Raw genomic sequence first — 55,080 nt, 5'->3', positions numbered from 1 at the left:
TCTCGCCTTGTCTCATCGTCTCACCGACTGTCGAATGATGCAACGATAGTCAGCGAAGCGAGATAATGGTAATGAGGCGAGGCGCAGCAGTGTTGGCAATCAGCGATCGTGCGGTCATAAGAGAAGAGAGAAAGGAGGAAGGCGAAGATTGGACGAGAGCATTTGAGTTTTTTCGATCACATTCGATAGATCCGTCAGTACTCTCTTCGGGCAAAATAGTGTTTTCCTAATAATATAGAGAATTGTCGTTTCTGCCCACGTCGGATTTATTAGAGAGGGGCCACATTGCTTCAAACGCTATGTTATTTGATGTAATAATAATATAATAATTTTATTAATGTAATAAAATTTTACTAATAATAGTATAAAATCAGTTAGTACAGCACGAGAGAGGTACAGATTAGAAATTTATGTGTCACACGAAACAAAAATTATTTTACACAAACAAATACCACGTGGAGGGTTCATATTTATTGATCCAAAGTCATTATTAAATTTGAAATAATGCTGTGAATTATTTCGAGGGGTTGGTTTCTTCCTTTAATAAAAATTGTCACTTCCTGACTAGTTGTTCACGAAAATGACAAGCATGTGGTTTGCTTTTCGGCTTATGGCAACGAGCAAAGGCTCCTGCATGCGAGGGGAAACACACGGCTTTGTTTGTTTCGCTACAAAATTTGGTTTGGAAATTTCCTGGCCGTGGGATATTTGGTTAATATTTAGGTCATTTTTTGAATTATGATTGGCAACGTACTATAATTAGGGTATTGTGACATAAGCAAAATTTATTAAAAGATAAAAAAAAGAATTAAAACTCTAAAATAATTCTTTTAAGCTAAAAGGTGATCTCGCATAATGCCCAAATTAAATAATTTTAATATTTAATTTTTTTTCAAAAATTTTACGAAAAGAATATATAATTATTCATAAAGAATTTTAATTTTAAAAAAATTAAAATATTAAGATAAATATCATCTATAAGAATTCTAATCTTAACGTGTTTTAAAATGTCAATATAGACTTTATCAGTAAGAATTTTAATCTTGAATTATTTAGGATTATTCCATACCTTTGTATAAATAAGTAGACATTTATTTTAAAAAATGCACGTTTTTTATATTGGTTTGAATATGATTTTTATCATCTTTATTATCTGACTTAAATATCAGAATATTTATACGAGAATCTTTTCGAGTCTGACTGTTTTTTTTTTTTTTTTCTTGTAAACTAAGTAGATTGACGATAACGTTTCTAGTAAAATAAATTTATTAAGGGGATTTAGATGAAATTTACTCAATAATTTAATATCAATATTGTATACAGAATTTTGTAATTAAAATGACTTAATAATTAATATATATATATTTATTATTCTCCTTTAAAGATAATGTTAAAAGAAATATTATATATTCATCTGCATGTTTGGAGATATAATGTTGCCCGCTGGCTAAATCAAGTTGGCGACAGCTTATCTGTCGCCAATTTTGATTTCGGTTTGGTAAGAGGTGGTAGGGAAACTTCTTTTGACATCGATTTGTTTAAGAAAATAAAGGAAAAGGAAAAACCTTAAAGAATTGGCTTTCGTTTAGGCAAATCGAAGTTGGAAAACTACTCTTGACTTTGGCACGTGTCATTAGTATACTTCCTTTGTCATTTTGTATAATAAAACTTGTGATTTAAGATAATTATTATATTTTAAATTATCGAGTAAAAATGTCGAACAAGTTATTAAATTTTGGTCTCAATATCAGTTAAATAAGTTATTGTATTTTTAAATTTGTAAACAATTTAGTCTGTATTTTAAAAATGTCAAATAAGTGAGTATAATTTTAGATTTAGGGGCACATTAGACATTTTAATAAATATTTTTTTAGCATCATCTAATGTTACTTTAATTCTATTAATAGTACCAACTTTATATCCAATTAAAATAATCTCACACAGTTGTAAATTTATATTCAAAGAGCTCCACGTGCTTAAAATTTATGTCTTTTTAAAATGCAATGGTCAATTTAGTCTCACTTCTTGAAATATAGTGACTTGGCTGATTTTTTTTAATGTAAAGTGACTAATTTGACCCTGAGACCAAACTACACTGGCTTGCTTATTAGACATTTCACTCTAAATTATTGTACCTTTTAACTCTAGTTTACCACTCAAAAGTTGTTCAACCACTATGCATACCTTTCAATAATGTATCAACTATTTTGTCGTTAAATGTTATGAATAATAATGGTGATGATGAAATATTTGGACGGATCAAAATTGGTGGAGAGCATAAAGAGCTTAAGTTGATTGGGTCGTTGGGTTCAAGTTGCAAAGTGATAGTGACGAGACGAATCCATGCATCATTAATTAATAGGGCATTCTAATACTTAAACTAGTGAAGGATTTGAGAAATGAATTGATTAAAAACAACAAAAGAAAAAATATAAGTGATCAAGCGGTGGCCGATCACCTTCGTCTGTCTCTGCTAGAGAACTTGCAATAAAGGCGGGGACTTGCTCCCCCAGTTGTCTTCCGACGTTCAAATCAGATTACCAGATCAAAAAGAAAACGTAAGAATGTATAATTCCCAATGTTCCGAGAATTAAAGAGTTCGATCCTTTACCTCATTCTGGCTTCCTTCCTTTTATCCTTTTGTTGAGATAATAATTCTTTTTGAAATCCTCGAGATCTTTATCTCATTCTTCTCAGAATCTTATTGGTAGGAATTCCATAATCGTAACTGTCTCGAAGAATTCAGGGTAGCTCCTAATTCCATGATCCTCGACGGGACAGTTGATTCTGAGAAGCTCAGAGAATTCTCGCTGAGTAACGGGTCAGCTAGCGCGGTGACATGTGTCTGCCACGTGTCGCTTTTGGATTTGAGCAAGATGACGTCAGTGGGTTATCTCTTTTTGGGCACGAGACCCGGAGCCAATGGCTAAAAAGGATTATGTACATTTGTTCCAGGCTAGTTATGAATTCTTTCCTTTATTTTTTGAGGTATTAAAATAATTATGAATCCGATGGTATTCCCGTCAATAAGAATGTGATAGAGTTATTGAAATCAAATGAGATTTGGAGATCCTTTGACATTTATTTACAAATTGATGAATGCGTATCTTGCTATAATTTTAGAGCACAATGAGCTTGTGATTTGATATATCATCTCTTGGATGTAACTTATTTTTTAATTAAATTTGATTTAGCCAAACGAGGGAATCTCACCAAGAGAGAAATTACTTTATTACCCCTATAAGTCCACTAATTAGTAAGGGTCGTGTGTATTATCATAGACTAATTTAAAGTTGCCACATTTACATTAGAGAAATGCTACGTGTTCCCCAGATCTCCAAGATCCACCTCCAAAAAAGCCCATTGATCCAACCTAACTTAGATCCATCGATGACATGGAATATACACGTAGACTTGGTTACTCTCATGATTAAGAATATTTTTAGTATCTTGAAATTTTCCCTAATCATTTGAGAATTTTTAACAAATTATACTTGGATCGAGTAAGACTTAGTAATTGGTCTAGTATCATTACATTTTGTAATAAAGAACTTGCCATAATCATAACTAAGATGAGATTCAATTTAATTTAGAAATAAAATATATTAAAAATGTTTTATAATATGATTATTCATTACTAGTGATCATATCACCACCTAAGTCCTAACCATGCAAATTAGGATTGAAGGGCATGACCAAGTTTGAGGTGATGTGAATTTTTAATATCATCAAATTATTTAAATTTTATGTAAATTATAACATTTTAAATGTGTGTTTGATTACATTACCTAGAATTTAATTCTAAGTAATATTGCCTAGAAAACAAAAACCATCTCACCTTCTTGAAAAATGAATTTTATGAAAAGAAGGTTTAAATGATTGTACCATACATATTTTTCTATAGAAAAATTAAGAGTGTTTGATTATTTTTCATAGAAAATATGTAATAATTACATATTTTTCATGAAAAATGTATGCAATCAAACACACTCTAAGTTTAAAATGAGTAACCACCTCATCTTTTTAATAATAATTATAAATAACAATAACAACAATAACAATAATATATACTGTCTTTATCTCATTATCTGAGATCGACTACATGAATTTTAAATTTTTATATATTTGTGTCTTTTATTATATATTTATTTAAATTCATACACTTTATAATAATTATAATTTAAATTAAATATTATTTAATGATAAAAATCCGTTTCTACTAATAAATATTCTGATATTAATGGTCTCACTTTTATCTTTGCTTTTTACTTAAAAAATAAAAAAGTAACTATCATATCACTTCCAATGACCTTGTGCCGAGCTGGCGACCGTGGCGGCAGCCCAGTAATCATTGGATCATCAAATCAATCCGGTTATCCTTAACCTTTTGACCGGTAGGAAATCACATGTCATCACGTGACTCCAGCGACGGCTCCAAGTCTCCAACTACCCTCTGGTTCAAGTTAACGGAAATCTGTTTCTGCAATGATATATATATATATAGCCTCTGGTTCAAGTTAACGGATGAGGATGGGCCGCATGGCCCGCTATGGTCTCTGTGCCACCATTTTGATTTGGTCCTTTCCGAAGCTTTATGTTAATTTGGTATTATAACTTATAAGAATAACTTGTTTATGTTCCCCTTAAATTTTGATTATTTAATTTATATAAATTTTAAAATTTTAAATTAATTTAATTTATTTATAAATTTTTGAAGATTAGTCACAATCCCCTCTCTAATTATCAGTGTTAAATTAAATTAAAAAATCTTACTTATGAATGAGTCTTAGGCATGTTTATCTATATTTTTTAAATTTTTATTACTAAATGAAATATTATTTAAAATTTTGAGATTGCGTTTGTAATAAACGAACTTTAAGAACATCTAGGAGTATGAGACATTTTTTTTTCTTATTATTTGAACTAAGGGTGCGTTTGATAGGAATAAAAAATGAGGATGAAATTCATTTTCTATCCAAATTCTAGAAAATTTCATCAAACAATTTTTATTTTTCATAAAATTCGAATTCCATCTTAGTTCAAAAAATAAAGATTTTCCTTAAAATCAAATAATTACAATTTTTAGGGGGTGGGATGAGAATTGGAATTCCATAAAATTGGAATTTCACCTCACTTTCTAACCTCCAATCAAACACATCTTAAATGAAGATTGCATACATAAAATTTTTTGTATCATTTAAAAAAAAAAAAAAAGAGTAAATTGCATATACCACCCTTACGGTTTGATGTAATTATAAGGAGTATCTTTTATATTTTGGAAATAGTATAAAGTACTCTTAAATTTTATGTAAGATGAAAAAATAACAATTTTACCCTTGTAACAAAAAATTATTTCTGATTTTAGCAAAAAATGATTTCTGATTTTAGTAAAAAAAAAAAGAACCAATGATGACTAGGCACTAGTCACTACCCATTGCTATTGTTGTTTTTCTATCTTTAAACACAGGAAGAGAAAAAAAAAAAAAACAAATTAGTGCAGATGAGATTAGGGGTGTTCAAAATTTAAAATTTGGAATCTTCCTTGGAACTCTAGACAACTAAAAGTAGGGGTGTTCAAAAAAATTGATGCATCGCAGAAACTGGCCAAACCAAACCAAACCAAATTGAATTGATCAATTTTTTTTTTGGGGGTCCAAAACGGTTTGGTGGCTATACAGACTGCATGGTTTGCAGTTTGTGTGGTTGGCAGTTTTGTTTAAAATCAAATTGCTCAAGAAAATATATAAAAAATATATTATTATAAAAATCACCCCTACAACCCTTATTATTATAAAAATTTTATAATAATATATAACAATTTTATAATAATATATAACTATTATAATTGCCAACGGATTATAATAATTTATAATAATATATAATTATTCTTTCTAACATTTTTATACTATATTATATGTTGTTAATAGTTATTTTCAAACTGCGGTAAACCGTACCAAACTAGACAGCAAATGCGGTCTGGTTTGGAAAACCAGACCGCGGTCTAGTTTGATCAGAAAATCGCACTAGCGATTTGACTTGTTAAAAATGGTTCAGACTGACCAAACTGCACTATGAACACCCCTAACTAAAAGTACACAAATTGGAGAGAGAGACCTTTATTGACAAGCTCTATCGATAGGTTTAACTATATATATGATGAGATTTAATTTAGTATTTCAAAATTTTAATGAGTTTAAATAAATCTATATTTGTTTAGCTTTGTTACGTTTATCAAACCTAAAACATGCACGTAAGAAGAGAAGGAGAAACTTGTCAAGATGGTGGTGAAGGACAACAGTGAAAGGAGATTAATAGAGGTCAAGGATATCATGTGTAATTTTATCTTAAAAAATTATAACTTTTTGAATAATCATAATATTAATTATCACAATATAATCAAAAAAATTAAATATTAACTACCTTTAGTAGTTAATTAACTTAGTGTCTTAGTATATACACAAAATAAAAAATAGAAAGACTTTTTTGTTCTATTTTATCCACAATTCAATCAACATTTATCTTTATTTAAGTAGTCAAAACATCTATCTCTCTATTTAAGAATAATCAATACTCGTGTTCCAGGGCATAGGTTAAGAGACAAGTGATATGCTGAGTTTAATATCAATAGATTACGAATTTAATACTTGGCCCAGATAAAGGTCTAAGACTTGCCTTTGATTTACTTATTCTGTCGAAATTTAGGGCACGAGCGGTGAGAGACCACACAAAAACGATAATCCCAAGAATAATTAATACTCATTGTCAAAATAATGAAAGCGAACCAATCAACATGAAATTGTTACATTTATTTTCTTACTTCCCTTGCAATTTATTTGCTTATTGCATTTTCATCTTTCTCTTTTTATATTCATTTATGCTTAAGACACCAACTTTCACCTCGTCCTTATATTTCAAAACGCTATTTGGACTTTAACACCTTAATATTTTTAGAATAATTGAAGATTTAAGAAAATAAATTCAAATTTATTTTAGAGATAATTTGAGATTTTTGGTAAGATTTGGGTACATAGAACCCTATAATTGATTGTGCTAACGGTGAGAAAAAAATAATAATATAGGCCTTAACATCCCAAAATCTGGTGGAATCTTGAAAATGAATTTTTGTGACAATTAGTTTGCAAAAAATAAATTAAATAAGTGAGTAAAGAAATGAATCAATATGAATTAATTGCACTTAAACTTGCAAAACGGGCTGCCAAAACGACACTGTTTTGTCCGTCCTCCGGTCGGTCGTTATAACCAAAATCCTCTTCCTCTTTTCTTCCTCATCCGTTCCAGCCAAAGCCTGTTTCTTCTTCGATTCGTTGGCTGCTACCTTCAATATGTTTCGATGTTCTTCTCTTTTGACTTACGCTGCCCACCGCTGTCGCTGTCCACCGCTGTCGATGTTCTTCTCTTTTGACTTACGCTGCCCCCCGCTGTCGCTATCTTCCTTTTCTTCCAGCTCCTTTTGCCGCCGACGTGCCAAAACCCTCTTATTCTTCTTCACTTCCTTGTCCTCTTCTTCTCTTCAACCTTCGAATTCGCCGCTGGCAGTCGGCAGAAGGAACTGGAATGACGACGAAACCCATTTCTTCTCTTTTCGACCTTTGCCGCTTGCTGCCATCGACGAGCCATCTTCCTTTTCTTCTCTTCGACTTTTGTCACCTGCCACCATCGATGGGCTTCACTGACCATTTGACGGGTTTCAAGGATTACCGTCGTGCCAAAACCCTCTTCCTCCTCTTCTCTTCCTCGTCTTTTTCTTCTCTTCGACCATCGTTGGTCGCAGTCATTTCAGCTCCCTCTTACCCCTCTTCGAGCTTCGTCGCCTGCCGGAAAAATTAAGAGGACGAACACCTTCTGAAACCCACAGAATATGACAGCCAAAACGATGATGTTTGGCAATCCAGACTACAAGTTTAAACATGGTGTATACATATTTTAGCTATTTCCATAATAAAATAAAATAAAAGTTGGACAGCAATGCACTGCAGCCAGCTAGCAGGTGGTATATGGATGCATGAAGCCAAAAGAATGGATTCCTGTGGCTTTTTTTTTTTTAAATAGATTTATTTTTATTATTTTTATTTTAATTATAATTTTACGAAAAGGAAGGCACTATATTTTTACTCTTTTTTTAAATATCTCTTACTCTAGGATAATGACTCTTGCGGTAATCGTCCTTACACGGTCCCTAGTATTCATGTATTCGATTACGTTAGGAGAGGTAAATCACAAGTTGGGCCTTTGGCTCTTACGCAGAGCGATGATAGAACTTGTAACCTATTGCACAAGAAAAATAATTTTTAAAAATTAAAATAAAGTAAAAATTCTTCAAATTAATTCACTTTTTAATGTAAAAATTAATGTAAAATTTGAGAGCTGCGCAAAGGGGGATAGTTTTCCACTTAAGGGAAATAAAATAAATGTGAGAAAAAAGAGAAAATAATGAAAAATATAGAAGAAATAAAAGTGAGAGCACAAGGAGGAAGAAAAGCTTCCAGTAAGGTTGATAAAAGGGGTGGTTGGGAAGTTAGCGAAAGTAAGCCAAATTTTCACCAAAGAAGTCTTGGGCAAGGTTCTTTCACCCACAAAACTCTTGTTTTGTGACTTTTTTGTGTTGCATGAGAAATAGATTTTGAAATGTATTTTATTTGATTTTTTATTTGTATCAATGATCATGCTATTTTGTTTTATACAGTTTAAGTTTAAGGTGATGTGGTCGAGGACCTTGCAAGAAGATCTTAGGGTGGCAATTGAGAAAATTCTTGGGAAGTATATTGATATTATCATATATAAAAGGCGTCGCAAAATAAAAATTTACATTTTCTTTCATGCACATATTTTATATAAATATTTTATTTTAAGAGTCATTCACATAAAATATGTATCTTTTAATTTGAGTTCATCCCTTGTAATATTTAAATGTTCTAGGTGAGATAAGTGATTCAAAGGAAAAAGAGGTTCTTCAAACTTAGATTTTGGAAGTTTTATTATTTTTGTGGCATGTTATGTTTTGTAGATATTATGTGTGCTCTTGTGTGACGAACTAAAAGCATGTATAAATTATATTTTAGTGATATCGAGTGTATCAAGCATGGCTAATGCATTATAGGAACTAAGTTTTTATTTATATAGTGTTTGTTAATCAAGATTTGAGCTAAAAAAAAGTAAGATATATAAAACATTTTAGAAAAAAGTGTTTTTCATTGTATTTGTTAAATTTATTTGATAATATTTGAAAAATAAGTTATGTGACTTTTTATCTTAAATTATTCAGATAAATTTATTTATTCCCTAAAGATAAATTTATCTTGAATCTTACAGATGAGAGAAAATAACTCATATGTTCTCCAATGCATTCTAACAAATTTAAGAAACAATTTAATAATTTTTTTTAAATATTTTCTAACTTTATCTTAATCATTCCATATTTTGATCCAAAAAATATTACAACCTTATCTTGATATAAGCTTATCTTATTCATTTTAACAAACATTACCTTAAGACATACCATTTTATTCTTGTCAAAAATGATGTTTTTTACATTCATATTTTGAGTTGGATTGATTTAGAAATTTATTCTAAAGGTTTATAAAGATTTCTAGTTGGGTCACCCAAAAAGTTATTTTTTTCTTTTCCTTTAAATTTGGTATTTTAAAACGAATTAAAAATTTAGACTTCTTAATACGAGTTATAAATTAAATTAGTTTCGATTTGTGAAAACAAGTGTGCATACAAAGATTTTGTTTCAATAAATTAAACTAAATACAAGGGTTTAGATAAAAATACGAGGTCAGTAGAGGTAACCTCCCTACCATTACTTAGGAGAATAATTTTTAATGAATTTGAAAAAAATAAACAATAAAAAGGGAAGGTCAAAGTGTCTTTAAACTAAAAATGTGCATTCTAAATGAAAAATTTGAAAAGCAAGATGTAAATCGTAAGGGTTGTCGAAGGGTCTTTACAAAAAATATTTAAAAAAAAATCTCAAATTATGATATGAAAACATGCTTTTAAAAAGAAAGTGTTTTGTAGGCATTCGTTTATATTGTTATTAATATATATAATAATGAATTTTTTTTATTGAGAACATCATCGTCTGACAGCCAAGAGTCTACAAGGAATAAAATAGTTAGAGGGTGCGGGGAAATCCTCACACAAATACTTTGATAATTAAGTCAAATATTGAAAATACTGAAAATAGTAAAGCAAAATTTATACTAATATTAGAGATGTATATTTTTTAAAATAAAGTCTTACTTATTTATAGAGGATAATGGAGCAATCCTAAATTTCATTGGTTTGAGTTTTTTTTATAGATGATGTTTATTCTAATTTTTTATTATAATTAAAATTTTGAATAGATGATATTAAAGGTTTTATTAAGATTTCTAAAGAATAATGTTTATCCTTTTTTATAGGACATTGAAAGGGATTTGCAAAAGTAAGAGTTATTCAAATTGTGCATTGTATGGGATTTTCCGATTAAGGGAAAATTTATGTTTTTTTTAACTCAAAATATTATTTTGGACTTTTAGACTTTTTGGCATTTTAATAGACTTTTGTGTATTACATAACAACTTATAACATTCGTAAATTAATGTGTTATATTTTATGTTACATTAATATATAAATTATTATTAAAAATATCACAAATAAATATTAAAATATCATTTGACATTTAGTTCTTAGGTGTCTTTTCACACCTCTCTATATCTTTCTACATTTACACTTTTGTTTTTTCCTTAGCCGTTTTCTCGTCTCCCTCTCTTTTCTATATTTCTTCCAATGGCGTATATTGCATTATATATATATATGAATATATAGATATATAATTGGTGTGTTATACATATTAATACTGTAGAGTTGAGCTTTATATATAATTATTTATTCTAAAAAGCGAGAGACTCTGTTTGGCTGTTTTACATTAAAGACACGGTAATTTTATAGTGGAATATACAATCTTTATAACACCATTTATTCATCAAAACTTAAATCTTTTTAATTTTAGTTAATTCTAAGTTTATTATTTATATACATGGGCATCTATAAAATAAGTCTATTTGTTTCCCTCGTCAAGATAAATTCCCTTGAAGTTGAAAGCACAGAATTATCTGATACAAAAGAAGAAACAAAAAACCCTAAATGGTGCCTAAGCCGTTGAAAATAGCATTTGAGCCGGAGGTCGGCTCAATGGAAGAACCGGTTCGATTGGCCAGTATACTGACTTGAGGAACGCTATATCGCGGCGCAAAACGCAGGGTGGTCCTTCGATCCGAGGCCATTGTTCTTCTCTCCAGGTCTCTCTCAATGCGCACACAGATTCGTTTGTTTATACACAAATTGATGTACAGTATTTGCATATTTTGTTGATTTATTCTCTTGGATTTAGTGCTTCGTTCTTCTGTCCTATCGTTCTCTGTTAGGGCCTTGCCTACTTCTCAGACTGGGAGATAGAGTTTTCGTCTCCGAGGAAATTTCTGGGTGTATTAGAGATGGAAGGGCCTGACCGATAGTGAGGCCCAAGAGGCGGTTGTCTCTGGCCCATAAATTTTGTCATTTTTGGGGGCCCATAAATTTTTTCCAAGCCCACCCCCAATCAGTCCCTTCTGCACCCTCTCTGGCTCTCTCTCGCCCTCTTTCTCGACCTCTTTCTCACCCTCGCTCTCGCTCGCCGCCTTGCCCTCGTCCTCGCTCTCTCGCTGTCGCTTGCTCGCTCTCTCGCTCTCGCTCGCGGTTCGCCCTCGCCTCTTGGTCGGTAGCTGGGGAGGTCGCATCTGTGGCTACTGGATCTGGCTCTCTAACTCTTGCTCTCGCTGGGTGACTGGGTCGCTCGCCTCTCTGCATTGCCATTGGGACACTTTGGTTCAATCTTTTGAGGTTTGGTTCAATCTTTGGTGTCGTGTTCTGTTCGGGTTCAAATTCAATACCAGTGACAAAAATATCTTTTGGTTCAATCTTTGGTGTTGTGTTCTTGTTCTTGGCAGGCAGGCAGTGGCCACTGGCCAATGGGCTTCCCTTCGTACTCTAGAGACCAAGAGACTAGAGGTAAGTTAATTTATTTGATTATGCTCTATTTAATGTGTATTTCTATTTTATTTTGGCTAATTTAACACCTATAATGAGTTTAGGAATTATGACTTCAGGTTTTTTTGCTAACTGGTATTTGACTACTTCATTTAGTTAGAAATTGCTGTGGCTGAGATGTGTTAATTGTGGCTGAGATGTGTTAATTGTGATTGAATATTTGAATTGTCCATGCTAAAATTGTTAAATTTTTTATTTTATTTTTTGATATCATATGAATATTTATTTATTTTTTGATGTTTTATTATAAAAAAAATAAAATGTAAATGTATATTAGGATTTAGGGGCCCATTTTTACATTTCGACTCAGGCCCCAAAATCTTAGGTACGGCCCTAGATTTTTGTAAAGTATAATTTATGAGTGTTGAAACAGGAAGTAGCACATATTGGTTAACTTGTTAATTGGGAAGCTCGTGGAGTAGTTCTGGTTGCGTGGTTATTGGATTTGGCAGAGTTTTTGAGCATTTGAATGTTCTCCAACAATTAGACAATGGTCAAATTTTGTAAGAGCACTAATGGATAAGCCATTGGAATGTTTTCATGCACAAGATTCAGAGGAAAGTACAGAATAAATAGAAACCCTCAAGATTGTTTTTCTCTTTATGTGACTAAAGCCTAGGTCTTGAGACCAATTTTGAGCATTGTAACGTTTCTGAGCAATTAGGTAGTTCTCCAGTTTTATTAGGAAAACTAGTAGGTTAACCAGTGGTGTATTTTGGTACACAAAAAATTAAAGGAAACTTTAGAAAGAAAAAATAACCCCTCTAAGTTATATATATATATATGTGAGTATATAGAACAACAACAACATATCCAGCTTTTATCCCACTACGTGGGGTCGGCTACATGAATTTTAAACTTTCATGTATTTCTGTCTTTTGTCATATTTTCATTTAGGCCCATACACTTTATATCAAACTTTAATGTCATCTCCAATGTCTTCTTGGGTCTGCCTCTATCTCTTTTTTCTGACTAATTGTTCCATTTTATCAACTCTTCTCCCAGGAGCGTCTTTTGGTCTTCTTCTTACATGACCAAACTATCTTAGTCTAGTTTCTCTTATTTTCTTCTTGATTGGCACTACTCCTACTTTATTATGAATAATTTCATTTCTAATTTTATCTTTTTTTGTTTGGCCGCACATTCATCTTAGCATTATTATCTCCGCTACGCTCATCTTTTGCTCATGCTGGTATTTGACTGCCCAATATTTTAAGTCATACAACAAAACTGGTTTTATAGCTGTCCTATAGAATTTTCCTTTCAGTTTTAATGGGATTTTATCATCACATAACACCCCCGATGCATTTCTCCATTTTAGCCAACCTGCCTTAATTCTATGCGTGACATCCTCGTGAATTTCTCCATATTTTTGAATCATTGATCCCAAATTGGTATTTTCTTTGTATGATTTGATCTTCCAATTTTATTATAACATCCTCACTCTTGCATTCTTACTAAATTTACATTCCATATTTATATTTTCCTTCTACTTAATTTAAATCCCTTAGATTCTAAATTGTTTCTTTACGACTCAAGTTTAGTGTTCACTCCCTCTTTTGTTTCATCTACCAACATTATGCCATCTTCAAATAACATATACCATGGCACCTCTGTCTGAATGTGTTTAGTGAGTTCATCAATTATTAAAGCAGATAAGTATGGATTTAGTGTAGAATTTTGATGTAGTCCCATTATAATTTTAAATGGTTTAGTATCCCCTCTGCATGTTCTGACTCTTGTCTTTGCACTATGATATATGTCCTTAAGGGCTTGTATATAGGCTATTCAGACTCCTTTCTTCTCTAAAACTCTCCATAATACTTCTCTAGGAATACTATCATAGGCCTTTTCTAGATCTATAAATACCATATGTAAGTCCTTCTGATGATCCCGATATCTTTCCATTAGGTGCCTCAATAGGTATATAGTTTCCATTGTTGACCTACCAGACATGAAGCCAAACTGATTTTCTGACACGTCTATTTCTTTTCTGAGCCTCTACTCTATTACTCTCTCTCAGAGTTTCATGATATGGCTCATTAACTTAATTCTTCTGTAATTTTCACAATTTTGAACATCTCATTTGTTCTTGTATATAGGAACCAAAGTACTCTTCCTCCTCTCATCTAGCATTTTTTTTGATTTAAGAATTGCGTTAAATAATTTTGTTAGTCAGGAGATGTCCTCTTCTCCCATGCATTTCCATGCTTCTATTGGTATATTATCCGGTCCCATCGCCTTATGATTTTTTATTTTTTTAATATTTGTTTTATTTCTTTTGAACTTATGCGTCGATAAAATATATAGCTCACGTTCCCTTCGAAGTTACTAAGATGTCCCAACCTAACTCTTGTGTCCCCACCATCATTGAATAATTTTGTGAAATACTCCTTCCATCTCTCCTTAATCGCTCTCTCATACTTTGGTTAAAGATGATATTTTAACTTTTTAAAGATGATGACTTTGATACTTTGGTTAAATTCGGTTTTATTAGGTTGAATCTCCAACCTTTATTTCTCTTTCCTTCTTATTTTACTGGATTTAGAGAGTGAATCAGTGAATAATAGATGTTGGAAGCTTGGATCAAGGGATTTATGAGTACTCTCATGCAAAATTGTTTGATTTAAATAGAAATAGGTATTTCTGGGTCATGTTGTAGAACTCTTGAAGTGAATTAGATTAAATGGATTGAAATCACAGTTATCAAAGTCTGCAGCATAAGCAGTTTTTAACTTAATGGTTGATACTAATTTTAATGAGGAATATTTATGCTCTTATTTTACTGTTATGTTAAAGTTAACAAGAATGCTTGTTGTCATTGTTAATTTAAGTGGGTTCTGTGTTTGCAAAAAAGTTTGCAGAGTGGAAGATACAAGTTCAGTATATTTAGGAAACTGTGTGGGTGGAAAATTAACTCAGGCTTTGAATCTGTAGTCTTGTATGATAGTAAATCCAACATCCACAGGTGCATGAAAATGTTTTCGGTCTATAAGTAGAAGCAAGTAACCCAGTTGTTAACTTATTGATTCATTCTTGTGGGCAAATTTTTATGGTTATTACTTATGATAATGAGGTTAGTTCTTAAATCTAACCATGTGGGCAAGTGCGGAATTTTGTTTGTACAATTAGTGTACTTGTAGGAGGTTAGCGAAGGCATGATGCAGCTGCTTCAAGTGCCTACAAGAGTTTTTACTATGATTTTGTTCAAATCCATGATGATAGTAGTGGGTGGGGAATTACCCAAAATCTATCTTAGACTTAAAAGTCTAGGTCAGTACGATACTGAGTTTCAGATGAATTTTTTTTTATGGGAAAATCATGGATATATAGATGAGAAGTGAGAATAAGAAATCCATTTATCAGTTCCTAGTTCTTTTGGTTGAGTTCTCTCTTCCATCCTTAAGTGGCAACTTTTCCCCCTAAAAAACCAATATTTGCACTATTAGATAGTGTATATGCTCATTCATGAACACGTTTAAGCAAGATTAGAGTAATATGCCAAATTTCCCCATCCCCTCGCCTAAAAAGAAAAGAATGCACAATATCGCAGTTCAGTCCCATGTCCTCTTCTTTTAAAATTGGTTCAGTACCATAGTAAATGCATTTTTCTAATTTATACGATCTTTATTGGCTGCTTAAACTTGTTGAATATTTTATTGTGTCTGGCTCCAAAATGAATTGTAAGAAAGGTGCAGAAAAATATTTTATTAGAATGAAAAATCAAATGGACTAGTTGTGTCGAATTGATAACCACCATTTGATCTAAAAACTTTTGCTGTTAGATAACAGGTTAACTTTATCTTTTTATATTATTATTTGCTCTCAAGACGCCCCCTCACGTGTGGCCAGCCTTCGCTGCATAACTGGTCCAACCATGTGCAACAATTTAGGTATTGGGTTCGTAGTGAGGTTGTTATAATTGGTTACAGCCATCAACCCTAACTTAGGACAAGGTGCAGTTACGATGATGTTATAATTGGTTACAACTGTTATTTGTTATTGATTTTAACCTGCTGTTCTTTTTTGCTTGTAGACCTGATGTTCTTTTTCTTACTCTTATTTTTCTTTAAACTAAATTTTGCAGACCTTGACATATTATGAATGGCTTGGAGAGAGGTTGGAAGAAAGGTACATTGCTGTATTAGCTTAAGACTTGTATGAATTTCATATTGTCATGCTTCATTGCAAGGGTTATTTTTCAACTGAGATGCAACATGGTTAACGATACTTGAAATTTTAACCTGGACTTTTTTTGCAGGGCATTCATGCTGGTCTTACCAGAGCTTTGACTTCCACAACATCTAGAGATGCACTGGTGTCATTATCTTCACGTGCCTTTGAAGACAAGGCAAAAGCATTTTTTGCTTCAGTCAGAAATGTACAAGGTAATAAGTGAATGCATTTTTCATCTTTCTGGTTTCTGTTGTGTACTTGTTTGTTCTTGGTTTTGGTATTAACTACCCTCAGAGATTCTTTAACTTCGTATTAATTGAACTTGTAGATTCTTTTGACTTAGGGGTTCCATACTGAAGGCTGCTTCTTTGCACACTCTTATGGTTTAAATCAGTGCAAGATCAATTAGTTTGGCTAGGCAACATGAATAGTCCCCTGCAAGTTCCACATGATTTGTATCTTTTTAACAGTTGCAATTGCTAATTGAGAAACACACTATAGTTATAAAGTTCCTGAAGCAACTATGTAGGAGGTTTTGCTTATAATTCCTTGTGATCATCACCTCCCCACAATTTTTTGTTGCAGAATTTCGTACCTGTCCAGCTTCACGGGGTGCTGCTAATTGCAAGTTCTTAATCAAGCAACCCTTAATACGGTAATTTAACTTATTTCTAATTGCCATGTTGTTCCACATACCCTTTTCTGATTGAGACTTTGTTTTTTAAGTTTGTCACTTTTCTCTCATGGGTCTTTCAGTACTTGAAACATGCCAGTACTGCAATTAAAGGCTCTGTTCTGAATTTAATCAACTGTTTAGAAAGCAGAGTGGGGAGAAAATGTTTTGAGTCAAGCTATTTATCTAATAGGAAGGAAGGCATTGGCCTCAATCCTCTAGACATAAGCTTGTTGCCTTCTGATAAATATGAAAAACATGCCCACAAAGTGGGAAAGAATCTAAACTGGGAACCTTATTTCAACATAATTTTCCAGTTCATGGTATTTTTAGTTCATACTTTTCCCTTTTGCCCTGATGAGACAGTGAATCATATTAGAGCCCATGTAAGGCTGTATATTCAATATCTGGGATCAATTGTTCAAATAAAATAAAAGATTATGGAGGATGTTACTCATAAAATCAAGGCAAAATTGTTAAGTTGGAGAAGTGCGTTTTGCATTTCAGGTGATCATAAAAGTCCTTTAAATCTAGAAGGGGAGTTTTATGGGACAACTATAAAACCAACTTAATTGTGTATCTCAGGATCAGAGAATTAAGTGCTAACATGTGCAAAATATGAATATAGCTAAGATGAGAATGTTATGGTGGATGCACAGCCATACAAGAAAAGGAAAAATAAGAAAGGGGATCATATGTCTAACGTTGAAGTGCCGCTTATTGAAGATAATATGATGGAAGTCATGATTAAGATGTTTTGAACACGTGAAAAGAAGACTGATAGAAACATATGTGAGGCAAGTGAATGAAATGGAGGAAATTTGTAGAAAAAAGGAAGAGAAGGTCCAAAGTAAATTTCTGAAAAATAACTCTGAACTTAATTTCTTGGATGGTTTCCTTCACATGATGATAGTTGCATTTCAGTTCGTACAGAAAAGCTTCAGTTGGTCTTGGGATTCCTTGTTTCTGAACCAGGCTTTAGAAGTTCACTGGTTTTTCAATTACTTCTATGCCTACCATTAAGTGTGCCTATATATTGGCTGTTGGCTGAGGAAGCTTGTGATTGATGTCACTTATATCTATAAAATGAAAACCTGGAAGAACTTGTGCTGAGGTTTAGCTCATTTTTATTGTTTCCTTGTCATGGCTTGGTTTAGCACATGGCAGAGTCTGGAATGCAGTCACACTGTTCTAATTTTTGTGTTCCTGCACTATTAAAATTCATTATACCTGAATTATGGGACTAATATAGGTTTTCTTCTTACTCAGGCATTTCCATGCGAGCCTGGAGCTATTAGGTAGAAGAAATGATGAGCTGCCTGGTTTGAAGCCACCCAACAAAGGGAAGTTTGTAAAAAGAGGCAATAGGTGCCAACCACCTGTTGAAGCTCCTTATATTCCTCCCAAATTAAAAAGACCTTCCAAATCCCAGCCTGATAGGACAATTGAGATATTTGAAGGCATGACTATCGCAGAGCTTGCCAAGCGTACTGGTGAATCTATTCCTATCTTGCAGGATATTCTTGTAAATGTTGGGGAGAAGGTTGATTCAGAGTTTGATCCTCTTGGCATAGATATTGCTGAGCTGGTTGCGATGGTAATTCTTCTTAGCTATGGAAAAACATATAATGATCTCTCATCTAACTAATAGTGGTTATTACTAATTGTAAGTATGAGTATAATTTATGTAGACTGCCAATAGATGGCACGCAATCCATGTGCTTTAGCATCATGATGTCTATTTTGGCCTGATTCCTTTGTATTTTCACAATAAGGGTAAAGTCCTACCTGCTGCAGCATATTTCAACGGGAAAAGAACCATTTTATGTAGGTTATGTAATTGGCATTCTTAGATAACAAACTATTTTGGGTCCTAATGCACTCCTTGTTTATACAGCTAATAAGAGCATTTGATGTTGCTAGCTGCTCCAGCTTGTTTCTTAAATGCCTACTTTTTACGTGTAGTGACACAAGAATTAGTATCTTCATTTGCCTTGGTTCTGGATTACCCAAAATTTCTGCTCTCTGCCCTCACTATGCTTTCTGTTCACCATCTAGCATCTTCAGCATGATATAGTTGTTTCTATGGAAGATATAAGTGCTTACTACATGCCTGCCCCCTCCTTTTCAGGAAGTTGGGGTCAATGTTCGGAGGATGCACTCCAATGAAGGTGCTGAAGTTCTACAGCGGCCTGCTGTTGTGACAGTCATGGGACATGTTGATCATGGTAAAACTTCTCTGTTGGATGCTCTACGTCAAACATCAGTGGCTGCGAAGGAAGCTGGAGGCATAACTCAACATCTAGGGGCATTTGTTGTTGGCATGCCTTCAGGAGCATCAATCACTTTCCTAGATACACCTGGTCATGCTGCATTCAGTGCAATGCGAGCAAGAGGTGCTGCAGTAACAGATATTGTTGTTTTAGTCGTTGCTGCTGATGATGGAGTTATGCCCCAAACACTTGAAGCAATGTCCCATGCAAAAGCAGCTGAGGTACCAATTGTTGTTGCAATTAATAAATGTGATAAACCAGCTGCAGACCCAGAAAGAGTTAGAGTGCAGCTTGCTTCAGAGGGCTTGCCTCTAGAGGAAATGGGTGGAGATGTTCAGGTTGTTGAAGTTTCTGCAGTGAATAAAACTGGACTGGATAAGTTGGAGGAGGCTTTGCTCCTTCAGGCCGAGTTAATGGATCTAAAAGCACGTGTTGATGGTCCTGCTCAAGCTTATGTAGTTGAAGCAAGACTAGACAGAGGACGTGGTCCTTTGGCCACTGCAATAGTGAAAGTAGGGACCCTAGTTTGTGGACAGCATGTTGTTGTGGGTGCAGAGTGGGGAAGAATAAGAGCGATTAAGGAAATGGTAGGAAAATTGACTGATAGGGCTAAGCCTGCAATGCCTGTGGAGATTGAAGGGCTGAGGGGACTTCCAATGGCTGGTGATGATGCCATTGTTGTGGAGTCTGAAGAGAGAGCTAGGATGCTTAGTGCAGGTAGGAAAAAGAAACTTGAGAAAGACAGGCTGATGAAGATTAGTGAGGAGAAGACAGAAATGCCAGATCCATCAGAAGAGGAGTCTAAGAGGGTCGAAATGCCATTTATAGTAAAAGCAGATGTACAGGGCTCCGTCCAAGCTGTCACAGATGCATTAAAGAGTTTAAATAGTCCTCAGGTATGTGAGTATCATCATAATCATATCTAAAATAATATATTCCATTTACATTCTATCTTCTCGTGGCTGGTTTGCCAACTTGTTGACAACTGTGATCTCCTCTGCGTGGCTTATATTTTGTTAGCATATGATTCTTTGAGAAATATATTGATTTCTACTATGATGGGTTAAAATGCCCATTGTAATCTTGAGCCAGGTCTTTGTGAATGTTGTCCATGTCGGTGTTGGTCCTATTTCTCAATCTGATGTGGACTTAGCACAAGCCTGTGGTGCATGCATAGTTGGATTCAATGTGCGGAATCCACCCAGTTCTGTCAGTCAGGCTGCAACTCGAGCTTGTATAAAGGTACAGACTTCTGGTTGCTCTCCATTGTTTATCCTTAATATGTGTTTTAATTTAGTACTTAACTATGTAGGTATTTGGACTTATATACTAATGCAATATTTTGACATGGTCTTTCGCATAGTATTCTTTGCAGCTAGGGAATTATTTTATTGTTTACCATTGTCTGGCTTCTTTTAGATACAATTGCATCGAGTGATCTATCACCTGTTGGAGGACGTTGGCAATCTGATTGTAGAGAAGGCCCCGGGAACTTTTGAGACTCAGGTAGCTGGAGAGGCCCAGGTGTTGAACATTTTCGAGATCAAAGGAAGGAGCAAAGCCAAGGGAGAGGATGTGAAGATTGCTGGCTGTAAGGTGATAGATGGGTCTGTCACCAAGTCTTCAACATTGAGGCTTCTGAGGAGCGGGGAGATTGTGTTTGAAGGATGTTGTGTGTCCCTGAAGAGGGAGAAGCAGGATGTCGACACTGTTGGGAAAGGGAACGAGTGTGGACTCGTTATTCGGGATTGCTTTGATTTCCAAATTGGAGATGTTATCCAATGCTTGGCGCAAGTCAACAGGAAACCAAAGTTCATTTCTTCCCAGAGTGGGGCTGTTCGAATTGAGTGCTGATATATAGTAATTTTGTTATTAATATTAAGGTAAGGTTCAGATACCTTATTTTATGTTGCAGTTTTGTTAGGTTAGTTCAAAGTTATTATCCAACAAAGCCTTCATGATCTTGCTACTTGTGTCGAATACCAGAACAGCAAAGTCCTTACACTGTTGAATTCACAATTTATAGAGTCATCTTATAAGTAGATCATGTTTGAATGATACACGAGAAACTGTAAATTTTAACTGTTCATTTTAGTTTGATGGCATTATTGAAGTATTTAATTTGTTTTGGAAGCTCTGTTTGCGTTTACCTATTCTTTTTTGGTTAAATACATGCAACCAATTTCATGTTATTTCTCCCTTGTGGCCAAGGGCATTGCAAGTTCTGAAACATGACAACAAAACTCTCTTTTTCACTCGGGGGCTGAGATGGTAATGTATTTGAGTTACTTTTACTTGCTGAAATAAAACCTTTATGGCTGCTTTTTGAAGCGTCATAACATTGTCTAGTCTTCAGAACCGAGGCTTTAATATTGGTTATGGAAATCCTTGCTTTAAGAGAGAGTATGAGCTAAAAAGCTTGAAGAAACATATTCCTCGATGCTTGTTGGTGGGCTTTGTCCCAACTCTTCAAAAGCCAAACAAAAAGACCAATTAATCAATTTGTAAACAAAAGCTTTAGACGGTTGTATTGAAAGTAAGCATCACAAGGTGGCTCTCCTTCCATGTTCTATTGAAAATGAGTATCATGGAACCAAATATGCATATTAAAGGATTCTAGTATCTTGTTGGGATAATTATAAAAATGTATTTAAAGTATGATATAATGTTTGCTTTGCATTCAACTTTCTGTCAGTTACCATTTTTCATACAACAATTTGGATCGCCTTTGATTTAGCAAGAATTAGATATTTCATTTCCCGTTACTATAAAACCTTGCTAAATGACTCTTTAAGACTAGATTTTTTTTTTTTTTTTGTAGATATTTCCTAAGCCTCTAAAACGACCTTTTGGTTTGTGACCTCTTTTGACATGAAATAGTTCTAAAACTTTCCCCTTAATTGGCAATTAAACTTTAAATTTTTTTCGGATACGCAATTGTGTTAAAACTTTTCTCTATTGTTAAGAAGTGTGTTGATTATTTTTGTAAAATTTTTCCTTCATGAAGATCTAAACTTTAGGTAACTCCCTTTTTAAGTTAGATGGTACATTGTTAGATTATGATGGAAAATTTAATTAAAAATAAATATTATGATAAACTTTTAGAAGTATTTGTTAATATCTCTTTTTTCTTTTTTACAGAATTTAGATTTAACTTCACCACCTTCTTTATGTGAGAGATTGGATGGAAACTTGGGAAGAAGACTTGTAAGAGATGCCGAGAATCAAAACAGGAGCAACATCTATGAATATAGTTATTTTTTCTTTTACTTTTTGATATGATGAACTGATAGTTACTTAACTTATTCTAAGGAAGATATCAATTGTCATATGATAATGATGTTTAAGACTGCGAGTGTCTTGTTTTAACCTAGAATTCGGTTGGGTAGAACCCACAAAACCAGTTTTAATGGCCAGTGTGACTCCTAGGCAACTGCATGGGAGTCACCAGCAAGTGGCGACATTATCTATAGGGTAAATGCAAGTGAGCAATAGCAGGTCCCCCATCCAGACCCTCTACTTGCTACTAACCAACAGCTACGTGGTTTTATAGCAAAGCAGTAGCAAGAAGCAATGTGCATATTCGACTTCGTGTTATACATCAAGGACAAAATGCTCACATTTCAGGCGACTGCGATCACCGACACATGTTTCTTTTTGGGACGAGTGTCCGAAAACAATGAAATGGCCTGCGAGGTTGCACTCAAGAGGTCGCCTGTAAACTACTTGATACAGTTAAATAATTGCAACCCACAAACACATACACATGCAGCAACTTAATTTCTTGCTGAAGTTCGAATGCGTTGGAGCCGACTTCTCAAAATGCATTAGTTAAAGGAACTTGTTGAATGACTGTGTGGAGATGATTCTTATTGAGCTTTCTCCGGCGCCGGCTTGTTCCCCTGCACAACCACCTCGACAAGAATTAGCCATTAAGGTTAAAAGAAAAGAAATGAACATTTACATAACGCATCAAAAGAGTTACTGGCAACAATTTTGTTTTCCACTTCTCATAAACTAAAAGCAGTTGCCTAGCCGGATTCTATATCCTGTTTAAGTTTCCAGTGTTATTTGGACCAATGTTCATAGTTGATGATCAAATAGGTGACAGTTTGATGGCATTTAGATTTGCATTGTAATTTTGCTTATTTACAGCCAGTCCCAATTGTGAGTGTAAAACTCATTAGATCCAACGACATACATAAGAGCTCTATAGAAGACAAAGGCCACAGACAGAAATAATTAACAAGCTAAAATTCACGTAACTGATCCCATATAGTAGAATAAGACTTGACACGCTGTTATGCTCATTGGCAAATAACTACCTTAGTAGAGATGACTTCTTAATATAGATTAATCAAAAATATCCAAAATATTACCATGCATGTTTACCATACACAAACTTATATATCATGTTTCCTAAAGTGAAACAATTGTGATGCAATCTACATTACTTAATATCTCTAAGAATTAATAACTTTTAAGGAACCAACTTTCCTCTAAAGCCAATATGAAAATTTCTATTATTTGCAAATATATATAGTTTTTTTTTCAAACGATAGACTACTAAGATAGAACGGCTGCTGATTTTTTACATGGAGACAGTCATCAAATAGTACTTGCATCCATAGAATTAAAAGATTCGGAAGCATAGTATTATTAACTTCCAAGTGCAACCACATCTTTAGACGAAAAGTTTGCCATCTTAACAACTTCTTATATATATGCCGTGTATTTTCTGTTTTCATGCTAAAAAAAATAGTATCAAAATGAATTTTCCTGTATTGAACATTATTGAGAAACCTAAAATTTGAGAATTTGATTTATATAGTGAGTCTTGGATAATCCCATTACTAATTCCTGTAGGATCAAACTGTTCAATTGGTCCATGGTACTTCCCATTAAAATGAAAATTCTCTCTCTAGCGAAGATGCCACATTGCATTTAGGATCTTTATAAGTCTAAATTAATCATTACCTTATAATTCCATTAAAGCAACTCGGCAGGCACATAGAGCTATTATGCCAGAAAATTTTTAAGCTCGCTCTCTTTGTGGGGGTGGGGGGTGTGGAGAGAGAGAGAGAGAGAGTTCTTTTGGATCATTTGCTTTTCTTAAATGATGCACCAAATCAAACTCCAAGCTGTGTCAGCTTCCTTTTTGGTCCCTTTTGGCTCAAGAAGACTAAACTACCATGGAAAGAGGTCACGTACCACAAGAGTAATTTACAAGAACAACATGAAGGCAGTCAATTGTACTTACCAATACTGATTGTGAAGTATGAAAGAGTCCGTTGGCACTTTTTTTCCATCTTCATTACGATTCCAGTGATAGAACGCATGTGTTCTATTCTTTATCTCTAATGTAGAATGCCCATAACTGGCTTCCCTGAATGCAGAATAATCCGGTTGTGGGTCTCTAAACCTACAAAACCAGTTCAAACAGGCATGAAACAAGGCCATAACACAAAACAACAGAATCAATCGATACTTGCAGGTGAATTGGTGACATTTGGTTCATCATCAGGTCATCAGAACCAGGGCAGTCTTCAAATATGATGCAACTAATCTCACCTTCCAGCAAGGCCTTCTTGATTTCCTCCATCTCCAACAGTTATATAAACAGGAGCTGATTTATCAGGTATAGGATACCGATCCCCACTTGAAACATTATAGTGAATGTTGGAAATCCGGTACTGGAAGTAAGAGGGGAAAAGTTTCCTTTAGTAGAAATCAACTTCCTATGTAGATTTACTACATGAATGGAGCTAAATATGAAAGTGGAAGCATTCACAACCAATCAAATTGAATATCGATCGACATGTTCCTATTTTTTTTATTTGTTTTGACAGAATGACATATGGAGCAAATGTAAGTGAGCACATAAATTCTTCACAGCTAAAATGAGCTACCAATTCACTTTTTTCCTAAAACTTTCCCAAAAAGCTGAAACTAATGGGTGTTCCAGTGTCAACCTAAAATACTTGGATAATTGATGTTATCAGACAGGCCCAATTTTCAAAACGAAAATTTTAATTTAGCTATGCAGGGGTGGAGGAGAAAATGAAAGTCAAATCATGCCCTTCGTTTATTTTATTATGCAAGAGCCAACTGGGCCCTGATGTGTGGGCTGAGATCCCACCGGACTACTAACTACTTTCAGTCAGTGGTCAAGTCCTCAAACATGACAAAGTTTACAGGTGAGACTGAGGGTAAAACTCAGTTTCTCCATCCTTTTTCTGTTTCTCCTAAATTTGACAGATAAGGTCAGGAGAAGAAAATGTGCTTGATTAATTGAAAGAACTGCTGTTGAAGTATGCTAATATATGTTGTTTGCATACACTATTTCACAGAGAAGCAACATTAGATGGCAGAGAACACACATACACAGACGAACCGTGAATCTTTACTCCAGAGGCAATAACTCATAGGAGCAGTTATATTTGGCTTGGCTTTAATATTCTACTACTAAAACATTATTTTATTTTTGACTCTAGACAATAGACAGCAAAGGAAGAAGAAGAAAAAAAAAAAAAGAATACGAGTTGAGGAGCATACTGATCTTTCGTAAGCATGGACATGGCCTGCAAATACCACATCAACTTTGTAATGCACAAACCAACTCTCAAAGACCACCCTCATGCTTTCACCTTCCATGAAGTGCGCTTCATTGCTACTGTAGATCGGGACATGCATAATTACAATGAGCCAAGGTGTCTTCTCCCTGTCGACTCTTTTTAATTCCTCACCGAGCCACACCCATTGAGGAGTGTATTTTACTGTCAAAAGATCAGTAAGGCACACTTAGAAAATACAGAAGCAAGGAACATCATTCTTTGTTGAGCAAAGAGAAAAATTGAAGAAATTACTTCTAAAAGAATAAAACCTAAATACTAGTTTATGAAAGAGGAATGTAAAGTGCTGGAAAGATCACAATTAAAATTGAATTACCTATTCCTTTGTTATACAAGCATCAGCCTATTCCAACAAACCAGAAAAATTTGTTGCAAGGTAAGAACCAAAAGACCTGGACTCTGGAATGAAAAGGAATTCCCAGATCCCTGGTTCTCATGATTGCACAAATTGGTACATTTCTAATTCTTTTCAACCAAAAACCCAAACAAGTGAAAAGGTGGAACCAAGAAACATGGTTAACCAATGAACAATTATGATTGGAGACTCTAATACCCATTAATATACAAGATTCAAATCAAGATTGATAGCACTGAAAGGCATGTCTCTTGCTCTCAAATCCTTCAACAGGCATCTAAGGAAAAGGAATGAAATCTAACAGTATCATGCACTTAAGCACTTTTAAAACCAAAGTTGAGAGCAAGCACCATAGGTACTACGAACAAAACCACAACCTCATGAGCATTGGGGACAACGAGGATGGCTACTAGAGTTCCCCTAAGATTTCCATGTCTCAAGACCTAAGGCCCTTGTGGTGGTTGGCTTCAAAGAGCTGCCCAGAGTGAGTCTGGGAGAATTATGTCTGTGTTATGCACATGTTTTGTGTGTCACCACATGGCACACAAAACATGATCTTATGGGGGGCAGGCCAACCCTAATTTAGAGTCCCGTGGGAATTGGGATATGCTCATATCACTGGAAAGACGTGGGACTCTGAATATAGTCCACAATTATGTCCAGATATAAGGTAACACATAATCTGTTCCATGTGAGTACAATTTGGTACACAACCAAATGCTAACATCTTATTTTATTATGGTTAAGATATTATTTGACTTCATTAGTTTATTGGAAATTGTTACTTGTTTAGAAGATTTACAAAGATGAACTGCTTTTCTCCAATTAGAATTATTTCAATGGAGTTCTTAGAAAATAAATGGTGATTAAATTTGAGGATTTTTATGGAGTATAAATTACATTATTGATTAAATCAGTCTTTCATGTTCCTTAGGCCAAGGTTTGAGGCACATGGTCAATAAGTGCCTATGCGAGGTGTGACAAAAGTCACAAAACCATATTGTGTTTATCAGGATTATTGGTTCAGATACAGACCTGCTGCAAAGTTAGAGGCATCCTATTATATTGGATGAGCAAAGCCGTCCTTAACCTCATAAAATTGACATGTACAAGCATATGTGTATTATTAGTATTCACTAATGAGATGAATAAAGAGAAGGGAATCGGGAGCTACCAAATGGAGAATAGCTGGATAACACAATGATATGAGCAGATGCACGTCTGATGGCATACCAAAGAGGACCTGTGCTTTTTGAGGCTGCATGTGGTGTTGGGTATCTTTGGAGAAATGACTTGAAAGGAACAACTTCATTCTAGACATTGATATTAGAAAAGCAAGTCAGTTGAAGAACAAAACCAGGAGGACAAAATAATCAACTGCTATTCACATTTCAATATGATCATTCATGATCCTAGCATGCTTAGACTGTACTAAGAATTGTAATGTACCACATGTAAAAACTATAAGAATAAGCACAACTGGTGTGAATTACAAAAATTCCATTTAGCATAAAAATTACTAAAGGTTGTCCCTAGTGCACAAGGCTCCCTCCTTTGGGAGTGTCAAGGGATTTTTGTACATAGCCTTACCATGCTTTTGCACAAGGTACTAATCAAACATGAGGTTGGTGCAGAAGAGATACAAGTATGTCATTATCAAGCCGGTTATTTCTATACCCATCTTATGCCAAAAATTAGTACCATGGATTCAAGGGAAAGGAATGATATAATTAACTTTAATTCTAGGCCAGGTATACTCGACAAGATTCATGCTTCACAAAACTAGTCAAAGTATTTTGCTTAAAGGTCAAAATGTATACATTCTCTGCAGAAGGATCAATGTGTCTCAAGAAAACAGTGAAAGGCATGTTCTATAAATACCATAATGGAACTAATTTACCATATAAGGCATGTACTCTATTTCATGATTCCCAGCTGACCAGATCCATGGCTGATAGGCTGTACTTCTTTCAACAAAACGGCCCCATGTATCCCAGCGAACACCAACATCATGATACTCATACCTGTCAGCATATGAAAGATCTCCAACAAACAAGACTGCCTGTCCAGCACTCCCCAAGTAATGTTCAATTGTGGAAAGAGAATTATAGGTTTGACCCAAATCACCTAAACAACCAAACAGAACAAATCACCAACCATTTTCAAAATATTAGACCAAACAGTGGTTAAGATGAAAAATAAATTTTCTTTTTGCTAAGAGAAAAAATAAAGTTATTACTACTATCTAACAAACACTTTTTCTACAATCTTTTGAGTGCCTACAATATTAAGGCAAAATCAAATTAATCAATATTACATCATGTCACTAAATTTCCTGCCTCTTGCCATGAGTTACAAAATTGTACTCAGCCTTTCTTAGCCTTGAATTTAGTTTTGCATCTTGCCAACATATGCCAAAATTTTGCATTTCAGAAGGATTCATATTCCATCTGTGAGTCCAAACTAGGCTACAGTCATCTGCTTGTTTGCTTAACTAGATAGCTAACAATCTAGTGAGTTCATTGGCTTAGAGCTTTAACGACCTTCTATCTGTAGTACAGATGACAGATTGGAGTCCATGGTTTTCTCCTCATGTTTAAGACAATATCCACGCTTTTCACATTTGTAATCCTGATTCTCAGCAGTGAAGTTATCCTTCAAGAAGGTTGTGTTTATCATTACCATCATAACTAAAACATCAATCATGAAGCAATAACAAAGAAGAACGGTTCAATCAGGATGAATAGTTTCTTGCTTTAAAAACTTTTTAACTTTAAAAGAATTTGTTGAAAAGGTACAGCAACAAAGTTGACATTAGCTGAGATTCACACGTGTTGTACTCTGTAGAGGATAGATATATACAGATCTAGTGCAATGGCTTAAGAAAATACAAGTTTGAACTACCTCAAGAATTATTAACCTTGTTAATCCAAATAAGCAGAGAGAAAGGGCATCTCAAAAGGAGCTAAATAAATGGTAGAAATTCCATTTGATTATTAGCATGTGTTCTTGTCATTAACCTTTGCTGGTCCAGTAATAGGACCTTCAACATTGGTGCGGATACTGTTCATTCCTCCCTTGTAAAATCTAGATTGTTAAATAAAAAATTATAAAATTTTCAATAATTAGGTTATATGGCTTGCTAAAAATCTAGATTGTTAAATAACAAATTATAAACTTTTAATAATTAGGTTGTATGGCTTGCCAGGATAAATGTTAAATCAAATGCAGTGTACGGTGTAAAATTTTTTATAGTTGTTATTGTAAACAAGGCCTTAACTAATATGTTAATTAAAGTTGTAAAAATGGCATTTCCTGTATGGAATCCATTTAAGGCAATATTATAGGAACAAAGGAAAGGCTAAGGAAGGAAAGAGCAAATGACTTTGCGTTTTCCCTTCAAAATCACCCAGGTCAGTTTTCTCATGGTTTACAGTTTTCAACACTTTAAACAGGAAACTAGAAAGGATTTACAAACAGAAAGGAAATTAATCTAGTTAGTCCTTTACACTAAGCTGCTCCAATTTCAACTGCGCTGCCTATCAATCTAATAAAGATATTCTAAAGCAGACAGAAATATCTCACCTATAATGCCAAATGTGTAAGGAGCATCAGGACTGATCTTTGGGGGTGTGTGAAACCAAAACTCTCGAGAAGAATCACCATCTCCAATCTTGTAAAAGTACTTGGTGTCGTACTGAAAACAGGAAAAATCCAACTGATTCATGAAACAGATATAGATATAGAAACTGATAGCAAAAAAAGTGTATTATACGGCAAAGTGTATTATAGAAACAGAACATTAAGATATCAATTTTCAAAACCAGCCATCCTGGTATGAAATTAAACTGAACTTTGGAACAGTAGCCAAAAACTTCACAACTGGAAGATGAAAAACAAAAATGACACAAGGCAAGCCCAAGGGTCTTCATCCATGTTTCCTCCAAGCATACAGATTAACTAGGTTTCTACTTGTCCCAAATTGTAGAACTCGTATAATTCATGTACAATGTGCAAGAAGGTCTGATTGCAGAGTTAGAAGCCTGGCATGGTCTGTGTACAGACAGACATTTGTCTTTATGCTTCACTTTTTTTTTTTTTAACAACTGGAAACCAGTAATTACTCGTAATTTCAGACCATTTTGTGAAGCATGTTATTTATAACTGCAGGGTACAATAGACAGTTACCTCAAGGCCATCAACAAGACAGTGATGAATGTAGCCAGAGCTGTAGTTGTAGAAAGTGTAATTAGTCACTGTTCCCTCTGCAGTTAATGTGTACTTTTTCTCTGATGTTCCATATTGTACTATGTTGGACCCCAATGTTTCAGCTGTTACCCATGAGATTATAATGGCCTTTCCATCATAGTCACCTTGTGTGATGTGCACCTACAACAGAATCTTTTAGTAGTCAAACATAACACAACTAAAGACTGACTTTAATTTGTAAAAAGAAATAGATTAAAAAAATGCCTATCAAATCTTAGGTAGTGTATTGCCAATCTATTGGACGAGATCAGTTTTTTGTTAGAAGTATAAGTAGAGAAGGACTCTAGAAGCATAATAATACACGCTGGAACTCAAGATTATCTTCAAATTATTTAAATTTATGTTTGTTAGTAATAGATAATTGTCGTAATCTTTTGTATTTTATATCTTCTTTATCTCCTAAGTTTTAGGAGATAGTTATCCCTATTTTTTAGGAGTAGAGTACCCAATCCTTTCCTACTTTCTAGGAAAGTGATATAGCAGTAGTTTGTATATATATATTTCTGTTACTCTCGGATTTAATTCAAGCAAGCTATTGGATTATTTCAAAGTCTTGTTTCATGGTATCAGAGCATTGTTCGATCAAGAAGAACGATAGTGACTTCTCTCGGTTTCATTCATGGCCGACGCCACTCTCAACCCAACCCTAACCGAAGCCTCAGCCACTTCATCTCCAAGTGCTTCTCTTCCATCTTCGTCTCCCTCACACCTCACTACAACACCTATTGATAGCCATCCCCTACAAATTACTCAACACAAACTTAATGGGAGTAATTTTACGGAATGGTCTCAATCGGTGATGTTAGAGATAAAAGGCAAAGGAAAATCTAGGTATTTAACCGGATCCATTCCTGCTCCACCTGCTACAGCAGCCAACTATGGCCTTTGGGAGGCTGAAAATTCTACCATCATGGCCTGGTTAATCAACTCCATGGAGCAAAAAATAGGGAGAACATACCTGTTTTACAAAACGGCCAAGGAAGTTTGAGAATCAGTCCAAGATATGTATTCAGATTTGGAAGATTTCTCTCAATGTTTTGAAGTCCGATCAGCCCTCAGGAACACTAAACAAGGCATGAACAGTGTGACCGAGAACTTTAATGTTTTGGTTGGATTATGGCATGAGATGGATATGTTCTATGCAATTACTTGGGAGTCTCCAACTGATAGCACACAATATAATAAGATGATAGAAAGAGAGTGAATTTTTGACTTCTTATATGGTCTTAACCCTGATTTGAATGAAGTTCAGGGTAGGATTTTGGGTACAAAGCCTCTTCTATCACTCAAGGAAGTTTTTTCATAGGTAAGAAGGGAAGAAAGTAGGAGAAAAGTGATGCTCCAAAACCCATTAGATTTAGTCTTGCCTCTGTTAAACAGGGGGATGTTTTTGCAAAGAGTCAAGCAAGGGAGAAGTTATGGTGTGACCATTGCAAGCGGCCCAACCATACTAAGCAAAATTGCTGGAAAATCCATGGCAAACCAGCAAATTGGAAGCCACGGTCGAGGAGAGATAATCCCAAAGCAGCAGCCTATAATGTTGAGGCTCCAACAGAAAATAAGTCCAATCTGAATCTATCAGAAGAGCAAGTTCAAGCCTTGTATAGGCTTCTAAACCAAGGTACAGATCAGTCCGTCCAAACTAATCCTCAGCCCTCTGCTTCTCGAGCACTACAAGGTAATTTCCAGCCCTACTCCTTGGTTTCTAAAAGTCTTTCTAAGAATATATGGGTGATTGACACGGGAGCATCATACCATATGACAAATTTAGCATGGTCTTTGACTGATTATACCTTATGTGACTCATCTCTCAATATATCTATGGCTGATGGAACCACTTCACTGGTTTTGGGTATGGGGATTGCATATATTTCTAATCTAAAGCTGAATTTTGTGTTACATGTTTCTGGACTGCAACATAATTTATTATCAGTGAGTTGGATCACTAAAGATATGAACAGCACTGTAATGTTCTACCCTTCTTATTGTGTTTTTTAGGATCGAGCCTCGAGGAGGATGATTGGTAATGCTAAAGTAATGGATGGCCTTTATTGTCTTGCAGTAAAAATTTTTTCCTTCTAGTTTTTCTTCTAATAAAGTTGTTCTAAGTGTAAAAACCAATGCCAATGCCAATGTCCTGTTATGGCATAAGCGCTTAGGACATCTTCCTTACCTTAGGTCTTTATATCCTAATATGTTTGGTAATAAAGAGTAGTTTCTTTCATGTGAACAGTGTACTCTTGTTAAGCAACCCAAATCTCATCATCCTACTCAAATGTATAAGCCTTCTACTCCCTTCCAATTAATTCATAGTGATATTTAGAGACCCTCTAAATGCCCTAACATCACTGGTTCTAGATGGTTTATTACATTTATCGATGATCATTCTAGGGCTCGTTGGGTGTACTTGATGAAGGAAAAATCTGAAGTTGGTAACATATTCAAACGATTCCACAAATTAATTTTGAATATGTTCCAAATTTCCATCAAAATAATTCACACTGATAATGGCCGAGAATATTTTTCAAATGATCTCTCTCATTACTTGGCCAAGCATGGTATTTTTCACCAAAGCTCTTGTCCATATACAGCCCAACAAAATGGAGTGGCCGAACGAAAAAATTGACACCTCCTAGAAGTGGCTAGAGCTATGATGATCACTATGAATGTGCCTCATTCTTATTGGGGAGAAGCAGTCTTCACTGCTGCCTACCTAATTAACCGTCTCCCATCCAAAACCTTGCAATTCCAAACTCCTCTCAGCATTCTATGTACTATGTATCCAACCATCTCTACCATCTTGTCTATTGCTCCTAAGGTTTTTGGCTGCATCGTCTATGTTTACAACAATGCCCCTTCTCGGACCAAGTTGGATCCCAAAGCCACCAAGTGCATTTTTGTGGGATATTCCCCCTCTCAAAAGGGTTACAAATGCTATTGTCCTACCAGTCACAAATTTTTGGTTTCCATCAATGTGACATTCTATGAAGATCTTCCCTATTATTCCCTCACAGGCTACCAAAACAGTTCCAATGAGCCCATTTCTCCCTTATTTTCCTTCGATCCAAATCTACCAATGTGTTCTCAAGGGGGAGAATTCTTAGTGCCTCATGACAACACACTGTTGCTTCATGACAATATACTATTTGGTGCTAGAAATTCTGAACCTGCTAGAAATTCTGAACCTAATACCAAAAATCCTGCAAATTCTAAGTCCTCTCATCATTCTGAGCAGGAAAAACCTAGTCCTACAACAGCCAAAAATCCTCCGCTATTTGTCTACTCAAGAAAATCTAAAGGTCATACAGAATTGAAGCAAAACCAGCCATCTCCAGAGATTGATCCTTCAGCAAAAAAAGGGTAGCAATGAGGGGACAACTGCACTAGAAAGTGACAGCAATACTAAAGAAGAAGATGGCTTAGATTGGGCTGTTCCAATAGCATTGAGAAAAAGGGGTAAGATCATGTGTTAAGTACCCAATATCTAATCATCTAACCTATGTGAAATTGGCTCCACAGTTCAGAGGATATTTGGCCCAGATTGATAGCATTAATATTCCCAAAAATATTCAGGCTGCTATGGAAGATCCTAAGTGGAGAATGGCTGTAATGGAAGAAATGAATGCATTAGTGGGAAATAAGACATGGGAGATAGTTCCATTGCCTCCTAACAAGAAAGTGGTTGGATGTAGGTGGGTATTTACAGTCAAACACAGGGTTGATGGGAGCATTGAGCGATACAAAGCTAGGTTGGTTGCATAAGGTTTTACCCAAACCTTTGGAATTGACTATGAGGAGACATTTGCCCTGGTTGCCAAACTAAATTCCATTCGAGTACTATTATCTATTGCTGTGAATTTTAATTGGCCTCTCTTCCAATTCGACATTCATAATGCTTATCTTAATGGTGATTTGGAAGAAGAGATTTATATGAGGGTTCCCCCCGGTTTTGAGCAAAAGGTTGGAAGTGGCAGTGTGTGTAAGTTGAAAAAGTCACTCTATAGTTTAAAACAGTCACCAAGGGCTTGGTTTCACAAATTCAGCATGACCCTCAGGTAGCTAGGGTATAAACAAGGCCAATCCGAGCATACTTTGTTCATTAAACTCAACAAAAATGGAAAAACGGGCTATATTGATTGTTTATGTTGATGATATTATTGTAACAGGTGATGATTTGCAAGAAATTGATAATCTAAAGCAACAATTGAAGGCTAAGTTTGAAGTTAAAGACCTAAGAACTATGAGATATTTCCTAGGCATGGAGGTAGCTCAAAGCGAAGAGGGTTTGTTCATCTCACAACAGAAGTATACCTTGGATTTGCTGAAAGATACCGGAATGACAGCTTGCAAACCAGCTGGAACACCCTTGGAAAAGGGCTGGAAACTAGAAGAAAAAGGTGATGATGCTCCCGTGAACAAAGAAAAGTATCAAAGGTTGGTAGGGAGGTTGATTTACTTGTCATTAACTAGGCCAGACATAGCTTATTCAGTGAGTGTAATCAGCCAATATATGCATTCACCCACAGAAAGACATATGAGGGCAGTTCAACATGTTCTAAGATACCTAAAGGGAACTCTTGGAAAAGGATTAATGTTCAAGAAAACTAAAAACAGGAACATTGAAGGCTATGTAGATGCAGATTGGGTTGGTTCTAGAGAAGATAGTCGTTCAACTTCAGGGTAATTGCACTAAGGTATTTGGGAATATTGTTACATGGAGAAGCAAGAAGCAGTCAGTTGTGGCTCGCAGCAATGCTGAAGCTGAGTTTCGAGCAATTGCTCATGGGATATGTGAAGTAATCTGGCTGGAAAGGCTCATGGAGGACTTGAAGATTCCCCTATCTCAACCAACAAAAGTATTTACTGATAGCAAATCAGCTATTAGCATTGTTAAAAATCCAGTGCAACATGACCAGATGAAGCACGTGAGGATTGATAGGAATTTTATAAAAAGAGAAATTGAGGAAGGAGGAATAATCTTGACCTATATACCATCTAATGATCAAGTGGCTGATGTTTTAACAAAGGCAGTTCCAAGACCAGTTTTTGAGGCTCTAATTAGCAAGTTGGGAATGACTTCCATCTATTCTCCAGCTTGAGGGGGAGTGTTGGACATGATCAGTTTTCTATTAGAAGTATAAGTGGAGAAGGACTCTAGAAGCATGATAATACACGCTGGAACTCAAGATTACCTTCAGATTATTTAAATTTATGTTTGTTAGTAGTAGATAATTGTTGTAATCTTTTGTATTTTACATCTTCTTTATCTCCGAAGTTTTAGGAGATAGTTATCCCTATTTTTTAGGAGTAGAGTACCCAATCATTTCCTACTTGCTGGGAAAGTGATATAGCAGTAGTTTGTATATATATATATATATATTTCTACTACTCTCGGATTTAATTCAAGCAAGCTATTGGATTATTTCAAAGTCTTGTTTCACAACTACCAAAATGTGGCTGAAGAACAAGGTAATTAAGTACTTTTAAGCCTTAGTTTGATCAAATCCCTATTCTATTCCTGTAAAAAGTATGTCCTAATTCCCAAAAAGAGAACCTAAAAGGTAATTTCTTCAAAGATCATTTTATGTGATCTAGTTAAACATTATGCACAGAGGTAAGCTTTATCATGTCTTCATCAGCACAATGTTTTTGCTTTCTTCAAAGAAACAGGTTCATCTTTTCCAGGTCCTGAGACTATCTTCTGCAGTTAGAATAAGATATACTTGAAATATTTATCATCCAAACCATCTTGGATCAATTCAAATGAACACTTGTGAAACGTTCAGTTACTTGGCATCAGCTACAATTTTTTTTAATTTCCTCTAAAATCCATATTCATGAGATATTGGCTATTTGACTTGTCAAGCTACAACCACCCTTTCTTTGGTCCAGGCTTGGGACCCATATGTAAGAGCACTATGAAATAATTGGAGTTATGCTCCATACAACAAGGGCATGAGAAAATATTTGTATATATATATTAAAAATAAATGGACTACGAAGTGGACAGAGAAGGGGAAAGGAGGTTTAGGAATGAGGGAAGGGGAAACTACTTTTGTTAGCACAACTAAATAACTTTTGCATCAAAGTATCAAGGAATTGCCACCTGAGAATGCAAAATAAAATCAATAAACATATTTTGTTACTTGTGCTTTTATTCTACGTCCTTCTATAAGTCCGACTGTTTGGCAATGAGGCTTACTTGCTGAGGCGCATTATGACCCTTCGGGACTACAAATGCTTCATTATCAAGAGGAATGTCAATAGATGGCCACTCCGTACGAACAAAAGTGCTTGTGACACCGGCACTCCCACCATAGACAAAGCTGAAGAAAACAAAAGATGCAAGAAGGATCTGAAGCAACACAAACCCCATTCCCTCTCCTACCTCGCGATCTCTGATCAACCAGCCAAAAGAAACATAAACTGCTGCAAGTGAGGAGAAGACGAGAAAAAAACACAACAATCATCATGAGAAAACCTCAAAATATACTGAACATCATCATCATACAAACTTGGATTAGAATTAACTTTTCGTCTTCCACTTATGTAATCCATTAAGATCTTTAGAATAAACTTACTCCACCTTCAAGTTATACATAGTTATAACTGCTGAAGCTATATAGTTACATAAAAAGTTACGAACTTGGTGACCCTGACGAAAAAGTTGAGATTCCAACTAAATGCCATCTTATCCACTAAACATAACTATAATTTACTCGGACACCTTTACACACAGAAACCATAACAAACCAGCAACCCAACAGATAAGAATCGCAGATCAGGAGGCTCTAGATGGAGCAATCTTAGAATATAGAAATAAAAATGACATTTGGAACAACAATAACGGATACGCCCCAAATTACAGAATCACAATCATATCTAGTTCCACACACAAAAAAAAAGGTCGCGTTTCCAAACAACAACTAGGATTCAGAATGGCAGAGAAAACCCATGATCTGAACCATGAAACACAAAAAAGAAAAAAAAAAATCAAATCCATCCCTCAGAACTGTCGAATACAACTAAATAAGAGGATTCAAATATCAATTAAATCTGGGCTTATTAATATCATCTTCAACAATTTGGAGAATACCTTCAAATCATTTAGAGAGAGAGAGAGAGTGGAAGGGCTAGCAGTTGGCAATGACGCCCATGGATTCGGCCACGCGTGCAGTTTTAAGAAGATGATGGGGAGGCGTAAGTTAGTTGAGAACCATGCGGGAGGCGTACGTTAGAATTACCGGTCTTCGGTGGTGTTGTGTTGGTGATGACGTAAGAGAAGGGGAAAGATCGAGTGCATATATAGTGGTCGGCAAGCCAATCTACGTGGCGAAACTCCATTGGTGAACCATCGGGACCCAACCGGAGTCTCTGCTTTATTATAAAATTAAAACACATTGTAATTATTATGAGTAGTAATTGTATAATAATAATTATTTAAGTTGAATGGATTTAACCAAATAACTTCATCGATTTTGATATTAATCGTAGAACAAGAACAAGAAGACCTAATTTCCATGGGTTGCTGCCAATGGGTTCTCCTTCTCCACTGGCGACCCTTTTTCTTTTTTTTCTTTTAGTTAAAATTATTTTTTATTCTTTAATTAGTTTTTTACTCGAGACTATGACGGATGACATATGCATACAAAGAATTGAAAGAAAATAAACTTTTAAATTTAATTTTAAAAATCTTTATTAATTTTATTTAATTTTTAAATTTATTTAATATCGATAAGCACTCGTACCATAAACTCAATATAAAAAATAAATAGAATGAAACAAATTTTTAACCAAAAAAAGAAAAAAGAAAAACAAAAAACTCGAAGTACAAAATCCTTATAAAGTCTAAGACTACAAATAAAAATAATAGCACAATCAAATTCTTATAACTGAAATCACGTAATAATATTAAAGCTCATATATGTTTTTGTTGCCGCCACAAGTCACAAGAACATTTAATTCTTCTTCAGGAGACGGACTGCTTTTGATGCCTCTGCCAATCACAAAACCCAAGTGGACGAAAGGTCATGTATTGGCCACAATGTCAAAGAAAAGACATTCTGATTGCAAGTAATACTAGAGTATCTGGGACACAAAAATGGAACTGGCCGCCCACAATTTCTTCAACCTAATCAAATACTAGAACGATAAAACTAATCAAGACTACTCTCCCATGATTTGCTATACAGTTGATCACCTCATCGTACATGCTAGAAACAAACCTCTTTGGCCACCACCAGCCACAACAACAATTGTTGCTATCACAATCTTGAGGTTGCTTGTACTACTAGAGCTTACAAGCATCATCAAAAATGTCCGAAGGATAAATACGAATGCCCTCTTCTTTTGCAACAAAAGCAACCAAATGGGCATCTAACGAACTTTCTGGAAACACCGTACCCGTTTCTTTTCGGAGGCAGGGAGGAATACAAGACAGCATGCATTGCTGTCAAAGTTCTCCATCGGCAACTAAAGGCCAAGCTAATTTACCCTGCCTCCAGTGTTTCGATGCCATCTATGGCCCTTCTCCGTAACAAGGCCCTGAAAATTGAGGCAATAGCGATGAGGGATATTTCTAAATGGTCAGAACTAGTTGTCTTTAGACTAACCTGACCCATTTTCCGGGTGTTTAAATTGGCAGCAACTGCCATTCTTGTTCCCCGAGTTAATCGGAATTCAGACTGAACATTTGCACCCAACACTGTCTCTTTGTTAAATGAGAGGACCGTCATTGTCAAAGTTGTACTGTCATTTCTCACAGGGTAGTCTCTACCCCTTAAAGTAGCTTCTAAACTCCCACCGTAGGCTACTTGTTGATGACCCCCCATGCAACCAGCATTCATCATTAACTGGAGTCTCTTCCCCATTGAGATACTGTCTTCAAGCTTAGCACCAACATAATACTTGTTCCTAAAGGATGCCACAGAAACCCCACACTCAGCGACATTGTGCTTCAAAAACCTCAGTTTTGCACCGCTGTGAGCTGTATAGATTAAATCTTTAGCAGCAGACTGAACATCAAGACCGATACTGTAACTGGGTCCTCTGGGATCCACATAAACTGCGGTACATTCTGATTGAATACTGAAATCTTCCTTGTTCTTGCTCATTTGCCCTGTGACACAGGCAATGACATTCTTCTTCATTTCCACAGCTGTCTCCAGGTTTATGCCGTCAAACCCCACATCATGATCCCATCCATGTGGATCAAGAACAGGTCTTGTGAGCCATTGTTCACCCCTAACAAGACAACGATACCTATGTACAGGACAATCTGAGTCGAAACTTGGAGGTACAGTCATATCTGGTAGTTGAACAGCCTCTGGAGGCTCCCGATTATCAGAATTATCGTCACTGGCCAAATTCCCATCTTCTAGAACCTTCATGTCTCTCCGCTTGCGATACTCTTCTTTCAGCAGTTTCTTCATGTAAAGAGTCTCCCGGTACTCCAGCTCATCAAGATAATCCTTTTTCTGCAAGTTAGTCAATTTCTCAAACTGAGATTTTGTCAGAATCCGAATAGGAGGTAACTGATCATACTCATCTTCTTCCTCTGTGTCTGAAAAAGCAATCTGATCAGCTTCATTATCAGCTCCATTAGGGCCCATTACAGTACGATGACGTAAGAATGATGAGAGAAGATGGGGTAGAGAAGGCAGTCTTGATCGATTAGGTGGCCCCAATTCAATACTGTCTTGGAATTCCAAGATAGCATTAACATCCCCCAAAACTTTAGTACATATGCATAACAACAAGAACTGTGATCTCCAAACCTGTCCATTTGGAAGAATTTTCTCACCAGTGATATCTGTTTTACATTGAGGATGATTCTCCACAAGAATTATGGGATTTTCAAGTTTTGAATCTGAAACTGCCTGATGAATATAATGTTGCATCAGATCAGTGCACTGAGTCACATAAGATTCATAACTGACAGGATATCCATTGGTCCCTTCAGGAAGAGCTGAAGAAGAATGAGTCATGACAAGGATGGTGTTGAACCAAATTGCAGAACCAAAGACTTCTGTTATAAGCTTCAAATGGGGAAAATCATTATACCCCCGCATTCAGGAGGTCAAGCCGTTCAAAAAATAAAACAATGTCCGGTGGATATTTTCTAATAAACCGCTTCACAGAGTGCAAAATAGTCTTATTTCTTCTGAAATTGCTCGTTGAAGGCGGCAGTAGACCTGGGGTATCAATGAATGATATTTTAATGCCATTGGCAATTCCCAAAATCTCTTGGATATGATCAGTGGCAGGCTGAAATGCATCAGTCACAGCCTTGGTTTGATCAAATACAGAATTTATGGTTGCACTTTTGCCAACACCTGTTTTGCCCAGGACAAGTACTCTGACTGAGAAATCTATTTCAGGTCCAGATGCCTCTAGTTCTGCTGCTATTTTTCTAGCCTTATCACTTCTGAGATCTGCTTTTTTCAGATCCGATTCTCCTGCTCGCATCAGAGAAGCAAGGTGCATGCGATACAAGACCTTTGCCACCAAAAGATTGTCTTGTGACTGCCCAAGTCGATTGAGAAGACGCAAGAACTTAATTTTGAGATTCTCAACTTTTGCAAGTGGATTCAACTTCTCATTGGTGCTACACTGAGATTGATGATAATTCTCCACAACCACCTCGTGCGAGGGGTAATGGTGCTGACTCTCGTGATTACTAATGGAGGAGCAAGATGTATCAGCAGACACTGGCACTGCCATACAAGCCAAAAACATAATTAAGATGAATGACATCCCTTGCTTTGATAGATAAAAGAGAAACAGGTCTGGTTAGACCTGATCAAAATTGACATCTTCACATGTTAAGTACCACAAATTAACATATGATTTCCAATGTTGAAGCCTCCATTTAAACTTTGGCAATTTCATAACTAGAGTGAAATTTTTGACTATTTTTATGGCCAAGGCATTAAAATGGTAATTAGATGTTCTGTATCAAATCCTGGATGATGTTATGGATGCTACCCTTAACTTCGAGCGAATAAACTACACGAAACATGTTTTTTTGGGCAAAATTCCAGCTGTTTGTTTTTTTCTAGTTGCACGAGTAACAAAAACTCAGCAGACAAAGATACAGACCAAAATAATTACAATCATTTTAATTCAAATTCAATAATTCTAGTAATAACATGATGCAAACCTTGCACCAACTAGACTGCATCAATCCACTCATCAAAGAAATCATGAAACCTTTTAATTATTTTCCCAGCTCTGAGAAGATGTAAATACGATTTAGATGTTTCAAAATTTTTCATTCTAATACCAAAAATTCTATATCTATTTTGCAGGTTGAGAGGAAGATCTAATGGACAAGAGGAAAAGATAGAAGAAATAAAACAAAGAGAGGAAAAAGAGACAAGATAAGAAGAGAGAAACAATTTTTTTTTTTTTTTTTGGGGGGGGGGGGGGTGGGGGGGGTTATGATTTTCATTCATTTCCACCAAATAAAATATTGCCCTTCCTTAGAGACCATTTTATAAGAGTTTCAGAACCCTAAAAGTAATTGTCATACAAGTTATTGAGTGGGAAAAAAAATATCAAATAAACTACCCCAATCTATGATTTTCATTCATTTCTACCAGATAAAATATTGCCTTCCTTAGAGACCATTTTATAAGAGTTTCAGAACCCTAAAAGTAATTGCCATATAAATTATTTAGTGGGAAAAAAAATATCAAATAAATTACCTCAATCTATTATGTTAACAACTCAAGCTTCAAGATTAATCACTAGAACCTCAAAAAATTTTAAAACTAAGAAAAACATACACACAGTGAAGAAAGGTTCTAATCTAAGAAAAATAAAACGATGACTGCAGTAACAACTTCACTTGAATCTTGTACCAACAAAGCTGAATCACAAAGCCATGATACACTATTGAACTTCTCTTGTAGATGCGGTTTTCAAACATTGTTTTAAATAATATAATTGTTCAAATAATGCACACAGTTACATGACCATTTATTCAAATATTTGTTCACTGAAAGGACTAAGAAAGGTCAAAATCCAATAAGGAGTTTGTTGAGGGCCAGCAATTAGATGGAATTCATCATGATAAAGACTGCATAGGATCTTTGATGCTGTAGCTCACTGTTCAATTGGATTGCCAATTGAAGCAGTACAATATCAAGGGCGACTGTCATGACCCATGAATTAGGAAGATATTTTCTTTTTATTTGCAATTGTTATATATTTAATTATTAGTTATGTTCTAAGAATTTCAATTATGTAGAAGTGGAGAGGTAGTGGAGTGTTTTAGGAGCAGTTATTGGCAATGGAGTGGTCCACACATAATTGTGGTTAGCTTTCTATATAAAGGTGTAACTCCTACAGTGCTGAGATCATGTATGAATTATGAAGAATTTATTGAACTCTCTCATTTCTCCCTCAATTCTGTCAGATTTCTCCCCAGTTTTCCCCTTACTTTCTATCAATCTCCCTCATTTCTTCCTATTTCTCTCTCAAATTCTAGTTCTACCTTCGAAGAAAGTATTAGTTAGAACTAGGGTCCTGACATTTGATATCAGAGCAACAATTCTCGACTGTGATTTAGAGTTCCTACCAGTTGATTTCAATTAGAACAAGGTGGTTATTGTAGCAGTGATGCATGGTAAAATTTCAAGAATTTGGATTGTGCAGAAGGTCGGAGGAGCTCTTGAGAGACTAAAGTCGCTGGAGAAAGTATTCAAGGAAAAAATCAATAAAAAGTTGGACGAACTCATGATCTTGATGGCCAAAAGGTATCAGGTTAGTCTTCCAACATAATTACTTTCTAGGAAATATTCTGATCCAATTATTCAACAAAAGAAACCAATTCTTGTGACAGAGGACTGTCCACTGAAGAGAATGTTAATCAAGTCCTGGAAGGTATTGATGATGATACTACTAACATTATATGTCCTAAGCAATCTACGGATGAACAAAGCAAGGAGCAAGTTCAAGCAGCAACAAAGAAGTTCATGACTGGGATTTGAATTTGTTCAAATCATATGACCTTGTCTCGGTCACTGGTTCGTTGAACACAGTCAACTATCCTCTTCCTTTAAAGCATCTCGCTCTACTTGTTCATGGAGAAGTTCATCCATTTGTAGGCATTACTAATTCAAAGGACATTACAGTCTAAGGTGATTCTTGGTTTGTCAAGGAAGGTCAAATGGTTCCAACCAAACCAATTCAAGACCTTTCACCGGAGGTGGAAGAAGTGGAAGCCCCAGGGAGTGATTTGGTTCTGAAAGAGAGAATCAGAGTAGGTACCTTGGGTATTGTCCATCATGTTAATTAGAAGGGCTCAGATGCATACAACTTTGGGTGAGATTATGGGAAATTGCATGAAAAATTGAAGTGGATGAAGGGAAGGTAGAAAAAAAAGACGCCACGGGGATTGGCTAAAGCAACTGTGGTTAGTTACTGGATTTTTTAGGGACAAGAAATCTTTTAAGGGGAAGGGAATGTCACTGTCCTAAGAATTAAGAAGATATTTTCTTATTTTATTTTCAATTGTAGTGGGGAGGTAGTGGAGTGATTTAGGTGTAGTTATTGGCAATGGAGGAGTGATAACTGTCACAAATAACTGTTGGCTAGCTTTCTATATAAAGTTGTAACCCCCACAATGTCGAGATTATGTTTTGAATTATCAAGAAGAATATTGAATTCTTTTTGTTTTCCCTCAAGTTTTATCTTTTCTCCCTCATTTCTCTTGGATCCCCCCCCCCCCCCCAAACAAATAAAAAATAATGTTAGATCCCTAGTCCTAACTAATGTTTTCTTTGAAGGTAGAACTGGAATTTGAGAGAGAAATAGGAAGAAATAAGGGAGAGACAGATCGAAATGAGGGAGACTGATAGAAAACAGGGGGAAAATTGGGAGAAATTTGACAAAATTGAGGGGGAAATCAAAGAGAACAATAAGGAGAAATGAGAGACTTCAATAAATTCTTCATAATTCATACATGATCTCAGCACTGTGGAGGTTACAACTTTCTATAGAAAGCTAACCATAGTTATTTGTGGTAATTACCACTCCTCCACTGCCAATAACTGCTCCTAAAACACTCCACTACCTCCCCATTTCTCCATAACTATAATTCCTAGAACATAACCACTAATTAAATAAACTAATTAAATATATAACAACTGAAAATAAAAAGAAAATATCTTCCTAATTCATGGGCATCGTGATATTCCCTTCCCCTTAAAAGATTTATTGTCCCTAATAAATCATGGTCACTAGCTACCTTCTTCATCCAATCCCTGCAGCTTCTTTTTCTTCTACCGTCCCTTCATTCACTTCAATTTTCTATGTAATTTTCCATAATCTCACACCAAAGTTGTATACATTTGAGCCCTTCCAATCAAAATGTTGGACAACCCCAAAGGAACTTGCTCTAATTCTCTCTTTCAGAACTAGATCACTCCATGGTGTATCCACTCCCTCCACCTTTAGTGGAAGGTCTTGAGTTGGTTCAGTTGGAACAATTTGACCTTACTTGACAAACCTAGAATCACCTTGAACTGTAATGTTTTTTGGACCAGTAATGCCTACAAATGGCTGAACTTTTCCATGATAAAATAGAGGGAGATGCTTTACAAGGGGAGGAACTTTTTATGTTCATTGAATTGGTGACGAAGACAAGGTCATATGATTTGAACAAATTCAAATCCTAGTCATGAACTTCTTTGCTTCTGCTTGAACTTGACACCTTGTTGTGTTCAACTGTAGATTGCTTAAGACATGTAACATTAGCAGCATCACCATCAATACCTTCCAAAATTGGATCAGCATTCTCCTTTAGCGGACAGTCCTTTGTCACAGGGACTGGTCTCTTTTGTTAAATAATTGGATCAGAATATTCCCTAGAAAGTAATTCTGCTAGAAGACTAACCTAATACCTTTTGGTCATCATGATTATGTGTTTGTCCAACTTTTTATTGATTTCTTCCTTGAATACTCTTTCCAGCGTCTGCATTCTCTCAAGAGTTCCTCTTGCCATCTGCACAATCCAAATTCTTCTAAATTCACTTTGGATCATTGCTGCAATACCCACCTTGTTTTGAGCGGAATCAATTGCTATGAACCCTAAATCATAGTCGAGAAATTGCTACTCTAATACCAAATGTCAGGACCCTAGCCCAAACTAATGCTTCTTTAGAAGATAGAACTGGAAATTGAGAAAGAAATAACAAGAATTGAGGGCAAAACATACAGAATATTAGAGAGAATAGACTGAAATTTGGGAGAACTGAAAAAAAATGGGAAGAGGGAATCTGAGAGAAATACGGAAGAAAATAGACAAAACTTGAGGGAAAACAAAGAGAATTCAATATTCTTCTTGATAATTCAAAACATAATCTCGGCACTATGTGGGTTACAACTTTATATAGAAAGCTAACTAACAGTTATTTGTGGCAATTACCACTCCTCCACTGCCAATAATTGCTTCTAAATCACTTCACTACTTCCCCACTACTCCATAACTGTAATTCTTAGAACATAATCACTAATTAAATATATAACAACCGAAAATAAAAAAATATATATATCTTCCTAATTCTTGGGTTCGTGATAGCGACCTGTAATCCTTGCCCCAAGCATGATAACCTCAGGGACTGAGCAAATAAGGGCAACCTAAATTATGGGAAAGAAACAACCCACCTTCATTTTTTGGCCACTTTATGATTCCAGTTAGTGTTCAAAGCACTTAAATTTACGAGTAAAATACACTAAGTATCCCTGAGGTATGAGAAATTACAACTACTACCTTTACTGTGGAAACCTTGTTGCAATTTCTCTCTTGCCGTTAACTTATTGCCATTAGATTTTTCTAAATATAAAAAAAAACACTCCTTGCCTCTCTCAATGGCTTCCTACTAAACCCACCAACTGATTGAACCACGCCAGTCTCTCTCACATGGTTCAGAACAAGATAGGAAACCCCTTTGACATGGAGTTCTCTATTGGCCAAGCAAGGACAAATCTTGCTAGAGAAGATAAGAGTCCAATGGCTACCAATGAAAAAGGCAACACTGCTGCTAGCCGGAGGATGACAGCGATGGGGAGGGTCCCCTTGCAAAGGCTGTCAAAGATCAGTGAAGGCAAATCCAGATATCATAAATGGACAAGACTACAGTGGGCTGATTGCAAAGGGAGATGTTGTCATAAGGGAGGAAGACCCAACTTGCTGAAGAGAGCAGTGATATTGCCACCAGACACCGCCATTGTTGCTTGCTGAGGAAGAGAAGACCGTTAAAGCACCAAAGTGTTACTTACCACTGCAAAACAGACCAGATCACTGACTGATCGAATAACTAGATCTAGTTGCTGCCTTTGAAGTTTGAGTCAGTGCTGATTGAAAAGAAGACCTAAACCAACCATGAGGGAGAAGGAGACCCAGCCACTGCTCAGTGTGAAGAAGACCAACCAACATTGCAGAAGTCTGCCACTTCTGGCCAGAGAAGACAAGATCCAACCATTGCTCAGAGTCTGATAAGAAGGGGGTTTTTGCAGGTTGCACACCCTATTGCAATCTGAGAGAGAGAGAGAGAGAGAGAGAGAGAGAGAGAGGTGGGTTCCTTCTCCTCTTTCCCCCTCTCTCTCCTTTGTTGAACCCCAGCAATGGTCTCTGCAGTCTGCAACCACATTGCCAGCAATATTTTAATTTTTGTATATTTAAAAATAATTATAAATTAAGAATATATTTTGGAAATATTATATATATTTAGTTTACATATAAAGATTAGAAAAAAATTGAAAAATTTATTTTTTGTAATTAAAAACATCTTTTCTGCTATTTTTGTAATAATGGAAAATTTTAATTGGAAAATACATTTTGTAAAAGGAAGGGAAGGGAGATTAACGAGAAAGGGAGGGGTGCGTGGGTGAGTGGGTGGGGGGTTAGAGAGAGAAACCAGGGCTAAATTGAGCAATTTACCCTGGTTTTATGTGAGGGGTGCTTTCTACAATTAGGACAAACCTCAAAGATGATCAATATAAATTACTCTAAATTTATTTGTTAAACTCTTATAAAATTAAGTGTAGTCATGAGCCATCTTACAGTTTCAAAAATATTCCGAGCACATTCTGGTTACTTTATGAGGGCTGTAACAGAAGTCCTCACTAGTATACATCGTATTTTCAGCAATAACAGGTATCTATAAAGGCTTTTAGAGACCTAGTGGGATTGATGTTGGCCACTCAACCCAAGATACTTTTTTTTTTTAAGGGGTTGTTCTGGTTAAAAAGAAAAAAAAAAAAAAAACAAGATATTGGTTTTCTTTGAAACTAAAACTTGTCTGAGAAAAGGCAACAATATGGCATTGACTACTGGTACTCTAAGATAATGCTTCTTATAAAAAATAAGACAAACAGTAGAACTCTTTGGCTACTCTAAATTAGAAACCCCAGACTTTCCAAGAATTTATTGAAAAGCCACATCTTAATCTCCAGCTACATTGTTGGAGCCAGTTGTAATATTACACATGAAAAAAAGTGCTGCTAAGAACAGAAAGCAGACAAGATGCAAGAGGATTTAGAATATCTCATGATTCTACATCATACACAGAATGAAAACTATATCCATGTCAAGGAGACTTTACTATTTTTGTTTCAACAGATCATCTGTTTGCCAATAACTCAGAATCATCAAATCTAAAAGCTAAAGATAAGACAAAACAAAGACATGAGAGGATCCTTGACAATCAAATGGTTAGTTCTCACATAAGCGCATGCCCATACACACACAAATGCAAAATTTTTGGCAAACAAGAATGTAGCACTTCAACAACATCCAATTGAGCAAAAGACAGGGTGATACCTTGGTTGCTGAACTCTTCATTCAAATGTTCCTCTCTGAAAAACCTATCACTGGCTGACAATGGACTTGACGAAACCACTGACTTGGATACAAGCTGAGACAAAAACCAATCCTTAATGCCCATCATGCTATCTGAAAATCAAAAAAGAAATTACGTTATGGTGCAGTGCCTCAAGTAGCATCCTCTTCTCTTTCCTTAGGATACAAACAGGCATCAGAAAGAGCAGAAAGAGATCAACTATATCAAGTGTTTAAAACCTTCTTAGAACAACAGTTAACAGTGGGCAATGATGAATACACCGCAGAGAAATTAAGGTTGAGACAAAATAAATTGAACTAGAAAGCATCTGATGAGTGACATTAGATAAAATCTGCTAAATTTGTAAGTTCAGGTGATAAACAAAAAAAAAAACAAACTTTGAAACAGACGTGTGTATATATGTATTTGCTTCTCAGACCAAAATACTGAATATAATTGTTATTGCTTCCTTAATGTTGCCAAGAGCTCCTATAATCTATTCTATCACGCACTTGTTGGTCAGTGTCCTACAACTTTGAATTCTGTCACTGTTCAGGACAGACCAGCAACCAAAGTGGTACCAACCTGATAACATATGAGATGCACCCTGGAGGGATAAATCAGTCAAAGGATTTATTTTCCTATCCCTTCCAAAACCATTTTTTTCTGAATTGTTCAACAAAGTGGTATCACCATGGTTGATGCCCTGACGGCACAAAAATGAAAAATACTTTGCCCATCATCCAGGCATTACGGTTTGCTCAGTTAGTCCCTTATCTAAGTTTTGCCCAAATACACCCTTTCCACATAATTTGCTCTGCTCAAGTCGATAAAAGAAAGGTTGCAGACTTAGAGCCAATAACTTTAAAACGCAGCATTTGACTGAACTAATGAATTAGACCATGTCAAATAAAGGCTCAAATTATCCATGTCGCTCTCATTTTGTTGAGTTTCAGCCAACCACTCAAATTTTAATAGCAATAGCAACAAACAGTACAAAACCGACAAGAACAAAACATGAGCCTTTACCTGATCGCTCGAGTTTCACGCCAGAAAAATGATTTCCAAAAACTTCAAACCAGCATAAACAATCAGCTTGAGTCCAGAAACCATATTCACTGTTTCAAGCCACCACGCCCTGAATCAGGCCGAACCCACTTCAAATTACAAACAAATCTCAAAATCGGCTGTAATTGCAGCTGCAAAATAAAAACAAGTCGGATTTCCAAGAACAAATTTCAAGAATCCGAATCGAGATTGTTTAGGAGAACCCCTTAAGCCCTAACCAGGTCACTCATTCAACTCCCAATTAATAATGATATACAAGACTTATTTAATTATCAATACAAGCGACAAAGAAACAGATAAAGAAAAAAAAGAGCAATTTGATTTGTATCAGATTAGATGCTAAAAGGGCAGAAAAGACGTTGCAGCAATTCTGCGTCGCACAAAAACAATCAGAACGCGGGTTTGTAGAAGGGTAGAGAGAGAGAGAGCGTGGAAAAGACGGGAGAGAGAAACAGAGAGCGATGAGGTGAGCCGAAGACATGTGGCGTTGCTTGGCTCGTTGCAAAGAGCCGATGATTGGATTTCTTGGACTTACACGTGACACCGATCTCCTTGTTGGTGAGACCTTCGGTAAACGCAAGGTTATAATGCTATTGGTACACTTTTATGTATATCTTAGATTATATAAAAATGTATCAATGATAAAAATATTATAGAGGCGCGTGAGCTGCAGAATATTTTAGTCATAATACCCCCTTGTGTAGTCCAAAATATACAAAAATAATATACATCTAACATAATTCAAAAAGATATCTTGTCCCTTGATCTTTGCCCATTTAACCAATTGGCCCCTCAACTTAAGGGAGAACCGATTAGTCCCCTCACCTTTTAGTCGGGGCCTATAAACACCCCATATTTGAATTTAAAGACCCATCAGCCCCCTCAACATTACGCGTGAAATCACACTAAGTTGAGGAGAATGAGCAATAAATAGGTCTCTCTCTCTTTTCTTTTCTCCCCCTCACTTCTGCCGTGGTTTCATCTTCTATCCCTCACTTCCACCAAGACCCACCGCCATTGCAGTCCCCGTTGTGGCCGCCGCCTTCTCCGCTCCTTTTGCTTCCAGTCGTTTGCCTGTGGTCACCGCCCTCTCTGCTCCTTTTACTTCAATTGCGGCGGCTTGGCTTCTTCTCTGATTTTGCTTCCTCCATTAGTTGTTTTCCCATTCAATCCCTTCTTTGTTCTTCCCTGATTCAATCCCCTCTCTTTCACCAAGATCCACCACTGCCTCCAATTGTCGGTGCCGCCTTCTCCGTCTGTATAGTGTATACATACAGATATATACATAATATATATGCTTCAGTTTCCTACATATATTATGTATACATATAGCTTCATATATATATATATACATACAGATATATATTATGTTCCTGACCTGACCCATCCCTACGTTGGACATCAGCTTCGTCTGTCGCCTCCATCGTTGGTGTCTCTATCGTCGCCATCCGCCCCTAAGCAGCACTGTGTGTGTATATATATAACTAATAACAGCATTATTCACCTGTGAAGCACGGAAATGGCTCGGAGGCGCCGTTTCGACGTTTCCGAACCATTTCCCATTTCGAAAACGCGAAAAACGGCCCGAAAAGTTTTTCGGGCCTTTTGTGTAATTTTAAAAAAGTTTCGGGCCATTTTAAAATTTAAAAAACATAATTGGAAACAGGTTTCCAGCCGCCCAGCAAGGTTGCACATAGGCAGCAACTTCCTCTCTTTTTCCCTCTTTTCTTCTTCTTCTTCTTCTTTTTCTTCTTCTTCTTCTTCCAGCAATTTCATGCAACAGCTTCCTCCTTCATTTTTCCCTATTTTCTTCTTCTTCTTCCAGCAATTTCTTCTCTTTCTTCTCTAGCGATTTCTTCTCCTGCTTTCTCCTTTCTTTTTCCCATCTTTTCTTCTTCTTCCAGCGATTTCTCCTTCTCCTTCTTCTTCTTCTACTTCTCCTTCCCTTAACAGTGTGTGCAACATACATTCCTAACAGTATATATATATGTATATACATTTCCTAACAGTGTCTACAACGAAGATATATATATATATACATATGTGAAGCTAATAGTATATATATATTTCTAATACATTATAAAATTTATGTTTGAATATTTTTTTTATATTAAAAATTATATTTATAAAAAAATCTTTATATTTTTAAAATTTGCAGTTTATCCCGCGTTTCCGTTTCCTACATTTTTTTAAAAATGCGGTTTCTAAGTTTCCGTTTCCGTTTCCGTGCAACCTAGCTGTTTACTATGTATGCTTGTATTAATATAAATTTTAATAAATAATTATATATAATTTCCCAACATTTCATCCTAAAAATTTATCATTTTGACATCAATATATATATTATTAATATAAAATTTTAATAAATAAAAGTGTATAGTTTATTAACAGATAAAATTTTATTTGACATTAATATGTTTACATTGTATCAATAATTTATAATTTATTAATATATATTATATTAATATAAAATTTAATACTAAATAAATGCACTTATCACACACGTGAAGAATGATTTTGAATTTTGAGGTGTTTTATAGACCTCAAATTGAAAGTTGAGGGGTTGATAGTTCCCCATCAAATTCAGGTAGCAAAGTGGTTAAATCAGAAAAGTTTTAAGGGATTGAGTGTGTTTTAGCCTTTTCTTTTTCATAAGTAGTATTAATTATTTTTTTATAATAATAATTAAGATATAATAATTTTATGTTATTTTAATTTTTAAATAATTTAATTAATTAATTAAATATTTTAAAATATAACGTTTTTGTTATCAACTCAAAGAATTTGTTTGAAATTAAAAATAAAACACAATAAATATACATTAATTATTATCTTTATGATGAATATTATTCTTAAATCGTTTGATATTCAAATTAAATGATAATAAGATAAAGTTAATGATAAGATAAAATAGCAATAAGATTAAATAATAATTCAATATTTGATAAAAGATGTATTGCTAGATTACAATTATGTCATATTAATGACGTGTTATTTAATACGATGACTAAACTACTCATTTGCCTTGTAATTATATATATAAAAATATATTCATATACTTATATATTGAATTATATTTAAATATATTTACATGTAATCATATTTTGATTCTATATTTCATATAATTATATATTTTTAATTATATTAAAATTAATTTAAAAAAAAAAGGTTTAGGCAAAATGGTCGGAACTCAATCCCTAGTGTTAGTAGAGCCCGTGGTTGTATCGAGTACGGGTGGGCAAAAAAATTGACAAATCGCAAAAATCACCCGCACCACACCAAATTGTGCAATTTTTTAAAGAGATCAATTTGGCACGGTTTGAGAAATTCTCAAATCGTACGGTCTGTGATTTTCTTGGTTCAATTAAAAATAAATCGGCCAAGTAACGTATTAATAAAAAAATTAAAAATATATAAAAATTTAAAAATTAAAAATATATGTTTGTTGACCATGAATTATATTGTAGCTTTTTTGTTATGGACATGTGATTATATTGTAAATTTTAAACTTTTAAGTTTACATTTTTGATTAAATTGTAACTTATTTTACTTTTGAACTCTAAGATATTATAAGAATTTAAAAATTATGATTTTATGCATTGATTTTATTGTTTTAATTAAAAATTTACAGACCAGTAGAGGAAGCACCAAATGAAGCAATAGAGAAGCACCAAATTACGAAAACCACATCAGACCGTGCAATTTGATTTAATACCAGACCATGAGATTTGATTTAATACCAAATTGCACATGCAATTTGGCGTATTAAATACCTCTTAAACTGCTCAAACCGCACCCTAGCCCACCCTAAGCAGCGAGTGAAAATGGTTGTTGCGGCGACGGATGCGTTGGTGTTGGAATAGATCTGCAAGAAGAAAAGGAGGGGGGGGGGGGGAATGGATCTAGAAAAAGAAGAAGAAAATGAAACCAGATATGGTGGCGGTGGCAACGAACAATGGCGGTGGAAAGTGGGGGTGGGGGGTGAAAAGTTTGTAAAATGAATAGAGACGATGGAAAAAGAAAGGGCTGGGCTTTTATATGAAGGGCAAAATGGTTGAATTAATCTAAAAGAACAGAAAGTCTACTAATTTCTGAATGTGTAAATTTTTCTTTAAGATGATCCAAAATCAAAGAGGGAAACCCACAATCTCTGGCCTCCAAAACATAGCTAGAAGGAAACATATCATATTAGAAAGCAAAGAAGAGACAATTTACCTAATATTTGAAGTGGTCTGTCTGTTGAGAGCTTTGAGTATAGGAGACCAAAGGTTTCCATCGAGGGAATTCCTCTCTTTGTGAGATCCCAGATTACAAGAATGCAAAGGGTCGAATTGAGGATTTCCCACACACACAGTGGTTAATTGAGGGAGAAGTGACTTAAAGAGAGTCAGATATCAAGTATCGATTTGGGAAGAGACAAAAACTAATAGATGATTGTTTGAGAGAGACACTCCAAGGATAAAGAGTTTGGTTCAAAAATCACCTTGGTTCAATCCTCAGGTAGCTCAGCAGTGAAAGAAAGAATGGATGGTAAGGATGTTGCAGATTCGAATGATGGAAAGAGCAGGTTGGATGCAAGTGATATAATTCCTGCTAAACTATGCGTTGTTGGAGCCAATACTAACTCTACTGACTAAAATCAAATCCAAATTTACCTACCTGTGGTTCTTGGAGAGGGTCATAGATCCAAAATTATGGGAGCATAAGCACCGATATCTAGATTATTAAAAAAAAAAAAATCACCTTGGTTCGGATCACAGTTTAGTTTCCTTTTATCAACATCCATTTGATTTTTCAATTCGAGTTGATTTATCAGATTCATTAGCTTGAATATTTGATTATTCTTTGTTGCGGTGCTCACATCTTACAAATTTTATATATAATTTTTTAAGAGAAATATGTATAATGTTACTTTTACAATAAACACATAATTATTGTTTAATTCAGATGCTCATAAAAAATACTTGCATTATCAAATATAATAAATTTGTTTATATTTTACTTCAGTTTAGAATATAATATATATATATATATATTCTTCTATTATACAAGCAAGCACCAAGGCCTTACCAGTTACCATTTTCTTAAGATAATATATAACTTCGAATATAAAGTAAACCACATTGCATTTGGCTTGAAGATATGGGATGCTTGCTATTTCTTTATTTCCATCCTAACCAAAATGTACATGATTTAATTATTAACATCTCTCTTCAAATCTTTGCAATCACGACTCTTCCACCTCACTTTTACCCAAACAGAACAAAACTCTTACCTCTCCAGATATATTCTGTTTCCCAGGAATGGAAAAATAAATACAGGGTAAATGATAAATGCTGTCTCCAACTTCAATTCTGGAAAGAAGATGGGCAACAGATCAACAAGATTGGCCTTAAATGAGCTAGCTCTTTATTATCACATAATATAGTAGAGGAGCAGCAGCAGCACGCAACGCAGAGTGATGATAAATAAAAATTCTCAACAACCCTTCTCTTATTCTACCTCCAAGATTCAACTGTTATTTTACACAACTACTTTCACCAACAAATAGCTTATAGCTCTATACATCTGACTAGAAAAATCAACCTTTCACTCAATTCATGAGCCAATTATCCAAGGACGACTGATAAATTTACACCACTGCCCTTGCATGCTTCTAAGTTCTAACTACTATCACTAAAAGCAAGCATGG

At 35.2% G+C, this 55,080-nt stretch overlaps 3 protein-coding genes across 7 annotated transcripts; 1 reads left to right on the top strand and 2 right to left on the bottom strand.

The window, feature by feature from the left end:
* Positions 1–11,611: 11,611 nt before the first annotated feature.
* Positions 11,612–21,348, top strand: LOC127806743 (uncharacterized). The gene is made up of 9 exons (XM_052344226.1): positions 11,612–11,886; positions 11,994–12,054; positions 16,181–16,224; positions 16,355–16,481; positions 16,855–16,924; positions 18,212–18,539; positions 19,074–20,111; positions 20,308–20,457; positions 20,635–21,348. Exons 3-9 carry the CDS (start codon positions 16,198–16,200, stop codon positions 21,067–21,069), a joined length of 2,175 nt encoding a protein of 724 aa, XP_052200186.1. The 5' UTR covers positions 11,612–11,886; positions 11,994–12,054; positions 16,181–16,197; the 3' UTR covers positions 21,070–21,348.
* Positions 21,349–22,742: 1,394 nt separating this feature from the next.
* Positions 22,743–49,871, bottom strand: LOC127806035 (bifunctional purple acid phosphatase 26). Of its 5 annotated transcripts, none has more exons than XM_052342986.1 (11): positions 49,350–49,871; positions 48,302–48,433; positions 36,674–36,900; positions 30,391–30,591; positions 29,788–29,899; positions 28,103–28,329; positions 27,377–27,515; positions 25,771–25,991; positions 24,787–24,908; positions 24,476–24,637; positions 22,743–23,117 (listed from the first exon to the last, which is right to left on the bottom strand). In XM_052342986.1, the coding sequence occupies exons 2-11, from the start codon at positions 48,426–48,428 to the stop codon at positions 23,033–23,035; spliced, it is 1,623 nt and encodes a 540-aa protein (XP_052198946.1). In that variant the 5' UTR covers positions 48,429–48,433; positions 49,350–49,871; the 3' UTR covers positions 22,743–23,032. The 5 variants fall into 5 exon arrangements, with proteins under 5 accessions (XP_052198946.1, XP_052198947.1, XP_052198949.1 ...); XM_052342987.1 differs by having other exon boundaries at positions 36,674–36,897; XM_052342989.1 differs by lacking the exons at positions 48,302–48,433; positions 49,350–49,871 and adding an exon at positions 37,568–37,733.
* LOC127806036 (translocase of chloroplast 90, chloroplastic) lies at positions 38,519–40,685 on the bottom strand. Its single transcript, XM_052342992.1, has one exon. It carries the CDS (start codon positions 40,539–40,541, stop codon positions 38,961–38,963), a length of 1,581 nt encoding a protein of 526 aa, XP_052198952.1. The 5' UTR covers positions 40,542–40,685; the 3' UTR covers positions 38,519–38,960.
* Positions 49,872–55,080: the final 5,209 nt, after the last annotated feature.

The sequence above is a fragment of the Diospyros lotus genome, chromosome 7 (genome assembly GCF_014633365.1).
Source record: "Diospyros lotus cultivar Yz01 chromosome 7, ASM1463336v1, whole genome shotgun sequence".
Lineage (NCBI taxonomy): Eukaryota > Viridiplantae > Streptophyta > Magnoliopsida > Ericales > Ebenaceae > Diospyros > Diospyros lotus.
The sequence above is the reverse complement of the archived record's forward strand: the minus strand, read 5'-3'. Positions and strand labels throughout refer to the sequence as shown.

Bases quoted from the DNA above. Each gene is read 5' to 3' on its own strand.
- LOC127806036 (XM_052342992.1), bottom strand. From the start codon at position 40,541: ATGCGGGGGTATAATGATTTTCCCCATTTGAAGCTTATAACAGAAGTC.
- LOC127806743 (XM_052344226.1), top strand. From the start codon at position 16,198: ATGGCTTGGAGAGAGGTTGGAAGAAAG. The intron at 16,482-16,854 runs GTAATAAGTGAA...TTTTTGTTGCAG, and splicing joins TTCAGTCAGAAATGTACAAG to AATTTCGTACCTGTCCAGCT. The intron at 18,540-19,073 runs GTAATTCTTCTT...CCTCCTTTTCAG, and splicing joins TTGCTGAGCTGGTTGCGATG to GAAGTTGGGGTCAATGTTCG.
- LOC127806035 (XM_052342986.1), bottom strand. From the start codon at position 48,428: ATGATGGGCATTAAGGATTGGTTTTTGTCTCAGCTTGTATCCAAGTCA. The intron at 28,330-29,787 runs GTGAGATATTTC...TTGGTTGTTTAG, and splicing joins TTACACATTTGGCATTATAG to GTGATTTGGGTCAAACCTAT. The intron at 23,118-24,475 runs GTAAGTACAATT...GTGGTTGTGCAG, and splicing joins ATACTTCACAATCAGTATTG to GGGAACAAGCCGGCGCCGGA.